We start from the raw sequence: 72,089 nt of genomic DNA on the forward strand, positions 1-72,089 counted from the left end.
TTTTAGCATTATATAAAGAGTCTCTAATTTCCTGGCATGGGAATGCAGAAAAATGCCGTGGATGAGGCCTAGAACTTAATTATAAGGGTAGCAGAGTTCAAGAGAAGTTTGCATTGTCAAGTCCAGCTAGTCTGTTATGCCAAGGTCAGGTCCTTAATTAGAGAGATGTAGGACACTGAGATTTGGATTGAACTCTCTGGATAGATTCAGTGAATATACTGAATCTCCAGATTCTCCTGAAACATCCTGCAAAAGTAACCCACTCCTCCCAATTAAAGGCAAGTATCTTCTATATTAAAGATGATACAGAAAACTTTGTCTTGCAAAACAACACATACCAACAGAAGCTTCTGTTGTCCACCTCTCTCCTTTTGTCTATTAGATCAATGATTTTAGTCAAGTCACCCAGATGGGAAAGAACTAGGCCTGCTAAGGAAGGTAGAGAACAATAAGCCAATATATGTAATGGATACTGAGTGTGCTGGATCAAGAACACAATATAAAGTTGAGTTGAATAAAGCATAGTTTTTAAATTGGGAGCAATTTCTTGAGATGTAGATAAAACACTTGGGCAAGAACTCTAGGAAACTTTGTTAACATACTGCTTAGATGGCTCTTTGAAGCTTAGAAAAAGTTATGGCCCACACCAAGTGGTATAGAAATCCTAGAATTACCATAGCACATGGTGGAAGAAGGGATCAAAAGGCTCAAGAAAACTGGGCATGCTAGAGTAGATAAGAAGATACATGAGACCAGAAATTCACCAACCAGCTATGCTCCATGAAAGAGTTTCATTTATTGAAACAATAAAAGCGAGAAGGTATTACCACTGTTGAGAGTGGTAGTCATCATCTCTAGCTACACTTGTTGTAGATCTAGAATCCTAGTATCAATAGAGATGATAGGATTTTGAAATAATAGAGTTCAGGTGATACTAACAGTCAGAAGCAGGATGAGCATATCTATCATGAATAGCAGGAATCTCTGATTGGAAACCAGATGTTCCTAGAAGCAAGATAGATGAGGAGCCAAAAAAGTATATTGCTTAGTATATACAACCAAAAAGAAAAAAAAAAAAAGTATAAAAAGGATGGATGAATTGATGAGCATGAGCATGAACCTGTGGAAACTTCTCCAGTAAAATTATCATCCTTGCCCAATCTCTGAATATGAAACATTTCTCAGACCCAGAATCCAATGAATGTAGGAGATGACAGGTACCCATGAGGAAGGACCCATAAATACCCTGCAAGTGTATTTTAATGCTTCCCCTTACCCATTCCCAAAGAGAACTTGTGGCCATTTACTCAAGAAACCAAACAATGTAGAAAGATAAAAAAATAAATCAATTCAAAAGAAGCAAGGAAGGAGAATAAAGGAAAGGAAAGTTGGGAAAAAATAAAAAGGACAAAATAAAATGATATAAATAAAAGTATTAATGATTATAGCAAATGTAAAATGGACAAAATGTTATAGTTAAGTCAAAATTTATCACAGTGCACTGAACAACTAAATCTAGATATAGGCTACCTGGGAAAGCTACATCTGAAACATAAAGTCATAGAAAGTTTGAAAGTAAAGAACTGATAAAATATGTACCAGAAAAGTGAAGAACATGCATCTCCATTACTATCAGACAAATAAACTTCAAAGCAAAAGGCATTGTTATGGATATCAAAGAAAACTCCATCACATTAAAAATTTTAATTTACCAGGATAAAGCAAAATATACCAGATAACATAGCCACAAAATAAATGGGAACAAAACTTGACAGAACTATAAGGAGAAAAAGATTAAACTAGTGACGTATTGAGAGATTTTAACATATCTCTTCTCATTTCTTGTATATTCAACAGGAAAAAAAAGAATAGAAAAGACCCAAAAATCACAAAAAAGAAGTTTTGAAATAGTGTACATATATAGAACCCTACATCCAAGAGCTGGAGAAAGCACCAGTTTTCTCCAAGGCCCACCCACATTATGGAGGATAATCGGCTTTACTCAAAGGCTACTGATTTAAATATTAATCACATCTAAAAAAATAACTCACAACAACATTTAGATTGGTGTTTGGCCAAACAACTGGGTGCCATAGCCTACCCACGTTGGCATATAAAATTAACCATAACACTTATCTAGATTAACCAGTCAAGAATATTAAAGACTCATGAGGCTATAATGAAAACATGTTCAGACATGCAAAGTCTCAAAAATTTACCTCCAATGCATTGTTTTTCTTGGAAGAGATACACAACTAGACAAAGATGGAAATAAAGAAAGATAAAGCCAAGATACCAAGAAAACAAATATCCCAACCTGTTAAAGAAGCAAAAGCTGGTAGTGACAGATAATAGCAGTGTATCAGGCCTAGAGGTCACCAAACCTAAATTGGAACAAGAGGAGAGGTACAGGAGGGATACGTTCACCTTACCTACTAAAAATAGGTCAGAAAGAATATTTGACATGTTTCAGTTATGGAGGGGGAACCTATACTTGAGTCAGAAAGTTTCTTATGAATTTAACAGGCACATAGAAAACCAAAGACCTAACACAAAAGCGGCAAGTATTAAAAGTTTTCAAGAAAATAAGTGTGAATGTATTACATGGCTCAATTGTAGTAAGTTTTAACTCTCCCTCAAAATATACCCATAGTATCACCATTTCTCACAATCCCAACCACCTTGGTCCAAACTATCATCATCTCTTGTATAGATTCTTACAGTTACCTCCTAATTGGTCTCCCTGCTTTCAATCTCCCCCTATGATCTGCTCTCACCAGAGCAGCTAAAGTGATCCTGATTAATAACATAGAGCAGAACATAATAATCCATACCTCAAAGTCCTAGGCTCTCCATTTCTCTCAGAGTAAATGCCAAAGTCCTTACAATGGGCTACAGGGACCAACACAACATGGCCCTCTGCTGAATCTTCAACTCCTGCTACCTTCCCTCACTCTTCCTGTTCCACCAACACTGTTCCTTTGTTTTTCTTAAACACACCAGATACACTTCCACATTAGAGCCTTGGCCTGATTTTCTTGGTCTGGAACATTCATTCCCTAGATCTCTGAGTGATTCACTCCTCACTTCCTGCAGGTATTTGCCATATGTCACCTTCTCAACAAGACCCCATTTAAAATTGCAAAGCATCCTCAATCCCTATCCTTATTAACTCGCTCTATTTTTCTCTTTTGTCTTCTGCAAACTTACAATATAATTTACTCATTTATCATGTTCATTTTTACTGTCTGTTTTCACTAAAATGTAACTGCAATAAGGGCACAGATTTTTGTCTGGTTTGTTCATGGATTAGCTCTATTATCTAAAAAGTAGTATGGCACATTATAAGCATACAATAAATATTTGTTGAGTGAAAGAGTGAATAATATACACATAGGCATAAACATATAAATTCTGAATACTGACTTTACTAAAAATTTAATTAACTCCAAATATATATCTTGGAGAGAATAGAGGAAGGGAAAATACAAAGTGGGGATGGGTAATGTAAGAAAACTAAATCCTTGTATTCCATTCTAGGAAATTAATAAATAACACTTGTCATATTGTGATTTATAATAAGAAATGTGTATATATTTGGTTTTTGCTCTTTTTTCTGGCACAGACCTCCAAAGATCCTTGGATTTCCTAAGTAATGAGAGCCATAAAGTTGTCTTGTCTTATTCATAACAAGTCCCTTTACATTATCCTGAGTTTATGTTAATGTAGTGATTTTTGGAAAGCCCCTAGATAAGTTAAGGATAAGGGTGCGTTATTGGGGGAACCAATCAAATTAGGCTGGAAATTTTAGCCCCACTCTCATGCTCAGCATGGGTGAGGGGCTAGAGGTTGAATCAATCACCAATGGCCAATGATTTCATCAGTCATGCCTATGTAATGAAGCCTCCAAAAAACGCAAAAGGACAGGCTCCAGACAGCTTCCAGATTAGTGAACAGGTAGAGGCTCAACCAGAGATGGCATGAAGGCTCCACATCCTTTCACATACCTTGCCTTTTCCATGTCTTCCATCTCACTGTTCCTAAATTCTATTCTTTCACAATAAGCCAGTAATCTAGTAAGTAAAATGCTTCCCTGAGTTCTTTGAACTATCCTAGCAAATTAATTGAATCAGAGAAGGGGTATGTGAGAAGCTCCAATTTATAGCCAGTCAGTTGGAGGCACTGGTGACAATCCGAATTCTCAATTGGCATTTGGGGGGCAGAGTGGGGGGCAGGGAAGAAGGAGGGAAGTCTTGTGGGACTGAACCCTTAACATGTGGGATCTGATGCTGTCTCCAGGTAAATAGTGTCAGAATTGAGTTAAATTGCAGGATATCTAGCTGCTATCAGAGGACTGTTTGATGTATAGAAAACCTGCATATCTGGCGTCGGAAGTGAAGTAGTATTCAGAGAATCTTATGTTTAATACACATAAATGAAAACAATAGAGTTTTTCTCTATGACATCTAAAACCAATAATTTAGCTTTAAAAAAGGACTATAAACATCTTATTTTGCCATGGGCAAAATAAACATCAGGAGAAATAGCTAAAGGAGATTAAAATAATCATCTTTATTAAAACTGAGGAATATAGAGGAAATGAGAGAACTAATTTTCATTAGACATGCTATAAAATAATTGCACCTTTTTTCTTGAAATATGTATACTTCAATATAAGTTTTACACTGGGACAGTATGTCAACAATACAATAAATGAACTTTAAATGTGGTGTGTTTAAAAGATTAATTTTCTTAAATCACACAATGCACATCATGAAAGTTCTAACACTCAAAGGTCCTTCCTCTGATACACTTTAATATGTCACTTAATATTAACAGTAATAAGCAAAGTTAGAAATATTATTGATGTAGAATGATAAAAATGTGCCACATTTTAATGCCTCTTTTCTAAGGGGCTTTTCATACCATGGCATGTCATAAGAAGCCCCAGAGAAGAAAATAAGTTCTTATACCATCTCCAATTGGGTGATCTTTGACAAAATCTTGAGTTTTCTTACTTATATATTGGGAACAAAATTTTTATTATTTAACTCAGAGGGTTACTATGAGAAGTCAATATGGTAAGATATCTGAAGGCAATTTGTGCCAACAAATCATCTAAAGTTAGTTAACATATATGATGGTAAACTTATATTCCTGGTACCCCCTATTAAGGCATTATTGTCCTATGTTTAGGGCCATCAAGTCTATCTAGCCTATCATATGTTTTATTTTCAATCTTACTTTATTCTTATAGCCAGTGGCTCCCAAACTTGAGCGCATACCAGCATCATCTGAAGAGTTCAATAAAACTCAGACTTCTGGATCCCATCCCAGTGTTTCTGAATCAGTACTTCTGGGTGGGTCTGAAAGCAACTGAATATTTTATGCTGTATGTATCCATTTGATTTAAAAAAACAAATTATATATATGATTCTGAAGTAACATGTTATAAGACAATACCAAATTTTTAACCTGAAAGATACTTTGGAAATCACCAAATCCCAGAATTTCTTAAACTGGGTTTCAGGATGTGGGTCAAATACTTTGAACTCACTGAGGATGTATGAAAATTGTGCCTATAAGTGCACTTTGTGCATTTTCTCAGAGAGAGGATAAAAAGATCCACTGAATTCCTAAAGGGTTTTCTCTCTGACTCCAGAAAAGTAAGAGCCACTGAAGTTAAACCCTCTCATTTTTCCCTAATGTCACTTAGATTCAGAGAAGTAGCCTGACTACAATTACATAGCTAGTCTAATTAAACAGGGACTAGCACTCAGGTCTCCTAACTAATGCCTTTTGATTTTTAACTGTTCAACTTCAGTTTCCTAATGCTAATGCCTGTTGAGTGTCAAGCATTCTTTCAGCCAATGATATAATATTGAACATTTATTTATTTAAAGAATTTCATAGAAATATAAAGACATCATCTTATATTCCAATGGCCTTGATCTACCAATCTTTATTTTTCATTAGTTTCCTCTTGGCTTTTTTGGGGGGGCCAGGGGGGGAGTATTGTTATTATTTCCAAGTTGCCTGGAGTCTTCGTTATATAGTGAAGACTAATTCTTTCCCCTGTAAGCATTTATGAATGCAATCCTCAGTGACTTGAAACACTAGAAGAAAAATATCAAGAACACCCTGATTAAAATTACCCCAAAAGAGAATGACAGTGGGCATATAATTATAATTAAGCCTAAACAAAGACATAAATAAAGAAACCTGAATCCTAGGTGCTACTGTTCCATAAACATTGTGACAGCCAAATCTTTTCATTTCTCAAAATTTTCTCAAATGTGAATAAAAAAATTTGGACCATTAGTTGATTACTAATATTCCTTTTACCTTTATATAATTCAAGGCATCAAAAAGGCACTAGATAGTATTTCCTAGCTCCCTAACTTTTCCCCCTAAATATTTTCTACACTTTCCCTGTCTTATTTCACACCAAAAATGAAAATTAAAATGGTATCTATGTGTATAGTGAAGAATTAACCTTACCCAAAGAGAGATCTAGCCTTTGCCCTCAGCGATTGGAGGGGACATCCAGGCACCTGGAATATTCCACTCTCTGTTTGCCTAGGATCTTTGGCCACAAGACAGTCTAACAGTGTGACTTATGATGGGGGCTTTGGGCCATGCAGCAGAAGTTCCAACCTCTGGAAGAACTGGTGACTAAAGATAATAGCCTGACCTCCAAGAGAGCTAGAAACTAAAGGTCAGTCATGTGGGCAGTATGTGATTGAAACCCAATAAAAACTCTGGATGTTAAAGGCTCAAGTGAGGTTCTCTGATTGACATTACTCTGTATTTTCAAACATTATGGTCAGATGGAGATAATGTCATTCATAACTTCACACAGAGAGGAAAGTTCCATGTTTGGACCCCTCCAAAACATGCATGCATCACTTCCTTTGGCTGATATTCTTTATCCTTTCTCTGCTACAAATGGACACAGTGAGTTCCGTGTTTCAATGAGTTCTGTCTTTCCAGCAAATTACCAAAAACTGAGGGTGGTTCAGGAAAACTCCTGAACTTGCAGTTGTTGTCAGAAGTGGAGACAGTCTTGTGTCCCTCAGATTCTGCAGGCTGGCTAACTCTGGATACTATGATAGTATATTGCTCTGTTCTGTACTCTATCCTTACTAACTTCTTTTATTACCAAAAAAATCAAAATTAAAAAGCAGGTATTTATAAAGTATTGTGACATCAAAAAATGTCCTTCCATATTGCTTGAAAATTGTTTTCATTATGATATAAGCAAATGTTTTGAAATAAAAGTGAAAACAAATGTGGGAAATGAATACTATCACTCACCAACTTACATATAATTGTGACTTTTTCAGAACATTGGTTTGCTTTTATATACAGAAGAATGAATAAAAAACCATGAAAAAGATGTGCTCAAATGGATAAATCATAATGGTTTTATACTGCTAATTAATGTAACAATAATACATTCTAATTTATGAATTAAAAAAAAATCTCAGTTACTCTACAGTGTTAAGTAAATAATCAGCACCTCCATAAACACTGTGATAAACCTAACTGTTGACCTTTCCAGGTTGGAATTCTTAATAGGACATGGAATAATGTGTTTTTAGTCCAGACTAACAGGCTGCAGTAAAAGCTTTTATGAATAATAACGTTTGAAGTTCTTCTCACAGAATGGAAAGAAAAATATGAGTGTTGACTCTGGCAGCTAACAGCATATGCTTAACCACTGATCTTTCAGTGAAGAGATGGACAGAATCACAACTGAACATGCTGTATAACCAAAACCAACCCAATGTTCTTCACAGCTCTTTACATTTGAAACATTTCACCAAGAGAATCATTTTAAACAAACTGAACAAAGTAATCGTTTTCTAGCTACATAACAGCTCTCTTCACAAATGGAACTTTATAGTACTTTAAATTAAGAAGCTACAAGAACAAAAACAACAAAACCATTAAAATAATGTCTCACAAAAGATTAAATAAACAGGGCCATCCTTTAAATACTTACTGCAAAGCCAAAAGATACCTTTTACTCTACATTATGAGATCTTATCTTTGGGAAAATGGATGGATGGAACAAGAACCAACGCATCACAGAACTGTAGAAATCTTTAGAGTCATATATTGTCAAAGGCTAAGGCCCAACTAAAGATCAAGTTCATATTAAGTTTTCAACAAAATATATCCTGTGAAGATCTAATAAACAAACAAAAGATGTCCTCAAATGGCACTGAATGCTAAAAAATGGAAATGGGTGGAGACATTATCATCAACAGGCTGAAGCAGGCGCCTGATTTACTCCAAGACTAGGTCAGATAAGGTGATGCTTCCTTTGAGGAGCAGTGTTACTGTGCACCCTACTGCTGTCATTTAAACAATCTTCAGTCAGTGACTTTCCCTGGAGGATGCTACTGAGGGTTCAAAAGGGGATGCAGGCTTCGTGTGGTCCCCTCCCACAGATTCAGTTGTTTGTGTAAAATAATTGCCTTGCCAGAGGCCTCCCTGCCAAAGATTCTGATTTCCACTTATAAACAGGCTATTCAATTTTTTCAAGAATAAAATATTCATAATATTAGGAAAATATTTTTAATCAAAGCAGCATAGTCTAAGTAAAAATAAGAATTTAAAATTATACCTAGTACCATGTTATAAAACCATTAATTAGCTATAATATTATGTCATATCTCACAACCACAAAAATATTCTAAAAAAATAGAATATTAAAGTGTTATTAGAAAGAAAATTATGCAGGCACAAAAATGTTGAATGAATAAATTCTCTCAAAACTTAATCCCATATGTGTAATTAATTCACAGTTATATCATAAATAGAAGTCAGATGGCAGCTGAATACTCATTTACTTCAGGTTAGATAAAAGTTAGTGTAGTAAAAGGAGCACACGTCTTACAGACTACATTTCACTCTCAAAGAATATAGAGGCTGATAAAAAGTTTGAACACTTGTATTTTTAAACTATATGCTGTAATCATTTAAATAATTTAATAAAAAATATCACCCATGAAATAGAAGTTTTATTTAAGTGTTCTGTAATTTTGGCAATTTCATTTAAATTCACTACCATACCTTCAGATTTTATAGAAGAAATAACTTACAAGGTAAAATTAGCAAACATAATAAAGCAGCTAATTGAAAACTGACTATATCAAATCCTACAAAAATAAAGCTTTACCAGGGCTAGAACTTATTCCACCAAATTTGCCCTTTATTTGATTAGTGCACTTTCAACTTCATCACCTTTATATTCAAACTTGATTCAGCTAAACTAACATTTACTTGTCATATTGAGAACTCCAAAAGTCATCAACTTTGTTCTCAAAAGAAATTCCAGTGCAATTAGGAAAACCAATGTATACTGGAGAACTACATAGTAACTCAACTTATGTTAATTAGAATTATGCAAAGCAGAGTCACAGTATTTAACAACACTTTAGCATATTATTGACGTCAAGATAAAGCAAATATTGTATCCCTAGAAAATAACAGAGTACCTCACAGGTGTAGTGAACTGTGTTAGGGAATATGTTGCTATTCATTCATTCATTCAACAATATATTTATTGAGCATCTATTCTGAGCCAGGTACTCTACCAAGAACTGAATATAAAACAGTAAACTAAAAAACTAAAGTTTTACCCTCACAGAAATTACATTCCAGGCTAGATGAGTTTTCTCTTTTTCTCATATTTTAGTCTTCAACCTCTCCCTCACCACCTCTTTTCTGAATTTGGCAAATAGCCCATTCAGGACTCATCATAGCATCATATCCATTTGGCAAAAATAGTTGCTTCAGCATTAGACATATGACCCAAGTAAAGACAATAAGAGTCCTTCTCTGGAAATGTTATTTCTGCTTAATTTGGTTTGTTTCTGCCAATTCAATTCAATCCTAACTTATACAATAGATGTGCCATAAATTATCATTAAATAGATAAATTCGTAGCTCTAATACAATTTAAAGTAAAGATAAATCACTGCAGTTTGCAGCTCAGACTCCTCCAGAGAAGTAGGAAAAAAGGGACTTAATACAATTTTCAGGAAACTGTAAGAAAGAGTAAATTGCGAAGAACTCTAGGTGAGTTCTCATGGTCCATGCTACTCCCTGTAACTTAGGCCAAGCTAAAAAGCACTCTGTGCTGTTTCATACACGGCTCCTCTTTTCAATTTGTAAATCAAGATCTTGGATCCATAAGGACATAAACATATCTTAGATAAACTGCTCAAAATAATTTTTTTTACAGCTGCCATTTAGGAAGTAAATTACTACAAATAATATGTTCTTACAAACTATCAAATGATTTTTTTAAAATATCAAATTTACCAATAGTACTAATTAAGATGTAAATGGTAGTCCTCAGTTAATAATAGCTTAAATCTTTCACAACTGAGGTAACTGAAATTCATGTCCATCTTTTTATATATATCATTTCACATAATTTAAAAATGTCATGATTTTTAATGCTGTAGGTTTTACTATCCCCAATAGAAATTATTGCATAGGATTTATTTTGGGCCTTCATTAGGAGTCAAAGTATCAAATGGTAAATGCACTTGCCAAAAATCTATTGTAATCAAAAACATGTGAAGTAAGTTTAGCATCTACCTCAAACACCCTAAATAATCACCAGGATTAATTAATAGAAAATATAAACCAGCCATATTCTTCTTTCCTCACTAATCCCTTTTTGCATATCTTAAAGCTACTCCTGAGTCAAAAGAAGACTCCTCCCAATCAAAGAAGACCATTTTTCCCAAAGGCCTACAAGTCAGGATGTGCCTTTGCTTGAACCACTATTTATAGAGACTTTACCTATAACACAGGTACACTGGGCATGCTTTATGGTGAATTGTTGAATGCCTGAGGATTAAAATCAACACTCAACTAGAGTCAATGTTTCAAAGTCAAATAACATCATTATAGAATAAACTTACGGAATATAAGAACAAATCTGAAATTTTATCAATTTAATTTTTATTAGAAATTTATTACAATAATAACATAGTCAAATTTTAAGTCTGACAACATTGTGCAGCAACAGATTGCTCCTCTAGTCACTATCTTGGGCATTTGCAGTACCCAACAGAAACGCACTTCAACTGAGGTCAGTAAGGAGGCAAAACCTTGTTGGCCAGCTCCACCAAAAGGTATGCATATATGTATGTTAGGTTAGTAAGATAAAGCCACCATTTCCAATTCATTAAGCTTTTTTCCTCTCTAATACAGTAACCAATTAAAAGAATTATATGCTTTTTACCTCCTAGAAATGAAGATATTGGTTAATGGTGATGATACAGTTTTAGAATGCAATCACACATACTAAAGTTTTGTATACAGCTTGAATAAATAGCTTTTTTGATATTTTTAGATGTAGACTTAAAATTGAATTTTTTCACTTATGGTGATTAATATTAGATTTTTAAGGCACTTTCTTGTGAAAAAGTTCCAGTGGCTGGTTTTATACTCTCATAATTCACCTTCTCAAGATATAAAGAATTCTCAAGTAGGATATTTGTAGAGGTAAGGTAGAATTAAATATTTTAAAAATATAAATCTTAAAAATCATTTTACTATTAGGAACAGTGGATGTACCAAATAATTCTAGAAAGATTGGAATTGTAACATGATGCTTTGGGGACATCAATGCTGCTAAAAATCCCCTTCACTATGGTTATTGTCATTCATGCACAGGAATAGGCCCATGGTGGTCACACTTCTATGAGATGACCAACTCACAGTGACCATCAGATGTCAAAGCAATAGCAGTAACATACTATTAGTCCAGATTCTCCAACGAGGAATTTAGAATTTTGAACTGAGAGACAGAAAGTCAGAGAATTTGTGGAGATGGGTAGTGTTAAAATTTCAGTTCCAAAAGGAAGTCCCAGTATCTCCACTGCTAAGGTTTCTGGAGTTGTCCGGGTATCAACACTTCCTAAGGCTTTAGACCCATGAGTTGACAAAATTGTCCCAATAAACTCCACTTTGTTCTTGGTTTCTGTTAATTTTGACTAATATCACCTTAAATATAAAGATTTTATCATATCATTGACCTTTTCCTCCTAACATTTAAGTATTTCTAAATAACATTTAAATATTAAGTTTAAATTTGTTAGTTATTAAACACATAATATATGGTTGTTGAAGATTTTATGTTTGTCAATATATGAAATAGTGTAAAATGTCAAGATTATCAATAATAAACATTCTGAAATTCATCTATAGTAATGAGAATTCTTTAGGAAAGAGAATACACAATAAATGAATAAGTAAACAAATAAGTAAACAAGTAAATAAACAATAAATATTCCAAAAACTTTCTATGTAAATGTTTTCCTAATATAAAGCTTCTTGGTTTTTAATCCAAATTTCAGAGAATGTATTTATCTCTCAATAGAAAAATTTTGGTTGATGGCAATATGGGAAAAATTTACATTTTCATCCCCAAGATTCTATAAAACACTTTTATTAAAATGATGTGCAGGAAAAGACTCAAATTGCAATGCAAATACAATCGGTAGACTGTCAGAATCACACATATATATGGATGGTGCTGAAAGCAGCAACACAGTGTCACACTCAGTGTTACCCTTTCTCTGTCATTGTGTCTTATCCTCCACCATGCTTTAAACATGATCATGTTTTTGTCTAATGCTGGGCAATTAGTACACAAATTTTTAAGAAAATGTTGAAAAAAATTGTACAGAATTTAACAATTTGAGTGAGAAAAAATTATTAAAATGGAAGAAAATATTTTTCTGCATAAAAAGCAACTAATTATTAACAACCATATAAATGCTTAGAGATCAGAAATCAGTGTTTTAGACATACTAAATCCTAACCAAATAGTTCATTACTCTTACATAAGCTCATATTTTAGTTATATTTTGGTAAATTTGAGTCTTAGGGTTTATATGTAATACAGAATAATATTTTCTTTCTAAAATAATGGAGGAAAAGCTCTTATTATCTTCATGAAGTATATGTATTTGAAGAAAGTTATTTTTCTGAAATTAAGATACACTAAAAAAATACTTCCAATTTATTTATTTATTTATTTATTTATTTTTGAAAGGCACATGGATTTCATATTGCAATTTTCAGACAAGGAATAATAAACAATTTTTAAACATCAACCTGAAATATATTGCAACATTTACTTTTCCTTATTTCCTACATATATCCTTTATTTAACATAAAATACTTGTCTCATTTTTCTAGTTAGATTTATTATACTGATATTTATAAAGCACATATGAAATCATAAAATAAAACATCAATGATTTAGGATGGATAAACAGCAAGGTCCTACTGTATAGCACAGGGAACTGTATTCAACAGCCTATGATAAACCATAATGGAAAAGGATATGAAAAAGAATATATACATATATAACTGAATCACTTTGCTGTCCAGCATAAAACTGTAGGTTATTCTTCCTTATCACTTTTAATGCAAAGATCATAAACAAACATTAAAACAGCATTAAAAGGAAATATAGAAAAAACATCAATTGTAATTCATGTAGTAAGAAGTCAAATAAAAAAAGTTCCTCTCCATGTAATACAAAAAGGCATTTAAAGAATTACACATTTATATGTACTTTTTTTAAAAACAGAAACATTGTATGCTTAATGGTATAATATTGCTAGCATTTATATTAAAGTCAAGAGTAAGACAATCATCACCATTACTGCTTTATTTCAAAAGTGCAATCAATGTAATTAGACAAGAAAATAAAGTGGGAGGCAAACTTTTTATTATTTGTAGCAATAGTTTGTAAACTTAGAAACTGAAAACAGCAGAAATTTAAATAAGAATTCTTTAACACAGAAAAACCCTTCATTTAGACAAATAATAACCAGTTAGGAAGTATAATAAAGAAAAGATTCTATGTATAAGAGCAGAAAATAATATTAACATTTAATTATAAATTAATAGGTATAAATATAACTATGGAAGAAACATTAAAATTTACTCAAGTATTATAAAGATTTGGATAAGTGAAAAGAAATCTCTTTTTCTTGTATTGTCAAATTCAATATTGTAAAGATTCACTCTTTCAAAATTAACACATAAATTAATATAATCTCAATAAAAGACCAACACATATATTTCACTGTTCTTGCTCCTTTTTTATGCTTTTTTTTTAACTTAAAATAAATCTAAAGTTCATTTGGAGAAATCAACATATAAAAATCCAAAAATAATTTAATTTGAACATGTGATGGAGGAAAACTCTTCCAGTAACATACAGTAATTAAAACAATGTAGTTCAAGCACTGGTATGTATAGGTAAATCAATGGAGTAGAATATATTGGTAGAGAACAGGACTCTAGTGCATATGGGGATTTAGCATATAATGAAGTTGGCCCATGTTACACAACTCAAACTGGTTCAGGTAAAAGGGGGACTTTTTTGGCTAATAGAACCATGCCATGGAAATGCAATATTTGTAGCTGGGTCAATGAAAATGAGGGATTCTTCTTTTTGTGGAGGTTCCTAGTGATTGTCACAGAGCCTGGCACAGAGAAGAAGACAGGTGGTTAATTATTTGTTTACTGAGTGCATAAATTAAGCAGCCTGCAGTCACTGTCAAGAACAGAGATGGGGTGTGAAGTGATAGATAAGGTACAAACTTGATTTTCTGTCTCAATCATGAGGCAAGAAGTAAAACTGTGTCCAAAACTTTCCATTCCTTAAAAGAAACACAAAACTGGGATCAGAAGAGGAGAAAATTCTAGATATGCCCTTGGTCAAGTTTTGGAACATAGAATTGGTGATGCCAGGGGAAAAGGGTGGGTGGAAGATGGGTGGAAGAAACAAGTCTACAAATGCACAGGTTGAAAACTAAATTAATGAAGTGGCAGGGGAAAAGTACAATTTGGAGGGAAAATCACATTTATAAAAGCAAATAAAAATACTTATAAAAATAACTTTTAAAAAGTCAAATGCATTCTATCAATCAAGAGAACAGCTCTAGCTTTAGTAACTAGAAATTTTTTTAAAGACCTAATATTTATTAAGTGCCACATTCCAGAGAACTTGCTAAGAAATTTAGCAATCAACAACACAGATTGGTAATGTTATCATTTCCATTTTATGTGATAAACGGAAACTCAGAAAGGTAAACAGGTTGTCCAAGATCACATAGTTAATAAATGGTAGAGTTGAGACTGAAGCCCTAGCTCTCTGGCTCAAGAATTCACATACATAAACTTTACACTGAACCTAATGTGTATGAACATAGTTGAAGTGAGAACTAAATGCATTAAAAATTTTATTTTAAACTTATATGTTTCTTTTATACGTATTTGTGTGTGTGTGTATGTGTGTGTGATGTCACACCACAGCACTAGGGCTTAGAAACTTTCATGTTCTATTATTGCTTAAAATCAAATCTAATCTTCTTTGTGCTTCCACACACCTAGCTGGCAAGAAATTCAATGTCAGTCATATTGTCCACCAGAGTAGCTCAATGGAATCATACAAAGTTTACAGGCTTCTGTAGTGACAGAAAACCAGGAAAAGTGCCCAGTCCATACTCTATGATTGTTACTATCTTACTATCTTTACTATTGCTCTTTTGGCTATGCTGATGCTAGTTTAGAATTCTGAAAACTACCATCTATCTGTTGTGCCCTGAGGCTTCATATTGACTTAGAAGAGGCTCCTAAATACCTCTCCACTCATCTCAAGCTCAGGCCTAGAAGTTTTTCCAATGTCTGTTAAGGTTTTAGCATTCACAACTGCAACAGTAGTCTGCATGAAATGTCCAACTTTCCTACAAGCAAAGCGAACGTCCACTGTTTCCTTGAAATCTCAGACCACTATCAGAAATGTTCCTCTTCTCTGTAGTTGAGCAGTAGAGTCTTAACTCAGATTCATGCTACTCTTCAGAGTCTTCAATTCTGTGTGATAGCTCAGGCCACTCCAAAATGGTGGAAAAAGGGGTTTCCAGATACTAAAGCACTGGGATTTCAAGGGGCCTGTGAAAGTACACCCACAGGTGGCTTAAAGGAAAGACAAAGCAATCAAGTCTCTCTATCTGTCCTAACTGGTAGAGTACAAAGTTGGGTCACTAAAATCATCTCTCATGCATGACTCCCCTCTCTCCTGGAGTGAACCACCACTTCCCCCTCCTTCCATTCTTCAATTAGCTTTTTTTTTTTTTTAAGAATTTTTTGATGTGGACCATTTTTAAAGTCTTTATTGAATTTGTTACAACATTGCCTCTGTTTTATGTTTTTTGGTTTTTTGGCCACGAGGCATGTGGGATCTTAGCTCCCCAACCAGGGATCGAACCCCACCCCCTGCATTGGAAGAAGTCTTAACCACTGGAGGCCAGGGAAGTCCCTTTAATTAGCTTTTACCATTGAAAACAGTTGAAGGGAGGGGTTCAGTTCTCCCAGGTGGAGCTCACAGTGGAGAGTTTACTTAGAGCAGGCCCTCCCTGTGCCTGTTCATGCTGGGCCTGAGCCACATTCCCTCAGTCTATGTCTCCTCTGACCAAGGCCAAGTCTCCAAACTGTCTAGTCTCAGAATCAACATGTAGAAATCTTTTAACCAGCTCTCTGGTTGGCATTTAAAAAGGTGACCTGATCAGAAGCTTGTTCTAATCTACTCACAGTTGGCCACAGCACTGAACACTTTTGAGAATCAAATAGCCTCAAACTCTGAGACTCTCATACCATTTCATAATTGTTAGTGTTCCATGACCTCAGATAATTTCTATATCTCTAGCAGCGAATTCTTTCCAATGTCTTCTCAATCAACCTAGAAGTTTTATCCTCTTCAAAAATCCTCAGTTTGGGAGAGTCCATAGTCTTCTTCATTGGAAGAGCAGTCTTCTCTACTTCTAATCATAACATTTCAGCCCATGTGTAAATTATATTCAAGTTGGAAGAATATGGAAGTTTCCACAAAATACGACAGAGGTCTCCAACTCATTTGTATGAACTTTAGTCAGAAACACAGCTTCGACATTGTGATCCATTATACAAATTTATATGTATTTAAAGGTATATAAAATACATATAATAAAAGTAAAACAATACACTCTTCCTATATGTGATATAATCAGATATTTCTATTTTGTTCCATTGTACTTCACTTGATGTTTTAAACAATGATCATTGTGATTCTCTAAATTGATTTCGTAATTCACTAATGGGTCCCAAAAGGCAATTTGAAAAGCACTTCTCTAGGACACTGAGGACATTGGCTAGTGTGTGTTCCTCTCTCAGATGGAAATGGTTATTTTTGAAATTTAGAGTCTGAGATAGGGGACTTAAATATCCTCTTTTATGCCCCTACTTCTCTGTAGTCTCTTGGAAATCACAGAGAAATAAATTTGAAAAGGCAAACTTATCTTCCCTTACTGACCATTCTGCCTATCACTACATATCTGTTCACAGTCCTTAAAATATTCTAAAAACTCCTTTCACATTTAACCTCATCTCAAAATTCACAGGACTTTATGAGAGTGTCCACTATCTGTTAACTCTCCAGTATGGTAACACCTACTATCTCAAAATTAGCTGTCCACAATTCTAAGTATTATAATTAGTCTTCCTTATACATACATGTTGCACAAAACTTTTTGAAAATTCCCAATTTGTCCTATATACAATTGGTATTAATTTTTCCCCATAATATTCAAGTCTAAGAAATTACACGTTGACTCATCTTTCGAAATCAAATATCCTCCACAGATCTACATAAGTTGCTGGAAAGTAAATTCAATTCAGTCAATATTGGAATTCTTCCCCATGAAATAATTTAAAAAATCTTGACTTTATATGATGTCTGAAAAACAGTCCATCATTATTTTCATCTTATCATCACTTCTTTAGCTTCACAATGCAGCAATTGAGCAATGAGGTTGACTGCTCCTCAGGAACTGGTTCTCTCTGAGTTTAACCAAACTCAGAGATTCCTGTCACCCCAGTCCTCTCTACTGGCCCCTATGTGGCAGCACACAGCAATCTTCAATCCCATTCCCAACGTGAGGTAACATATGTCATCAGAACACAGGTTTCCATAGCAGGCAGAGATGCCAAAGCATCTTATGCAAACCTCATATAACTTCATACACTTGAACTAGCTACATTGTTCACTCCCACTGAAAACTCACTTTCATTGCCTACTTCTCTGGGAAAATTCAGCCGGAAAAAAAATATTGTTCATTTCCCTCTTGAATGCATTACTTGTGGAAACTCAGACCTTTAAAAATATAATGAGGACTTCTGACTTTTAGGGAATGGGGTGAACATAGAGAAAGAAGATTATTTTTTCCTCCTAGGTTTCCAAAACAGCAAGGAAACCTAGGATACCAGTTGTTTGTGTGTGTGTGCGTGTGTGAGAGACATACAGACAGACAGACAGAATATGACAGACTGTGATGAGAAAGAGAAAGAGAGGGGGAGAAAAAGAAAGAGGGATGAGGAGTAAGGAAGTTCTTGTTACAAATTCATTTCAAGCACTTAAGATTGCTATCTTTTGAATAGTAGGAGAAGTTTAATAAGGCAGCATAGAAAAAAGCTACAGAAACTCTTTACAAACATTTTACTTTCTCTGATGCACTAGAATAAATATGAGATTAGAGATTATTATTTATGACCTTAATTTCTAAAATTGCATGCCCCATTGAATGCATATAAGACTGAAAACAATATATTGGAGTGTATAAATTAATACTAAGGAGAAGTATAAAACTTTGCTTTATATTACTTCAGAAAGAAAATGCTGTTTATATTTTTTGAAGAAGCATAGCATTTGAGATTTAATTGACTTTGCATTTGTGAGACTTCAAAAGTGGACCTAGTCTAGATTAAGACAACCACAACAGTAAATAGGATGGCAATCAGTCCTGTGTTCTCAGCATGTCCATGAAATGCACAGTCATCCTAAGGAAGCAAAAGAATTCAGGGGGGGAGAGAGAGAGAGAGAGGGAATAAATAAAACTGAACACTTACAAAACTAAGGAAATTAAGACTTTCGCTTGCCATAGCAATTTCAATGATCTAATTCACTCCATGTATATTTTTTCAGTTGGTTTCCTTCATTTTTCGAGGTTAACTTTTCAGTGGTTTTTCCAAGTTTCTGTTTCAGCTTAATAGTGTGGAGTGTTTTAAATGATCAGTTCTAAAATTATTAAAAACATATTTGCTTCTACTATGGATGACCACATTTTTATGTGTATGAATGTGCACAAACACACACACAGAATGAATGTAGAAAGAATGAAAGTAAAAGAGAAAAGAAGAAAAGAAAATGTTTATCTTGGAATTTGAATGGGTGTGGAAAGGCCCAATTGCTCATATTAGTGCTTTAGTTAATTTTGAATTTATATTAATTTCACTGATAACTTTTGCAAAGTTATTATGCAGTAATAATCCCTAAATATTAGTAGCCTACAACAATAAAGGTTGGTTTCTTGTTCAGGTCACTTTTCCTTCAGAGTTTATCTGTGCTTTGCTCCATATTGTCTTCATTGCAGGACCCAAGCTGAAAGAACAGCCCTATTTTGTTCTTATGACAGAAAAGGAAGAGCAATGTTACAACCATGCAATGCTGGAAGAAGGAATATCCACCACCTTAGTCAGCTTTAGTCTTCTACATGAAGATAAATATCCCACTCTAGCACCCTGTAGCCTTCTTGTCCCACCTAAAGGGCTGAAAAGTACAGTCCAGAGGCACAGACTCACTAAAAGACTAAGACTTAATCACAGGACTATAAAATGCTTCCCTTTCCCCCACACCTTACCACCAAATTACTAAAAGTCTATTTACAGCAGTTCTTTTACCCACCACATTAAGCACAGCTATCAAGAAAAAATTTCAAGACACACTCAAAGGCAAAAGACACAGTTGGAAGACACAAAGCATCAAAATCAGACTCTGATATGACAGGGATATTGAAATTACCAAACCAGGAATTTCAAACAACTATGATTAATATGCTAAGTATTCTAATGGGAAAAGTATATAGCATGCAAGAACAGATGGGCAATATAAGCAGAGAAATGGAAAGTCTAAGAAAAAAAAAGAAATGCTAAGGATCAAAAACACTGTAACAGAAATGAAGAGTGCATATTAGTAGACTGGATAGAGCTGAGAAAAGAATTCCTAAACTTGAAGATAGCTCATAGAAAGCTCCCAGACTGAAAAAAACAGAGGAAAAAGGACTAAAGCAAACAAACCAAAACCAAAACAAACAAACAAAAAAACAGAACAAAATATGGAAGAACTGTGGTAGACATTACAAAAGCTACAACATACAGGTAATGGGAATACCAGAAGGGGAAGAGAGAAAGAACAGAACATTTGTAACAAAAATCATTGGAAATTTTCCCCAAATTAATGTCAGACACCAAACCACAGATCCAAGAAGCTCAGAGAATACAAGCAGGATATATGCCAAAGAAAACCTGCAGAGAGGCATATCATTTTCAACCTACAGAAAATAAAAAATAAAGAAAAAATCCTGAAAGAAGCCAGAGAGAAAAAAAATGTCTTACCTGTAGAGGAGTAAAGATAAGAATTACACCCAGCTTCTCCTCAGAAACTATGTGCTATAGACTGAACGTCTGTGTCCCCCTGCTCAAAAAAAAAATCATATGTTGAAATCCTAACCCCTACTATGATGGTATTTGGATGTGAGGCTTTGGAGTGATTAAGTCATGAGGATGGAGCCTTGATAAATGGGATTGGTGTCCTTATAAAAGCAATTCAAAAGATTGCTCTCATCCTTTAGGCCATGTAAAGACACAGCAAAAAGATGGCTATCTGTGGACCAGGAGGCAGGTCCTCGCCAGTCACCTAATCTGTGGGTGCCTTGAAATTGGACTTCCCAGTCTCCTGTGAGAAAAAAAAATCAATGTTGTTTATAAGCCACCAGTTTATGGCATTTTGTTATAGAAGTCTGAATGAACTAAAACACCAAGAAAGAAGAGAACAGAATTAAATATTTAGTGTTGAGAGAAGAAAAAATATCTTAGAATTCTGTGAAATTATCCTTCAAAAGTGAAAGAAAATAAGGACTTTCTCAGACAAACAAAAACTGAAGGAATTTGTTACCAGTAGATCTGCCTTAAAAGAAATGTTGAGATCTTTAGAGAGAAGGAAAATGAAATAGACAAGAAGCTCGATCAATACAAAGAAAGGAAGAGCATAAATAAGTGGAGAAAGATTGTAACTTATTATCGTTTTAATCTGTATTCCTTTGAATACTATTAAAAGTAAATGTGTATTTTTCTAAATTAAAAAAATGATAGTCACTTAGCTTTTTTACCTTTCTGAATAACATTCTTTTAATTAGTAAATAATTAACATTCCTACAGCTAAAATGTGTTTATTTCAACCAATTATGCTGTTGCAATTAGACATCCATAGCCAAAATAAATAATCTTATATAAAACCTAACACCTTATATGAAAATTAACACAAAATGGATCACAGATTTAATTGAAAGAAGTGAAATTATAAAATTTTTGGAAGAAGATGAAGAAAAAAAAATCTTTGAGAACTAAGACTGGGCAAGGAATTCTTGGACATGACAGCAAAAAAACAATTCACTAAAAGAATGTAATCATTAAATTGGACTTCATTAAAATTAATTTTTTTTTTCTGAAAAAGACTCTGTCAAGTGTATGAGAGGCAAATTAAAAACAGAAAGAAAATCTTTGCAAACTATATATCTAGAATATATAAAGTACTCTTTAGAAAAAGAGTCAAAAAAGATTCAAAGAATGCAGTTAGAAAACGGGCAAAAGACATAAACAGAGCTTTCAACAAAGAAAATATACAGATGGCAAAAAGTACATAAAAAGATGTTCAAAATCACTAGCCATTAGGGAGACAGAAATTAAATCACAATGGAATATCACTATAAACCTCCTAAAATGGTTATAATTTTTAAATAGTGATAAATATCAAATGCTGATAAGGATGCAGAGAAACTAGATTTGTAATACATTGCTGGTGGGATGTAAAATGGTACAGCTACCCTGTCAAACTGTTCAGCAGTTTCTGATAAAACTATGTAAACTCATCACATGACCCAACAATTGCACTCCTACACATTTATCCCAGGGAAATTAAAATTTATTTTAACATAAAGTCCTGTATGTAAATGCTCATAGTAACTTTACTGAAAATAACCAAAAACTGGGGGGAAAAATCCTTCAGTGGGTGAATGCATAAACAAACTACGGTGCATTCACACAATGGAATACTATTCAGAAATACAAAGAAACCTACATCCAACAACCTGAATGAATCTTAAGGGCACTAAATAAGAAGTCAATATCAAAAGATTATATATTGCTACTATATTATCCCATTTATATAAAATTCTTGAAATGGCAAAATGTAATGTCTTAAAAATGACAAACTTTTCAAGAAGAAAACAGATTAGTGTTTGCCAGAAGACAGTGATGGCATAATGGTCAGCATAAGAGAGTTCCTTTGTGGTAATGAAAACTTTCCATATTGTTGTAGTTACGTGAAACTACACATAAACTAAAATTGTATAGGACTACACACACACGAGTATATATAAAAGCTGGTAAATCTGAATAAGTCCCATAACCTAGTTAAGAGTATTATACCAATTTCAATTTAAGGGCTTTGAGATTATACTACAGTTAGGTGGAATATAAGCATCAGGGAACCTAGGTAAAAGGCATACTTTCTTTATTTCTGCAACTTCCTGTGAGTCTATAATTCTTTCAAGTTGTAAGTTTAAAATGTAAAATTTAGTAAATTAAAATTTCTCAAATATTTAGACACATATAAATGAGCTTAATAAAATTCTCAAGTTTAATATATCAGATAATTTAAAAACTTTAAATGCTACAAGACTTGGAACTTGCAGTCTCTACTTAGTATGGATTAAGTGGAAGAGTGTTGTACCCAACCTAACATCTAGATAGAGCCAGATTATCTATGAAATCATAACTTTTCTTGAACTTACCAGAGAATTATAGTTGCAGGGAAATCAAATAGCCCAAAATCTGAGGAAAGACAAGTGCTTCCAAAGAAAGACCAGATATAAGCATTGCTTACCCAGGGCACAGCACAGGAAGGAGGCAGAGCTGGGATTCAAAAATGGATAAGAACAATTTAGCCAAATTTGTAACAAACTTCTTAGATTTGAGTGTAGGATACTGTGAGAGTATACAGCCTCTCAGAGTTAGAAACACCTCATCATATGGGCAGGGCTAGAGTCCAGAGAAAGTCTAATTTGTGGTGACGATCTGGGGGAGGGGAACAGTCTAGTTGCAGAATAATAGAAAGTCCCAGCTGGATCCTTCTTCTCTACAGAATAAAAGCTTAAGCCACTGTGAGAAGAGCAGCAAACTGCCTTTCCAAGTGACTAGATGAAGACCCATTTGGTTGTGGGGAGAGGGGAAGGGAACTGAACAAATTTCTTTCTACTTAAGACTTACATACAGACAGTCCCCAACTTCACAATGTTTCCACTTAAAATCTGGTTCCACTTAAGATTTTTAAACTTCACGATGGTGCGAAAGCAATACACATTCAGTAGAATCCATACTTCAGATTTTTAACTTTAATCTTTTCCTAGGCTAGCCATATGTGGTAGGAATGATACCCTCTGCAATGCTGCCCAGAGTCAGTGAGCCTCAGCTCCCAGTCAGCCATGAGGTCGAGAGGGTAAACAACCAATACACTTACAACCATTCTGTACCCATACAACCATTCTGTTTTTCACTTTCAGTACAGCAGTCAATACAATAAGTCCCCTACATATGAACCTTCAAGTTGTGAGCTTTCAAAGATGAGAAAGCACATTCACATGTCCAATCACGTAAGTTAGTTCATATGTCTGGCATACATTGTCACATGTGTGCATCTTCTACAAGTGGTTGTGTTTTACTGTACAGTACTGTATAGAGTACAGTAGTACAGTATCTTTATTTCAAGTCCAGGATGTCTGGAAGCAAGCATAAAAGGAGCAGTGACGTAGCTGGTACTGCGAAGAAGCACCAGCTGTTGTATTGTATTGATACGGACAGAGTAAAGGGACAAAGTAGGTAATTAAATAATTAATTCCACTAGAGGATTGTAAGTAAAGAAAGAAGTATGGGAGACCCCTATAAATTAACGGTCACTCAAGAAAGTAGGTTTGCTTAACCACAAAACCAAGCAGGCTTGCTTAGCAACAAAACCATTCAACAGAAGCATGAGACATGCCCCAAAACAATAAAACAACAGTGGCATGAAACCCACATCCTGCACAGTCAGCTAATGACCCCCTAGGACATGTTCTCTGTGCACAACAAACAATAATTTATGGAGGTGTGATATGGTTCAAGATGGTGGAGTAGGAGGAGGTATGCTCATTCCTTCTTGCAAGAGCACTGGAATTACAACTAACTGCTGAACAATCATCAACAGAAAGACATTGGAACTCACCAAAAAAGACACCCCACATCCAGAGGCAAAAGAGAAGCTGCAATGAGATGGTAGGAGGGGCACAATCGCGTTAAAATCAAATCCCATAAATGCTGGGTGGGTGACTCACAAACTGGAGAACAGTTATACCACAGAAGTCCACCCACTAAAGTGAGGGTTCTGAGCCCCACATCAGGCTTCCCAACCTGGGGGTCCGGCAACGGGAACAGGAATCACCAAAGAATTAGACTTTGAAAGCCAGTGGGATTTGACTGCAGAATCTCCACAGGACTGGGGGAAACAGAGACTCCACTCTTGGAGGGTGCACAAAAAATAGTGGGCTCACCAGGACTCAGAAGGAAGAAGCAGTGACCCCATAGGAGACTGAACTACTGAACTACCTGCTGGTGTTGGAGGGTTGCCTGCAGAGGTGGGGGGCAGCTGTGGCTCACCGAGGGGACAGCAATACTGGTGGCAGGGGTTCTGGGAAGTGCTCATTGGCGTGAGCCCTCCCAGAGCCTGCCATTAGCCCCACCAAACAGCCTGTAAGCTCCAGTGCTGCAGAGCATCAGGCCAAACAACAAACAAGGTGAGAACACAGCCCCACCCATTGGCAGACAAGCAGATTAGTGTCTTACTGAGCTCCTCCTACCCAGCCCAACCCACCATCAGTCCCTCCCATCAGGAAGCACACCCAAACCTCCTAGATAGCTTTCACCACAAGACGGCAGACAGCAGTATCAAGCAGTATCAGCAGTATTTTGTTTTGTGGAACTGAAAACCACAGCCACAGATAGAGAAAGAAAATGAAAAGGCAGAAGACTTTTGTACCAGATGATGGGACAAGATAAAACCCCAGAAAAACAGTTAAATGAAGAGGAGATAGGCACCCTTACAAAAAAAGAATTCAGAATAATGATGGTGAAGATGATCCAGGACTTTGAAAAAAGACTGGATGCAAAGATTGAAAAGTTGCAAGAAAAGTTTACCAAAGACCTAGAAGAATTAAAGAGCAAACAGAGATATGCAATACAATAACTGAAATGAAAAATACACTAGAAGGAACCAACAGCAGATTAACTGAGGCAGAAGGGCGAATAAGTGACTGCGAAGACAGAATGGGGATAATCACTGATGTGGAAAAGAATAAAGAAAAAAGAATGAAAAGAACTGAAGATAGCCTAAGAGACCTCTGGGACAATGTTAAACGCACCAACATTCGCATTATAGGGGTCCCAAAAGGAGAAGAGAGAGAGAAAGGACCTGAGAAAATATTGGAAGAGATTATAGTTGAAAACTTCCCTAACATGGGAAAGGAAATAGCCACCCAAGTCCAGGAAGTGCAAAGAGTCCCAGGCAGGATAAACCGAAGGAGAAACATGCCAAGACACATAGAAGTCAAACTGACAAAAATTAAAGACAGAGAAAAGTTATTAAAAGCAACAAGGGAAAAACGACAAATAACATACAAGGGAACGCCCATCAGGTTACAGCTGATTTCTCAGCAGAAACTCTGCAAGCCAGAAGGGAGTGGCACGATATATTTCAAGTGATGAAAGGGAAGGACCTACAACCAAGAATACTCTACCCAGCAAGGATCTCATTCACATTCGAGGGAGAAATCAAAAGCTTTACAGACAAGCAACAGCTAAGAGAATTCAGCACCACCAAACCAGCCTTACAACAAATGCTAAAGGAACTTCTCTAAGCAGGAAACATAAGAGAAGAAAAGGACCTACAAAAACAAGAACAAAACAATTAAGAAAATGGTAATAGGAACATACATATCCATAATTACCTTGAATGTAAATGGACTAAATGCACCAACCAGAAGACACAGACTGGCTGGATGGATACAAAAACAAGACCCATATATATGCTGTCTACAAGAGACCCACCTCAGACCTAGGGACACATACAGACTGAAAGTGAGGGGATGGAAAAAGATATTCCATGCAAATGGAAATCAAAAGAAAACTGGAGTAGTGATACTCATATCAGATAAAATAGACTTTAAAATAAAAAATGTTGCAAGAGACAAGAAAGGACACTACATAAAGATCAAGGGATCCATCCAAGAAGAGGAGATAACAATTATAAATACATATGCACCCAGTATAGGAGCACCTCAATACATGAGGCAAATGCTAACAACTATGAAAGAGAAAATTGACAGTAACACAATAAAAGTGGGGGATTTTAACACCCTACTTACACCAATGGACAGGTCATCCACACAGAAAATTAATAAGGAAACACAAGTTTTAAATGACACAATAAATCAGCTTAATTTAATAGCTATCTATTGGACATTACATCCAAAAACAGCAGATTACACGTTCTTCTCAAGTGCACATGAGACATTGTCCAGCTTAGATCACATTTTGGGTCACAAATCAAGCCTTGGTAAATTTAAGAAAATTGAAATCGTATCAAGCATCTTTTCCAACCACAACGCTATGAGATTAGAAATCAATTACAGGAAAATAACTGTAAAAAACACAAACACACGGAGGCTAAACAATATGCTACTAAATAACCAAGAGATCACTGAATAAATCAAAGAGGAAATCAAAAAATACCTAGAGACAAATGACAATGAAAACACAATGATCCAAAACCTATGGGATGCAGCAAAAGCAGTTCTAAGAAGGAAGTTTATAGGAATACAATCCTACCTCAAGAAACAAGAAAAATCCCAAATAAACAATCTAACCTTACACCTAAAGAAACTAGAGAAAGAAAAAAACCCAGAGTTAGTAGAAGGAGAGAAATCATAAAGATCAGAGCAGAAATAAATGAAATAGAAACAAAACAAAAAACAAACAAACAAAGAAAATTATTTATGGAAAGATGACATTTCAAAGTTAAAGATCCTCATTGTACTGAGACCTGAAATAATTTTTCCATAGTGCCATAACAGTCCTGGCTTGACCATGTAGGGACAAAAACACTCCCCACCCAATGTGGAGGATGAGCTGATGATGGAAGTGTGACATCTACTCAAGAATGAGGAAGAAGGTGGTCTTTTCCCCCTCCCCGCTTTTTCTTTGATTATAAAACTGTAACGCACTAAGTTCTTGGGGTGTGGCATCCTCTTGCTCTCTTGCTTGTAAGCCTCACAAGTGTCCTATTTTAATAAATCACTTCTTATTTATCACTTTGCCTCTGCTGAATTCTTTCTGTGCTGAGACATAAAGGACTGGTGTTCCTCAGAGCTCCCCAAAATGCCACCTAATGGTTTTAGCACTACTATACTTTTCAAGGTACTGTACTGTAAGATTAAAAATGTTTTCTTTATTTTTTGTGTTTGTTTTTTTTATGTATTACTTGTGTGAAAAGTATTATAAACCGATTAGAGTGCAGTACCATATAACTGATTGTGTTAGTGAGAGACCTAGGCTAACTTTGTTGGACTTACGAACAAATTGTACTTATGAACACACTCTCTGAACAGAACTCGTTCATGTGTAGGGAACTTGTAAATTACACGGTATGTTCAACACTTTATTATAAAATAGGCTTTGTGTTGATAATTTTGTCCAACTGTAGGCTAATGTAAGTGTTCCGAGCACATTCAAGGTAGGCTAGGCTAAGCTATGATGTTTGTTAGGTTAGGTGTATTAAATGCACTGTCAACTTGGGTTATTTTCAACGTTAGATGAGTTTATTGGGATATTACCCCATCATACGTCAAAGAAGATCTGTATATATAAAGCAAATTATTAATAGGGCAAACAAGTCAATTAAGTGTAGACATAATATGTGAGGGACAGCTCACAAAAGAACATATACAAATACATATACAAGAAAAGATGCTCAATGCATCATCAGAGAAATGCAAATTAAAATTACAAAAAGTACTACAATGTATCAACCACAAGGACTGGAGTTAATAAGACTGATTGATCAAGTGTTGAGAAGCATATGCAACAACTGGAACTCTCATACATTTTTGGTCAGGAGAATAAAATGATAAAACAAATTTTGGAGAGCTGTTCAGAGCTTTCTTTCAAAGTTATATACAAATTTACAATTTGACCACCAATTCCACTCCAAGTTATTTACCCAAGAGAAGCAAAACCATATATCCTACAAAGATTGTTTTCATGACTATTCACTGCAGCTTCATTCATAATAGCCCAGCAATGGTATCAACACAAATGTCCATCAATAGGTGAAAAACAAATTAATGTATATGCATACAATGGAATTACTATTCAGCAATAAAAAGGAACTACTGACATATGTAACAACATAGATGAACATCTATCATGATAGAAAGTTTTCCTGAGACTCATGTGTACTCATGTACTCCTTTTTTTCTTAACACATAAGGAAGGTGAGGATGCTGACAGATAAGCCATGATATGAGCAAACGTATGTTATAATTGTTTGGTACAGAAAACTTTCACCATGAGGGGAAGAATGCCCAGACTACAGGGCCAGTGGTAGGAAAATGAAGGATCTGAGCAATTGCTGTCATTTAAGTCTTTTAGTTTTCACACACACACACACACACACACACACACACACACACACACACCCCACAATAAATAAATAAATGAGCCTAGTTACCTTTTCTAGGTACCTAGGATAAGTTTAGTTCAAGAGAAGCATGCAAGCACATTATGAAACAATCTGTTTATGAAATACTGAATACATCTCAGAAGTCATTCTGTAACAAGCAGGAGGAGATATACCAGTCAGAAGATATATTGTCATAGGATATAACAGAAATGAAAATCAATAGATAATTAGACCCAATATTATAAAAGGCCTCATATGACAAATGGAAGAGTTTAAATTTGATGCAGTACTAGGGTCTCCTCAAATTGTTCTGCCTAACTATCCAATAGCAAAGAGGAACATAAATATATGTGCCTCAGGGTTCTAGAAAGATACTCGAAGCTACTTGCCACTAGTTAAAATTACTTTGAAGTCTCATTTGTTATATTTAAAATTTAGGATAAATTTGTATGTTAATAATCAGTATAGGACATATTCATTACTTATCAAAATATCAAACTTCTGCCCAAATATTCATGTGATATTGACACTGTGTAAAAGTATGCTGGGATTATCCTGTGGCATTAAAGCATGCCACAATGTATCTCCTGAAGCATGCACATCATTGTTTCAAAAATGTGGCATAGGCAATAGGTGGATTTTTTTACATTCTTACACAGAGGTGAAAGTGAATGCTTAGAAAGATTGCCTGAAAAATAATGCCTCAGACTTTATTTTTGGCAAAGAACTTTCATATCTGACCCTTACATTAACCTATGGCAGAATGGCAGAGAAAGTATATTCATGTCCATTTATAAATAGATTAGGAAATTGAGACATAAGGAATTGAAAGTGCACAGCTAATTAGCAGTAGAGCCAAGAAGAGAACATGTTTTGTGACTCTGACTCCAATGCCAATTCCATAATCCCTAGTCACCCTAGAGCAGAATATACTATAAAACTAATTTATCTTGGATCACATCCAAGAGAATTTTGTTGTACCAATACTAAAAAAACAGATTTACCCTTATAGGTCATCCTAACATATTCTCTGAGGTTTTCTAGTATAGTAAGTTTTCACATATCAAATTTGCTCCGCGATATCTGCTACAGACACAGATGTGTTTTTCTTAATGCTGAAATGTTACTGATTGTACTTAAAAGAATGAAACTGACCTGCCCAAATTCATTTGAGCAAAAAAAGAAAGAAAAAATGCTCCCCCCTCCTCAAACCTCATTGAAAGTAATCAATATGTAAGGGAGACATTTTTTAGAAATCATCTGGGAGTTCTCACTGCTATTTCCTTACTTTTTAGAACTTCAGTGGCCAAATAAAGAACCTGCCAGAAATGAGTAAGGACTCAATTGTACTCTTGTTCTAAGAGATTACTCTCTGGTTGGTTGTAAGATACTAACTTGCTCTAGTTGCACTGACAGAATTCTATCCTCCTTGCTACCAACTTCTGGCTCTTTCAGAGGGCCCACTTGTCCAGAACCATTAAGAAGATTTTTTATTTTTATTATTGTTTTTTAACAACAGTTACCCCTTTGACTAGGGCCAGAAGCTTTGAAGTTCGTTGTTGATAACAAACCTGAACCTGATGGGCAACCTGGACATTCGACTGAATTTTCCACTTGGACTACCTCAAAAGCATTATCATACCAGTCTCTGGTTCCAATGAGGACAGACTTCCTGGAGTATTCTGAATCAGATTCTCTTGGCCTACTGGGCACAGAAAATCCTGCCAAATTAGGCCTGAATTCCTGGACTCCTGATTTACAAAAAGCTCAGAGTGGCGTATTTGATACCCATGACCTTCTTTCATATCCACTGATAGCAAAAGTTGCTTGTTTTCCTCTGATCTTATTAGCAAAAATCCTTTGAAAAAAAAAAACAGAAAAGAAGTAGAGATGATAATAAGAGAATGAGATAAGTAGCTAACTTTGAAAGCAGTTCCCAAAGAAATAAACAGGAATTTTGGCCTAGAAAGATAAAGTTTTTTCAGGAATTGCATTTTTGTTTTCGTTTTTATTTTTCTTGATAACTAGGTTGACACAATTAGGAAGCTAAGAATTTAATCAGTGTTGTCATAGGACTTATAAATGCCAACTTATTTTTCACATATTTCTAGCATATGTGATTTCACTGATAAAAACCCACTAATTACATTTAATGTTTATATGTTTAGGGATAATAATCACCACTTCTGTGAATAAAATTCACAGTAAGAAACCAGTGAGTCTATGTGTTAATGATGCCTTAGAAACATATCCTGAAAAGGAATAAATAATTGTCAGGTGAAATAGTGATTAAAAAGACTAGTAGTTTCCAAACTTTGCTCAATATTGGAATCACCCAGGAATCTTTAAAAAGTACTGATGTCTGACTCCCACCCTCACATTCTTATTTAATTTGTATGAAGCGCAACCTGAACTTTGGGGTTATTAACAGCTCTCCAGCTAACTAGCTAGTCTAGTGGAATCGGAACAACACTGGAAGTCTGAAGTCCTGAGTTCAAATCCAGTCTTTTTTGCCTATGGACTATAGAGTTTTGAGCAACTCATATGATCTCTCCAAGAAAGATGATCTCTTTCTTTCTTAACTGTAAAAACAGGATATTGATAATACATTTTCTCTCTCTATTATAGGGATTTTGTGAAGATTAAACGAGATGCTATATAGGAAGTCACTTTAGAAACTATTATCAAGTTAAACGTGAAGTGATACATAAACATGTTTTATATATCTATTTACATATAGAAATTTATTATGCATAAAATATATATAAGGAAATTTATTATATATGATATATAAAGATATTTATTATAATGAATTGGCTTATAAGATTACGGGGGCTGGCAAACCCAATATCTGTAGGGTAGGTGGGCTGGTTAGAGACCCAGGAGAGTCAATGTTTCAATTGAAGTCCAAATCCCATCTTCTATAGAATTCTTTCTTGCTCAGGGGAGGGTGGTCTTTTTGTTTCATTCAGGCCTTCAACTGACTAGATGATACCTACTCACATTATGGAGGTCAATCACTTTACTCAAAGTTCACTAATTTAAATGTTTATCTCATCTAATATTACCCTCACAGGTATAACACCCTATATAACACCCAGAATAGTATCTGGCCAAATATCTGGGCATCCCATAGCCCAGCCAAGTTGACACACAAAGTTAATCACAGTATTATTGTTACTATTTTTAACAAACCACCTGAAAAGTGGAAGTACTAGACCAATTAAATATGTGGGATTACAACTGAGTTGTATTCTTAGCCCTTATCTTCACCTCAGCTTCGCCCCAAATATGTTGACAAATATTGTGATTTGAAGGACAACAAACAGAGCCTCACTCAAATCATCAGGGAAAAGTCAGGGCTTTAATTATGTGATTTTTTTCCCCCTTAAATCCAGAGTTACACCTCAGAAAAAGTACCTCAGCTAGATTCCAGTGGCACCCAAGACTGGCCGTATGAGTAGGTGGTATGATCTGAGAAATACCAAGAGACTCCATCTGTCAAATATATCTTCCCTTAGGGACATTCCTGGAATTCTCCTCATTAGAGACAAAACAGAAAGACCCTTTTAAAATGCACTGAAGTGTTAGCATATCATGGATTGGCTTAACAGCTTGACTAGAACATGAATAAACATAGCTTTTCAAGGTAGATAAAATGGTTACTCTCTCATCTTTGCTCTGGCAAAAATGTTTTTCTTTACCAGACTAATTCAGTCTGGCTAAATTAGACTAATTCTTTACCTGAAATCTGATAGATCATATACTTTTGGCTATTATGACTTTATTACCTGTTTCCTTACTACCTTTTCTATATATTTCTATGTGACCATATATGGTTCTCCACAATAGAACCAATAATAAGCTTTAGAGAGATTTCCTCATTTTCTTAGTAACATTGGTGGAGTTTGGTGTATCCTTGTTTTCATCAGTTAGAAAAAGCATAAAGTTCAGATTTTAACCTAAAAAAAGGATACAAATTGCAAATAGAGAGCTACCAAATCGATTGTTATACAACACCTGCAATTAAAGTTCTAACGTGGAGAGTTTTTTTTAATGAATATTTCCATGATGTTATAGGAATATTTTAAAAATTATTTATTTTTAAAAAAATATTTCATGCAGTCCTGGAAATTAAGGACAAGGTTTCTATCCATCTTTAGCTCTTGAAGTTCATTCTAAATATTAGTCTCTGAAACTCCCTGGAAAAAAAATCACCTTAGTCCAATTAAAAAAATAAAGATATTTTCCCTCCACCGAAGACATATGTCTAGCAGCCTCTTCCCAGAGACTGCTTCCTGTACTTTTTGACCTCATCAAAAGCTACATTCTAACTTCACTGTGACCTTGGTTAATGTTGCTGAGCATTTATCACTTCTTTCCATAATTCAGAGCCTACCATCATTTCCAAAACTGACCCAGTAATCTAGTGCTCCTCTTTGAGTGATAGGTTCCTGCACCATGGACATCCTAACATTATTAAACAGGTAAAATACATGGTAGGTTATTTTTGTTTTTTGTTTTTTTTTTTTGGGGGGGGGAGTATTACATACCAAATCAAATGTGCTCTCTCTGTTCAGGATGCAGAGAAAATTACTGTACACATGACCCTTATTGTGAGGCAGATTAAGTGATACACAAAATGTCTCTGACTGATTGGAGACTTTGGGAATTCTTATTAAGAAAATCATAGCTCAGTCTCATGGACTCTGAAGCAACCTTCTTCTTTAGTAAGCAATTATTCTCCCTTTAAGAAACAGCTCTTGGCTTATTATTGGAACATAGGTGAGACTGAACTGTTGACCATGGAACAAGTAACTATGTGATTTGAGCTGTCCATCAAAATTGGGTAACCTATGAGGCACCAAAACATAAAGTTTAGCATTTCTAAATGTCCTTATTCACTAAGTAGAAATCAGGTATATATAGATCAGGCTAATAAAGAATCAGATATTCTCACAATGCAGGGAAACTTTGCCATTTTTCTGACTACTGCCATATTAAGAGGTAGAAGTCCTGATGGTTGAAAAACTCTGTAAATATACTAAGAACCATTGACTTATACACATAAAGTGGGTAAATTCTGCAGCAAAAATAATAAATCTTAATGTATGTAAATTTTTAAAAATGGTTTAGAGGATCTTGGAATCCCAGTATGGAAAACAGAATGTTATAAAATAATCTAATGCATTGATATTACAAGCGCATGAACCAACCTCACTGAAGGGGGGAAGAGAAAGAAGTATTGACTTCTGGCTTTAGAAAGAGTGGAGAGTTAGTCTTAAAGGCAAAATGAACTATACATAGTGTTGTATTCTACTTGATGAAGTTGTTCCTGATAAGGGTACAAATTAACAATTCTGAAATCATAACACAGGTATATTGCAATTGAATAATTAAGTACATGGCAGATTATGGGAGCCAAGTTTCTCACTGTTGAAGGGGGAGATTATAGATAGGCAAGGAGAAGAGACTACAGTTATCAATACGATAATGGGTTAGAGTTGATGACAGTATAAACTCACATTCTGCTTAATATAGATACATATGGATACATATATATGCACATATTTATACATATATACACACACAAACATATATAGTATACAAACATATACCTCACTCTGTCAGTTGAGAGGGTCTAGACACCCCAATAGCAATGAGCACTCTTAATGCCCAGATCTTGGGTTCTAACACATTTTCCAGTGAAAGGAACCTGGCTGATTCTAGGACTGAGACAGAAAATACATAAGATGAGCCTGTAGTGTGTTGTAGTGTACATCATCTTTGTAGTATAGAAAGCAAGAAAGTATTTAAAAAACAAAACCTCACAATGACAGTTGGCATGATAAAAAGGATACAGGAGCCAAATGAAGAGGTCCCAATGGCCAAATGCTAGAACAATTTGAACAATAAAATTAAATAGTATTGGATTATAATCCAAAGCAAGAAAAGAATCCATGAATCCATGCTGATACAAACAAATGATTAAAAAATAAACAGAGAAAAAACAAATCTGCCATACAGAATAATTACTATATATTTCAATATATGATATATTAATATGCATAGTAATACATGTAAATATATATACATATAAAAATATATACCAATGTATTTATATATATGTATACCTGGATGTATATATGTATATTACTAAAATGAAAAATTGTTTTTAGATACTGTGACCTCAAGGAGGAGGCATATATAACTCTTCACTCCTTAAGTATGGGCTTTCATAGTGACTCCTTCAAAGAATCTAACATGGAAAAGGAGGGGAAAAAAAAAGAATAACTTTAGAGTGGAGAAACCTGAAAAACACTAGCTTATACCAGGTGGTCAATGTTAACATCAACAGTGATAAATCATATTGATAGTTTGTTTGTAGCCTTATAAGATGTAATGAGAATGACACTTTACCTCTGTGGATTTCTCCAAAAAACATTATCCCCATGTAAACATGAAAAAAACATTGGAACAATACCAACTGAGGAACATTCTACAAAATACTTTACCAATATTCCTCAAACTGTCAAGGTCATCAAAAATAAAGTCTGAGACTGTCACAATCAAGAGGAGACTGAGGACACAGGACAATTAAAAGTAATGTGATGTTGTAGATAAGATCCTGGATCAGAAAAAGAACAGTAAGGGAAAACTGAGGAATCTGAATGAAGTATAAAATTTAGTTAAAAAAATGTATCAATATTGATTAATTATGATAAATGTTCAGTACTAATATAAGATGTTAATAACAGGGAAAACAGGGTGTAGAGTATACCAGAACACTGTACTATCTTTGCAATAATTTTTAAATCTAAAATTGTTCTAAATTTTAAAAAGTTATTAAATGTGTATTATATTATTAAATTTTAAAATAATTAAGACGGTTAGCTTACATGTGTAAGCATGTTGTGGTTGACATTTATTATGACATTAGCCCATCTATCATCATTGTTCCCTAGAATGGATGAGAAAAAGGGATCTTTTTTAATTAATTAATTCATTTATTTATTTATTGGCTGTGTTGGGTCTTCATTGCTGCACACAGCCTTTCTCTAGTTGCGGTGAGTGGGGGCTACTCTTTGTTGTGGTGCACAGACTTTTCATTGTGGTGGCTTCTCTTGTTGTAGAGCACGGGCTCTAAGCATGTGGGCTTCAGTAGTTATGGCATTTGGGCTCAACAGTTGCGCCTCATGGGCTCTAGAGTACAGGCTCAGTAGTTGTGGCACACGGGCTTAGCTGCTCCATGGCATGTGGGATCTTCCCAGACCAGGGCTCGAACCCATGTCCCTTTGTGCCACCAGGGAAGTCTGAGAAAAAGGGATTTTTACAATATTTTGAATGAAAATAAACTATCCACAACAGCACTATGAAAAAGTAGCATTATTATCCCCCTTTTATTGTTAGCCACACAATTGGTAAGTAGTGTATGTAAGACTTAAATCGAGGTACCTCTTATCCCAAACAGTGTGGTTTAAACTATTCTGTCAGAACTCTTCTTCCCCAGACCATACACATGTGGTAAAAATAAATATATTAGAAAGAAAGAAAGAAAGAAAGAAAGAAAGAAAGAAAGAAAGAAAGAGAAAAAAGAATTATCAAAGATATGTACTCAAAGACTAATTTTTCTTTGATTAGTAAGTGCACAATATTTTACATGTCAAATATTGTTAGTATGTATTATGCTAATTGTACCACATTTGAGCATAATTTTTTTGAAGTCCAATAGTCTTTACTTACTCTTTTTAAGATTAAAAAATAAAGCATGCAATTCTTTTTTCCAAAAAACAATTTGTATTTATTATATTTGAATGGTTTTAATAATTTTATGAAACTATTCACTTTTTAATGTATTTATAGTGTATGTATTACTAGAGATGAGACTAGCAAAGTGTTTCTCTAAAATCTTGTAATTTTTATATATTCTCACTTAAAAAATAGGTATTATATAAAAGCTCAAGAGAATAATTTGTCAGTATTATTTTACTTACTTGACTATATAAAGAGCTATTTAGCTTTTAGCTAATATTTGGAATAGATATGGCTAAATATCTAAGTATTTTTTTTCTTGAATTGTATAGGATAGAGTGAACCTTGTATCTTACCTTTCTTAAACTTCTACATTGATTTAAATAAAAATGCTACCAAGCCAAGTAAAATACCAGTTTGGTGAAGATGAATTCCAATAGAAGAACAAGAACCTGTTCCATGCATAAAAATGAAAGGGGTCTAGTAGATTCTAAGTCTTACTTTTCTCTTTTCATAACTATTAAATAGGAATAGTGGCTGTAAAACAAAACCTAGAACTATGCAATGGAAAAACCTAATTAAGATTTCAACTCTATTCTTCTAGGAAAATATATGCTTGAAATACCTTATTTGGATCTTAACTAGCATGAAAAATCTGATCTCCAAACTGACCCGCTTCACAAAAATAGTTATAAATATTAAATTCCCCCAGCTCACTTTATGGTATCATGTTAAAATACCAAGTAGGATCTAATCACTTTTTTTAGATTATAACCCACTTGAAGGCAAAGCCCTCTTAAAACTGCTGGGACCTACAATCTGCATCTATGTAATAACCAGAAACTACAATGAAAATCCCTTCCTGAACTTGTGTGCTCATTCTCTAAAAGGCCCCAGTGATACTCACGATAACTTAATCAAATGACTAGGGACCAGCTACTGCCTATTCCCTTCCAAAACACAATTTAACCAAGGCTATTCAATAATGGGATGGAAAGAGTCACAATATCAAGACTATGCTGTCATCCACACAGAGAGGTTGAAGTTATCGATAGTACTAATCTCTGTTTCTCTAAATTCATTACTATATCCAAAAAGAATAAGAAAATAATTTATAAGTGCACCAAACTTTCAAAAGTGTTTTACGAATATTAGTAATCAGGTCTGAAAGGACAGTAGGAGGAGCCAGTACAAATAACCAGCAGGGATGGTCCACAAGGAGGGTACGCGGAGGCCTCAGGGCCTTTCTAAGGCACACATAAGTACAAATCCCATGTGAATATTTTTACCTGGGCTGTTCCCTCCAAATATTTTTAACAAGGCCCAAACCCATTTTAGAATACCTTGTACATTGTTTGTATAACATTAAAAGATTTATTTATTGTCACTTATTTGATGAAGGCATTGAAACAATGTAAATCCAACATTATATTTAAGGTTACATAGATTTACATCAGTCCTTATTCCCAAAGAAATCAATTTGTCATATTTGCAAAGAAGCAACATGATATTGTACAGTACATGAAAGGACAATGGTCTCAGTTATGGAAGATTTTGACTCCAGCCATGACTTTTTTACTGGCATTTGCAAATCATTAAATCTTTGATTTCCTCAGCTTACCTATATTTAAAATAAAGGAAAAAATCAATAAAGAGAAAAGAATAAAATGGCATGTATTATTTTTGTTTTCATAATAAAATAAATATTGAAAAAATAGAATTTACTGAATTAAAGTGAAGATTTGCAATTATCTTACTTTTCTCCTATTTGAAATTTTTATTATAAAAGCATTTTTCTAGGACAGTGTGCTATATTATATTTAGTTTAAAAAAATTCTTTTTTCTTTAGTCTAAACTGCAAATTCCTAGAGACTAGGTATACTTTCTCTTCTTTTCTCTTTTACCGCCCAAGTCAACTTCATGAAATAAGGCCACTGTCAGTCTGTTTCTCTCTATTTACTCTGAAATATAGGTACAAGCAAGAAGCCAGCATGTAATTCTCCCCTAAAATACAGATTGGGGTAACAAACTCCCTGCTTGACATCTATTGAATGTCTAGTAGGCATTTTAAATCTAATATGCCCAGTTGCAACCCTTGCTTGACAACTTCATTAATTTTCTATTGCTGTGTAACAAATCACAACAAACTCAATAGCTTAAAACAATATCCACTTATTAACTCACAGTTTCTATAGATCAGAAACCTAAGCACAGAGCTGGGTTCTCTGCTCAGGATCACATAAGGTCAAGACAAGGTGCAGGCTGGGGTTATGGTCTCATCTGGAGCTTGGTGTACTCGTCCAAACTCATTCAGATTGTTGACAGAATTCAGTACATGGTGGATGTATTACTGAGGCCCCCATGTTCTTGGTGACTATCATCCAGGGACAACTATCAGTTCCTGGAGGCTGCCCTCAGGTCTTTGCTTTGTGACCCCCTTCCCCTCTCAGAATCTCAGTTTGCTGCTTGTTTGAGGCCAACAGGAGAGTATTTCTCTGATACTTCACCCGGTTAGGTTAGGCCCATACAAGTTAATCTCCTTTTTTGTTAATGCAAAGTCGACTGATTTGTAACCTAATCATGGGAGTGATATCCCATCCTATTTATAGTCTTTGTTCACACTCAAGGAGAAGAGTTTATATGAGGCACGCACACGATGGGGCAGGAATCTTGGTAGTCATCTTAGTCTTCTACTCACCACACCAGCTTACACCAGAACTTCGTTCTGTGAGTCTTCACATCACTAAACCGATCAAGCCAGAAACTTCTCCCGCACAACCTATAATCAAGCTATCATGAAATTCTGTGCGCTCTATCTCCAAAACATAACCTGAATCTGTTTGTCTCCGTCTTTCCATTAATTCTCTCTACAGTGCTTTCTTCATGCAAAGCAGAATGACTTTAAAAATAAAGTCACCCCTCCCTCACCTACTTTTATTTATGACTCCTGCGGAATCCTCATCCCCTACCAGTGGAGCCTTCAGTCCCTACCAAAAACACTGATGAACATCCCCCATCCCCTCACAAACACTGAACTGAGAGGCCCCACTCTGGTGCCCCCAGCTCTGGCCACCCTCCTGTAGTCACTCCCTGTGCCCCTAATGATGCCTCGTGCCCTCTCCCAGCTCTGCTCCTGCCCTCTGCTTCCCCAGAGGGGTAGATCTTAACCTTCCTCTGGCACTCTTCTTCCCTCCACCTCCCTGTAATGGGGGACTAAACTGCTTATATTTTGTAAAGATAACTCTACCTTCACAGGGGAAGGCAGGGGTCCTGGCTGGGTCCCTATTTCTGTGTATAAATTGTACAGATGGTAAAGAAAAAAAAATTTTAATAAAAACATTTTACTCCCCTTTGGCTTTGTTTCCCACTTTGATTAGAAGCCAAACTCCCAAACAGGACCCACAAGGCCCTATGTGAAGGCCTCTCTGATGGGATACAATTTAATATTTAAATGACTAACTAGGGAGGGAGGGAATACGGGAATATGTGTATAAAAACAGATGATTGAACTTGGTGTACCCCCCAAAAAATAATAAATTATAAAAAAAAAAAAATGACTAACTAGAGGGAGAAACCCTGTGGCCATCACAGGAAAGAATATGCCAGCCAAAGATGGCTAATGCAAAAATCCTGAGGCAGAGATAAACCTGATATGTTAGAGAAACTGAAAGAAAAGTAGCATGACTGAGACCATTTGTAGTGGGGAAGGGGTGTGCTAACCACAGTTTCGGACTCCTCCAGGAGAAATAAGTGTCAGGAAAGACATTTTGTGACTGGTACGAATGTAATTAAGCTGCTGGTTGCATGGGGGTGCTTTGTGGATTCTTTGGAAATCTCTGATCTCTGAGGTTGTTTTTTTCTTTTCTCTTTTTTCTTTTTGGCCACAGTGCGACATGTGGGACCTTAGCTTCCCCACCAGGGATCGAACCTGTGCCCCCTGCAGTGGAAGCACAGAATTTTAAGCACTGGACCACCAGGGACAGGGATGTCCCTGAACTCTGAGGTCTTATACCAACAGTTTCCTTGATGAGAGCAAATACATCTCCACTCTGTGTTTTATCATGATACCTCTCCTTATTATCTATTTCTTTCTCTTGCAGTCATTACTGTTTAGATAGTACTCTTGGGGTGGCAGCTCAAAGGCAGCTCCAACAGGCTCTCTATTATATGGGCCACATCTGAAGCAGAGGAAACATGCAACTTTAATTCACTGTTGGTAGGAATGGAGTTAATTCCTATCTGCATCCTCTAATATACTGCCATAAGCAGCTTCAGCCAGACTTTGTTGTTTAGATTTCTTAGATATGAATCAGACACTTGTGAATGTCTCTATTCCAAGCTGCAGAAGGCACTCATTAAGTTCTATCTGTATTCTTGATGTTCCTCTCACTTGACATGAAGTGGGAAGCTGTCTATTTCCATTTCGGGGGACTAATAGAACCCTGACAATTCTTTTCAATTTCCTACTTTCTGGATGAATTATTAATCTTTACTTACATAAACACTGACCTTTCAAAAGCTGATTTTTAATCATTTGCCTTGTAATTCCTACATGAGTTGTATTGTACCTCTCTTTACGTGGTGGGAATAGAATGTATACTTAAGAGAACAAATTCTGGTGCTATTTTGTTGGGGTATAACTTTGGCCAAGTTATTTAAACTTTCTGTGTCTGGTTCCCTGATTTGTAAAATACAGAAAATAATGGCATAAATTTAATCAGGTTATTATAAGAATTAAATTAACTATATACACATGCTTATACACAGTCCTATGTATATATCCAGCTGCATATACACATACAAACAGAAATACACACACAGCTAAGCATATATACATATACACACTATATATTATATATATTATATACCAGGATATAATATATATCAGTGTATGCTTGTGTATATATTTATATACATATATACCAGTGTTTGTGTGTATGTTTACATATGTATTCATATTCACTAATAAATGCCGTATGTACTTGTAACCTACTACTTTGTTCTCAATCATTGTATAAACTTGAGACAAAAAGTTTCATTTTAAGATGCCATCAAAAAGCATAAATAAATAAAATGACAAATCATAAATAATCTGTGTGCTGTGTGTTTCAAAAAATGTCTGAAATGCATATGAACACAAATTTTAAAACTCAAAAAAAAAACCTAAAAAGACTAAAGCCTTTTCTTTAATAATGTAGAGTTCATAATTTTCTGTAAGAGAGTGACCATATTATTTTTAACTATATAATACTACATATGTATTGCATTTAACATTCTAATATATTTATTACGTTATCACATTTGATCTAAATTGTCTCATTTGAAGGAAAAAGGAAAAGGCATTTCACATGGCATTATTACATTTTTACTCATTCTTACCTGGGAAGAATTTGAAATTAAGAAACATTGTGAAACTTATATAAGGTGACCCAGTAAAAAAGGAGATATAGCTAAGAACAAAACAATGCTTCAGCAAGTCCTTTTCCAGTGATCTTTAAACTTTAGGCCAGTGCTCCCTATCCCAGATATGGAATAGTCTATCAATTATATGCAACTGCACAGAATTTTGTGCATATTTTATAAGATATACAGTTAGTATATTGATGTATTGTAGGATATTGTAGGATAAGTTAAAAATCACAATTCTGTTTTATCTCCAATACCCCTTTAAAATTTATTCAATGTGGGTAATCTTTCCTGCCCTTGGATAGAATATTGGCTAGGTCCTATCACTTTCCAGCTTACTCTCAGGTAATAAGCAGTTCTACGACTCCTTAAATCCCAAAACATCATGTCAATTCAATAATTATAATATATACATTCCAGGTTATTGAATAATGTTTCAAAAAACATTCAAATTAAGACTTCTATTCTTGCCAAGGCCTATGAGAACAGTTGGTTGTCCTTTGCTCCTTTTCCTCATGTGTCTCCCTCCTCACTAACTGGTTAGCAGCTTTCTTATATTCCTCCAGCGTCAAAGAAAGCAGGAAAAGAAAGAGAGTAAAATTATTTTTCTTTGACTGATTGTGCCATACTCTCTGTGCCTGATATATGGCCAAAGCTTACTCTCTTGTGAGATGATTTTATGGATTTTGGAGGTTTTCATAGCTGTAGTGTTTCATTCTCCTAGATGGACCCATTCAGCTTCTAACTTCTCTGGCGGTCTCCCTCACATAATCTCAAACTACTGAAGTACCTTCAACAATCCCCATTAATCCTCTTGGGCAGTCCTTAAATGGCTTTTCGCCAGCTCTATTGCCCACAATGGCCCATATCTGGTCTACTCACACATCCTTTGCCACAAGTTCTAGAAGAACAGTCTAGTCTCAAAGCAACAGCAATACTCTCCTGGCTCTACACCAAGCAACTAATTAGTCTTTTTTTCATCCTCTACATAGAATAGGTGAGCATCTGTCTCCCGGTTGCAACGCCCCCTATTGTCAGGAAACACATATAAAGCTCTCTGAGTGGTCTTGTTGAAGTCCACTCTTTCCAACATGAAGAGCAACTTTATACTTCTGAAAAGAGAAGGTGAGGTTTACTATATCATTTTCTTCAAGGAAATTCTCCTCAAAGCATTGACCCTTCTCTATACTCTGACAGCTTTTTATGTCCTTAAACTACCTGAGGGTTTCAAAAATCAGAAAACTGAGTTTCTGGATTTTCCTTTTTATGTTCAGCAATGGGCAAAGGGTGAGGTCTATCTCATATTCATTTCATATCTCTTGTATTATTACTTCAATCAAAATTAGATAAAAAATATTCTTATTTTAACAATCTGTTCTGCATGTATTACATTCTGCTTTGTATTATACATATTTGTGTAAATATTACAGTCTTATGTCCCCTACTAAATCTAAATCGTATTCTTCTTAAAAGCAGATACTGTGACTTACTTATCTACATAATCATCATGACATATAGATCTGCCCAGTAATTAACTGAGTTGAATCTTCACACAGATCAAAAGGGAAAGCTGGCCAACTGTTAGGGCTAAAAATATACAATTTTTATTTGTCAATCATACCTAAATTAAGCTGAAAGAAATAAAAGATGAAAACATGAAAGAAAAGAATCAGACGCGGAATTAAATCCACACTCTACCATTTGCCAGCTAGTTGTATAACCTTGGGCCTGTGGATTATATTTTCTAAATGCTGGATTTTTTATTTACAAAGTGTAGATAATAAAGCTCCCCTCATAAGGTTTCAGTGAGAATTAGGTGAAAAACTACATAAAAATCTTAGATATTTTGATTATTATTATTAAATTAATTAATACCCATATTTCTAGAAAGATAATAAATCTGACCCAAAATAGAAATAGACTGTTTTATAAATATATTCATGAATGAAATTGGGTCATTTATAGAGACATGGATGGACATAGAGACTGTCATACAGAGTGAAGTAAGTCAGAAAGAGAAACAAATATCATATATTAACGCATATATGTGGAATCTAGGAAAATGGTACAGATCAATCAGTTTGCAAGGCAGAAATAGAGACAGAGACATAGAGAACAAACATACAGACACCAAGGGGGGAAAGCAGGGGTGGAGGGGTTGGGGTGGGATGAATTAGGAGATTGGAATTGCCACATATACATTACTAATAAGAAAAAAAATATCAAATTATACAGTTTAAATATATGCAGTTTATTTTATGTCAATTATATCTCAATAAAAGTCCTTAAAAAACAAATAAATTCATGATTAAATAAAACAAATACCTCAGAAACTATCTGGGCAACTTAGTTATTAAAAAGCAATTTTACTTTCATTTTCTGAATTATGAGGCTTATCACCTTCTAGCCATTCTTTATACACAAGGCTGAGTCAAAAATTACCTGCACTCTGCCAGAATGCAGATAATTTTTGACTCATCCTCATGCTTGTGATAAGCAAGGAAAGAAAGAAGGAAAGATGGAAGGAAGGAACAGAGGGAGGGAAGGGGTGTTAGGGGAAAAGGAAGGAAGAAAGGAAGGGGAAAAGAAAAGGAATGGGAAAGAGAAAGAAAGGAAGGAAGGAACTGCATGAAGAATACAAAGGATCAATATATTTTAAAATGATTTCATTATATTCCTTCAGGTTGAAAATAATAGTAAACTACCTACATGAAAAAATTATGTAGCTTATACTTTCTTTTAACATTATTAATCATGGAAAATGTGATAATATGTGTGTTGCTTTTAATATGGTATACTCTAGGACAGTTACTGGGCTTATGTCCTCCAGGGTGGTTTCTGACCACTTAATTCAAAAGCCATTCTCTAGATAGGATTCATCTATATTTACTTCTAATCAACATCAGATATTTGTTAATGAGTTTAAACTGAATTTCCGCTGATGACATTAGATAAGTGGATTAACTAAAATGTATTAGACATTCCCTTCCCACCACTGTATGACCCAGTTATAACAATCAGCAAATCTTGCAGCATTCACCCTTACAAACGATGTTCTAGGCTTTGTTCTTAAATGGACCTATATTTAGCCAGTGATTCTGGAAGACTGTGGATCATCTGACTGACTAAAGAGTTAAAATATTGCTCATTTGCTTCCAGCAAACTTTTATGCTTTTGCATAAAGGCACATGGGACAGAGATCTGGGAATTCATGGCCCATGAAACAGCATTAGGATTATTTTGTGTCTGTTTGTGCATAGACATCTATGTACAGCAGAATATGTATTTTTTTGGTGACCTGGTAGCAAGATTGCAGGAGGCAGACTATATCTCTTACCTGCCTCTAACAATTCGTAGGCATATATATTTACCACAAATAACCTAATATTTGTGTATTACAAGTTGGGTTAAGTCAGTTTGCATCAGAAAATTGCATATAAATATATCATAGAAGCTGCAAAAGATAATAATAATAAAGCTAGAGATTCCCTCTTCTTGAAAGGGAAGAAGAGAAATAGCCTTGAAACTGATATTTAAAGTTAGCAGAGCTCATTAAATTATAGATGGCTTACTGATCAGAAGAGAAAGTTAAGAATCAAAATTAATTATATTCATAGTAATGGAGGGGTAAGAAGTACAAAATATAAGTAGAAGTATAATGGGTGTATTCTAAGATATGGTTTTACTGATAAGAAGTACCTGCAAAGTGCTTAGAATAGGCATTTCTTTTCCTTTTTCTTTCCTTTTTTTTTTTCTGTTGATCCATGCTGGATCAGAACTGAAGGATATATACTCTAAAAACACCACTGCTAAGAACAGCTTGGATTTAGGTATGGATACATAAGACCCTAATTATAGAAGACGACTCAAAGACAAATGTCTTAAGTGGCCAAATTCATAACAAACTCTGATATGTGCTGTTTTAAGCAGCTACAGCAAGTAGAATCAAGTTAGTAGCCTGAGGCAAACCAACAAACTGCTAAGGCTTGGGCACCACTAGATGACTGGATATTTCAGTGTGAGTTCAAATGAGGCTATAGGACAGCAGGGATAAATGATGCAATAAAACTAGCTTAAGTAAACTGGAGGCGAACTTAAATCTTTTCCTTTGAATCTTATTCTTTATAATAAGTGTAAAGGGTCTGACCTCTAGTCCTTAAAATTCAAGTGTGCAAAATTACTCACTTTATTTTTCTATAAATAAACTTAATTTCTATTCAGTGCTCTCCCCGCATCCATTTTGCTAGGCAGTAGAAAAAATCTTGGTCAATTTAAAGTAATCTTGATCATTTCAGTTACTCACCCTTCTCCCTACAAACCCTTCACTGAGGTTGTTTCTAAGCTATAAGGACCTTAGAAGGTATCATCCAATTAGCAATTAAATGGTTCTTAATGGTCACTTCACACTAACTTCCATTTTGATGTACAGTATTTTCTCCTGGTCGCCATCACTGGCTTATGCACGTCAGTTGCATCTTCCTCCTCCTCCTCAACATAACCCCTCCCCAGTCTATTCGTTTTCTACTCCATATCTGTGGCTCTCAGCTAACTGGAAAAACATTCCGCTGCTCTCTAGGCTACTATATTAATGGAGCAAGAGATTCTATGAGGCAAACTTAGTGCTATATCTTGAACACCTCATCCATCTCTACTCTTTTGTTTCTCTCCAGGCAAGAGGGAAGAGGGATGAATAAGGGTAGAGAAAGAGTAGGACAGACATAAAGCTAGACACCTCCCTAAGCCCCACTTGGGAAGTATCAGGTCTCTTAGTTCTAGAATCCTGAGTTTACAAGTTGGTTCTATTGTTGATCCTCCTTATCTGAGGAGCTGGAGAAACAGTTATATAGATTCTCTTAAGAGATGCACGAATATCTAAATGTTCTTACCCTCTGCTTCTTGTTCTCTTCGCCACCCCCAAATTTTTTTCTTTGTAGATTGGGAAAACTGGTTTTGATCGATGATGTGTTAGTGTATTAATGCACCTTTTTTCTCCTATTATATGCTTTTCGTTTCTGTGCTTCCTAAAATATATTTTTTATTTGAAATGTATTTATGCATTTGAAACTCAAACACTGATACTTTGGTTTTATTGTTGCTGTTCTGCTGTTTCATCCCTTTTATAAGACATAAGCTCAAAATACCCTGGTTGCTGCTATAACTGGGGCCAAAGAGGACAGGGAAAAGAATACCATGTAATAACCAAAACAGCAGGAAAAAAAATCAAAATATTACATTGCTATGTAATGATCAGATGATCATGTATCTTAGAGAAAGTCTATATAATTTAGAGTGATAGTGTCATAAATAGTTCTATTATTTATTTTTAAGTAAAAAACAAGTATTTTCTGAGTCTTTGTGGAAAACCACATCCAAAATATTTAAGTCTTCAAGTTATATTACATCCTGGGTGTATCATCAATCTTGGGGCAGTTATCAGGATTGTTGAAAAGAATGAAAGATAAAAGATTCAGTCTCTTGTTGAATGGGTGCCTAAGATTGTCAATTTATTAATGATAAATCTGAAGTTTCCTTACTCTTCTCATTCATGAAACAATACTAAAACCCTCAGTTTACTTCATTCAATTATTGAAAGATCTGCTCAAATAAAAGTTTTCATAAAATCTATAAATGGACCTGACATTAATTGTACATATAAGTATGGTGATCAATATTCCCAAATTCTTTCAAATTGGTTATCATCTGTACTTTCATAAATGACTCCTAAACTTATCTGAATATTTTTGAATTTTTAAATTATTGAATCATAATATAATTATATGCAACTTAAAATCATTTTGGAAATAATGAAAGGTAAAATTATTATATATATATGTATGCACATATATGTAATGTATGTATATATATAATTATATATGTATGTTTATATATCTATGCAATATTTTTACCTTGTATCTATTCCAAAATCACACACACACACACTAGCAATTTAATCCTTTATTTTATAGTTCTAATGTCAATTTCTAATTAAAGAAAAGCTTGAATACTGCTCTTCTATAACACAAGATACAAAATAAAATCCAGTTTTGGTGGTTCTGTAGCCTGCTCTTAAGAAAACCTAGAAAAAGAGTTGTGAGTCTAAGACAGAATGTTGAAATTGATTCATGTTTCACAGAGATCTGAAGAACTGTGGGTCTAGATTGCAGCTCTTAGCCACTAGCCAGCTTTGCCTGCACTTCCATGATAGGCTCTGTCTTCACTTTTTAAAATACTAACAGGCTTCTCGTGGGTGGGATCAAATGACTGCCCCTCTCCCTTCACCTGTGAAATTTCAGAGCCTATTTGAAAAGGGCCATTGTTTCCCAGGAATGCCAGGCCTAGTCCAGGAAAGAAAGTCTTCATTTCAACAGGAATTTGGAGGCTGCCTGAGAAGGCCAGCCAGTTACTTGGTGAAAACTGGCAATTCATTCAAGTTCTGAACTGTTACTATCCCAGCCTTACTCTCTTACTTTCATCTCCTGAGCTTTATGACTAATGTGTTTTTTTCCTTAAATCATAGGGACACGTGTGTGTGTGTGTGTATGTGTGTGTGTGAGAGTCACAGCAGAAAGAAGTAGGTACATAGTGCAGCATGTGCACTGACAGTGAGCTGATGAAGCAAACCTCTCGCCTCAAACAGTAAGCTGCAGCCGTGAATATGAGACATAGGTTTCTCTGTTCCAACTTCTGCCCCTACATTTACAGCACTTGAGTGCATTCATGTGAATAAGCTCATATGTTTAACAAGCATTTTGAAATAGGTTCCCAATAAAATATATTTGTACAAGAATACACAACAAAGATACAGTACTTGCATTCAGGACCTGGACAGAAGGCCCCTGTCTGAAGCACATTAAAAATAATTTCTGAAGTAAAATTAGGACTAGAAGCCAAAAGAGTACATTGCTTAAAAAAGAAAAAAAAAAACACAAACACTTGATACAAAAGTACAGAGTCAAATCCTTCTTGTTCAAGTCTACAGGGACTGACTATATGAGTTTTACTATCTAATGTTCCCCCCGTTTAAAGCTCTCTGATATTTTCTGCAAAATGACCTGGAAATTTGCTGAGATTTGTTTATTCTACTACTAAGATACTTAAATTCACAGAATCTTTGTAAAAAAAATCTACCTTTGCTTCTCAAAAAATTTCAAAAGATCCCCCAAGCATTCAAATTGACTAAAATGTAAAAAAACAAAACAAAAAACAATAATAATGTCAATGAACTTGAAAGCAAAGCTTTCACCTTTATGTGTGATTGTTAGCAGAGAAGGAAGTAGTGATGTCAATACAGCTTAAGCATAGGATTTTGGAAATATGTTTTCAAGGCCAGTGCAAGCAGTTTTGAATATGAACTGACATTAACATCAATTGCTTTACTCAGCATCTAAAAATTTTGAAACTTTTTTTTATGATTCTTGATACATCACAGGTTTAATCTTTCATCTAACAATAAAGTACCATTAATTTGTGGTGAGTAATCACATAATAATTTTGCAAAGAGAATTCTAAAATTAGAAAACAGTGAAACAGAGGCTAATCAAGTCAAAAGAGGACATTTTTTTCTTTGCTTCTCCTTCATCAGATGTTTCCTGTGATCTTGTGAAAAACCTGATGTTGTAACGTTATTAGTCGTTGGACTTTGGGAAAGATGGTGCACAGAAGGAAGCTTGTCCTTTTGAGGTCTGGTTTTGAATCCGTTACAGACGACAGAAAAATACTCTTTTGTGGCTGCTAAAGCTCAGGAATGAATTCTGGCAGTCTTGCCCAATTCCCTAAAGTAGACTCCACATTACCAATGTCTAATTGGCAGGCTTCACTTCTAACTCCCACTAGGGCCATGGTAGTGAATGGATTTAGTGAAGGTGTCCTGAGTCATTTGTAGAGTGGCTGGTCTGGGCACTGAGGCTCTTCCTTATAACCTCCTCAGATATACCACTCAAGGAAAAGAGAGAGGCCTTGTGCTTGCATAACAGTGACAGACTTGGTAGTTTTACTAAATTGCAGTCCCAAGGAAAGTTGTTCCCTCCATTTGATATAGAAAAGCAAAGGGGTCTTAAGAAAGGAAACATTCTTGTTAGATTTCTCCATTCTTTAATTTCCATTCCAAAATCTTTTACATTTGGCTTAAATATCCAGCTGACTATGGTTGAATGCAACTTTATCCAGCTTATGCCAGAGTATTCTTTAGGCAGTCAGGTAAGAAAGTTGGCCCATTTCTGCCTAGAAAACAAAGAATCAAAGGTGACCCAAAAATCAGATTCCCACTCTGACAAGGTGAGGTCCTGACATTAACCTTATGGAATTTGTTTCAAGCCCTTTTGGCTTGCTGTATGAGGATTTACTCTCATGTACTAAGTAACTGTACTCCTATGTCTAAGAAGGATAATTTGTTTACTCCCTCTAGTTTAGTACATATCAATAGCATTAAATAATTAATATCGAGTCATTTTTGATCTTCCTAATTCTTTAAATCACTTATGCCAAATTCTCTCTGAAATAGTTTTTACATCTGCCCCTTTAGTGAAGTTCATGAGTCTCCCAAATCCAGCAACCAAACTGGATAATGACCACTTTAGTGCCAATAATACTGTCTAGCTTAAATTAAGAGTGGAAGAGAGAGGTTGAGAACAAAAAATGTCAACCATGAAAAAAATTAATGAATGTTTATTAATCTTGGAGAAAGCACTCTTACTTTCTACTAAAAGACATGATAAAGTAATGTTATTTATCTTAGCAAACATTTTCAATGCTGATTTCTCTTTAATTAATCTATGAGACATTATAATCTGAAAGTCACACGGAATTACGTGATTAGATCATTTTCATTCTTTGCTACATTCTTAAGCCCCCTGCCTTTCCTAGAATCAACAATAAACACATTCCAATGTTTAAAATGAATAAAAAAGATACAGAGAAGTCTTAGTAACAAAATCTACATTGAAAAGTTAGGTGCTTTGAACTTTCTCATCACCTTACCAGGGTTTCCGCATGGGCAGTCTAAAAGACAACTCAGCAATGTCTGAATGGAACTGCAAACAATGGCTCCTTCACAAGTGGGTCTTTAATTGATTACGGCTGTGTTTATGGAAGCAGAAAAGAATTTACACAAAATGACAGATTCCCTTCATTTTAAGGGAGTTTTACTGGCATTCGCATGGTAAGGGTGGTTTCTCTGTTGACTAGTCCTACTATCTTTCCCTACATATATCCACTTGATTACCATCCAACTAAATAAACATTAAAAATGGTTACTTTATATAACTTTTTATTAGAATTATCTCCTCAGGTTTTTTTTTTTTTTAAGTGGGGTAAAATTTACACTTTCTAAGATACAGCTCATATTTAGTAAATCCAACAAAATACAGTTTCCACCTGTCTCTTTGCCATATATTCTTATATTGCATATTAGAGAAAATAATTAAATAATAGGAAACCATTAGAACTCAACTTAGCAGGGTCCCTTTTTGTTTTCAATTTGTTTAAGTAATTGCAGAGATGGGAAGTTTTAAATCATGAGATTGCCTAACCCATCCAAGTAGTAATATCTACTTTTATTATATAATTATCTAAAAAATTCTGATTTTAAAGTTGTGTTATATTTCTATAATTTCAATATGAGGTAGTGCCATGGTCTTTTTAGTGATTTGGGACAAACAGATTTTAACTATATTAACCTGTAATTCTAAAAGGCTTTTCATTTGTCTGTTAATAGTGACCTCTACAGGTCAACTATAGCAACAACATGACATCCCAGCTGCTCTGGAGTCAAAGGTTTATTCAATGAAGAATAGTGGTATAATTGCGATAATAAATTTAATATATATTAGACCCTCAATGCCAATTTATATTTTAAATCTTTTAATCCCACAAAAATCAACTGGGCTCACAAATATCTGTGGACGCTAATTAAAAACAAAGTAATACCTGACAAAGTCTTAGCTGATTATTCAAAGAAAAATAAGCTTTGATTGCTTAGAAGCAGAAAAACTTAAAATTCATGTTAATGTAAATCTTCTGGTTATGGAAAATCAAGACAAAACATTATAGTATGGCTCTTTTTTCTAAAAGTGTGTGAACATGAAAGCTTTTATAAAAGAATAAATCTATCTTACCTTAGAACATTGACATTATGTTTTTCCTCATTCACCATGGATTTTTTTTTTTGCAAATGAGCACTTTTGAAACTTTATTTTCAGGAATAGATTGTATATTTTTATGTTATTAACATGTTATTAATTTATTGGTTTTTAAATAATATACTCTAAGTCCATAAAAGAGAGAATACCCGTTTGCAGTATCATATTTGACAATTCTATACAAATAAACTAAGTATTTTAATATTGCTTAATTTACATTTACCGTTTTGAATTTTCAAGGAAAAACTCTGACAAGTCAGTGAAAACTGTAATCAATCCAATAGCTAGACTTCTTAGTTTTAGTTATTTTTCTCTAAACTAGCTGTTCTAGGGAATTCCCTGGTAGTCCAGTGGTTAGGACTCTGAGCTCCCACTGCAGGGGGCACAGGTTCAATCCCTGGTCAGGGAACTAAAATCTTACAAGTCACATGGCACAGCCAAAGGGAAAAAAATTAGATGTTCTAGTGAACACTTGCAAACTATAAATTAATATATTGCAACTTTCAGACTCCAACCTCTTATCCTTCCATCTACTTCCACTATCTTTTACCTCACTGGGCCCTCAACTTTATTGACATCTGTTTATTTTCCCTACCTACATCTCAACACTTCAAAAACTCTCTTGTCATTATCCTACACTCATTGGCTCTATGCCATTTCAAGGCTAACATACCCTAACCCTGAATGACATATACATGTCTGCCTTGTGTAGGCCTACTCTGAAGCAGAGAAGCTTAGCAGTTTAAGAATATGTTTATGATCTATAAATAGTCCCCAATAAAACTAGGCAGAATTTCTTGAAAATAAGATATTATGGTTTGTTGACAAAGAACTATTTGAAAAATAAGCTTCTGAAATCTAGGATAAAAAAGAATTATAAAAAAAGTAGATTTTTTTTGTCCTAGCCAAAGAAATTAGGTAATAAAAATAAATGCAAGGCAGAACTTCCCTGGTTGCACAGTGGTTAAGAATCCACCTGCCAATGCAGAGGACATGGGTTCGAGCCCTGGTCTGGGAGGATCCCACATGTCGCGAAGCAACTAAGCCCGTTCACCACAAATACTGAGCCTGCGCTCTAGAGCCCGTGAGCCACAACTACTGAGCCCACATGCCACTACTACTGAAGCCCACGCACCTAGAGCCTGTGCTCCACAACAAGAGAAGTCACCACAATGAGAAGTCCGCACACTGCAACAAATAGTAGTCCCCGCTCACCACAACTAGAGAAAAAGCCCATACGCAGCAACAAAGCCCCAATGAAGCTAACAAATTAACAAAAATTTGAAAAATAAAAATAATAAATAAATAAATGCAAGCCTTCGAAATTGGAAAGGAAGATGTAAAACTGTCACTAATTGCAGATGACATGATAGTAAATGTACAAAACCCTAAAGACTCTACCAAAAAAAAAAAACCACTTTTAGAACTAATAAACAAGTTCAGTAAAGTTGCAGAATACAAAATCAATATATGAAAATCAGCGGCATGTATACACGTGAATAATGTACTACCAGAAAGAGAAATTAAGAAAACAATTCCATTTACCATGTCATCAAAAAGAATAAACACCTAGGAATGAATTTAATCAAAGAGATGAAAAACATATACACTGAAAACTATAAGACATTGATCAAAGAAATTGAAGATACAAATAAATGGAAAGGCATTCCATGCCTTATGAATTAGGAGAATTAATAGTGTTAAAATGTCCATACTACCCAAAGCAATCCACAGGTTCAGTGCAATCCCTATCAAAATTCCAACGGTATTTTTTACAGAAATAGAACAAAAAATCCTAAAGTTTGTATGAAACCAAAACGGACGCCAAAGAGCCAAAGCAACTTAGAGAAAGAAGAACAAAGGTGGAGGTATCACATGTCCTGATTTCAAACTATACTACAAAGCTATAGTAATCAAAACTGTATGGTACAACAAGACATCGGACACATAACTCAATGGAACCAAATAGAAAGCCCAGAAATAAACCTATGCATATATGGTCAATTAATTAATGACAAAGGATCCAAGAATATACAATGGGAAAAGACAGTTTCTTCAATAAATTCTGTTGGGAACACTGGATGGTCACATGCAAAATAATGAAACTACACTACTATCTACACCAGGCACAAAAATTAACTGAAAATGGATTAAAGACTTAAATGTAAGACCTGAAACCATAAAACTACTAGAGTAAAGCATAAGCGATAAGCTCCTTGACATAGGTGTTAACAATGATTCTTTTGGATCTGACGCCAAAAAAAAAAACCCAACAAAATAAAAAATAAACAAGACATTCAAAAAGGTTTAATACCCTCAAACTATTCCAAAAAATTGAAGAAGATGAAATACTCCCAAATTCATTCTATGAGACCATAATTACCCTGGTACTAAAAACAAAGACCCTACAAAAAAGGAAAGTACAGGTCAATGTTTTTATGAATATTAGCAAACCAAATTCAACAATATAAAGGACCATACACCATCATCAAGTTGGATTTATTCCAGGGATGCAAGGATGGCTTAATATTCACAAATCAATGTGTTACATCACATTAACAAAAGGAAGGATAAACAGCTCATGCAACTCTATATCAAAAAAGCAAACACCCCAATCACAAAATGGGCAGGTCTAAATAGACATTTCTCCAAAGAAGACATACAGATGGCCAAAAGCACATGAAAAGATGCTCAACATCACTAATTATTAGAAGAATACAAATCAAAACTACAAAGAGGTATCACCTCACACCAGTCAGAATGGCCATCATCAAAAAATCTACAAACAATAAATACTGGAGAGGGTGTGGAGAAAAGGGAACCCTCCTACATTGTTGGTGGGAATATAAATTGGTACAACCACTATAGAGAACAGTATGGATGTTCCTTAAAAAACTAAATATAGAACTACCATATGATCCAGCAATCCCACTCTGGGGCATATAGCTGGAGAAAACCATAATATGAAAAGATACATGCACCCCAGTGTTCATTGCAGCCATATTTACAATAGCCAAGACATGGAAACAACCTAAATGTCTATCAATAGAGGAATAAATAAAGACATGGTATATATGAGGGTGAGTCAAAAATTATCCGCACTCTGGCTGTAGAATTTATTCTAATTAACTTTTAGAAAAGACAAATACATCATTTTTCAACATAATCTCCTTGCTTTTCAGTACACTTTGTCCATCTGTCAACAAGCTTTCATGTTCCCTCATTTAAAAATGTTTTAGGCTGAGCTGTGAGCCATGAATGAACTGTTGTCTTCACTTCTTCATTAGAAGTGAATCTTCATCCTTGTAGGGCTGCTTTCAGGGGACCAAACAGGTGAAAGTCCGATGGAGCAAGATCAGGACTATAGGGAGGATGCTTTAACACTCCAAAACAAAGTTTTTTCAGAGTGTCAACAATGTGGGCAGAAGTGTGTGGACGTGCATTGCCATGCAAGATCACAACGCCCTGGGATAGCAATCCTCTGTGTTTAACCTGAACTTTAGGCTTCAGCTCTTCAATAAGCATCTCACTGTAATGAGTACAGTTGATTGTTGAAATTTTTTCCTGATAATGTTCCAATATTGGCCCTTGAGAATCTCAGAAAACTGGAAGCGTCAATTTTTCAGCTGATGGTTGACTTTTGAACTTTTTCTTGGTCAGCAATTTAGGATGTTTCCATTCCATACTCTGCCATTTATTCTCAGGCTCAGAGACATAGATGAATCCATGTCTCATCACCAGTAATGATTCTCTTTAAGAACCTTTCATCTTCCTTAGAATATTGGTACAAATTTTGTTTGCAGATATCTAAACATTTCTGTTTATGCTCTTCCATGAGTTATTTTGGTACTCATCTTGCACAAATTTTTTGAAAGCTAAATCTCTCATGGATTACTTTGTTTTGAGGTGTTAAAGTATCCTCCCTATAGTCCTGATCTTGCTCCAACAAACTTCACCAGTTTGGTCCCCTGAAAGCAGCCCTATGAGGACAAAGATTCACTTCTGATGAAGAAGTGAAGACAGCGGTGCATTCGTGGCTCACAGCTCAGCCTAAAACATTTTTTAATGAGGGAATACGAAAGCTTGTTGACAGATGGACAAAGTGTATTGAAAAGCAAGGAGATTATGTTGAAAAGTGATGTATTTGTCCTTTCCAAAAGTTAATTAGAATAAATTCTACAGCCAGAGTGTGGATAATTTTTGACTCACCCCCGTGTGTGTGTGTGTGTGTGTGTGTGTGTGTGTGTGTGTGTGTACACAATGGAATATTACTCAGCCATTAAAAATAATGAAATAATGCCATTTGCAACAATATGGATGGGCCTAGAGATTATCATATTAAGTGAAGTAAGTCAGAAAGAGAAACACAAATATCATATGATATCACTTCTATGTGGAATCTAAAAAAAAAAAAAAAGATACCAATGATTATTTACAAAACAGAAACAGATTCACAGACTTTGAAAACAAATTTATGGTTACCAAAGGGGAAATGTGTTAGGGAGAGGGAGGGAAGGATAAATGAGAAGTTTGGGATTAACATTTACATACTACTATATATAAAATAGATAATCAACAAGGACCTACTGTTTAGCACAGGGAACTCTACTCAATATTCTGAAATAACCTATATGGGAAAAGAATCTGAAAAATAATGGATATATGTATATGTTTAACTGAATCACTTTGCTGTACTCCTGAAACTAACACAACATTGTAAGTCAACTATACTCCAATATAAAATAAAAATTAAATTAATAAAGAAAGGATAAAAATCACACAATCATCTCAGTTGACACAGGAAAACACTTGACAAAATTCAGCATTCACTCATAATAAAAATTCTCATCAAAGTGGGTGTAGAGGGAGCGTATCTCCACATAATAAGGGCCATTTATGACAAACCCACAGCTAACATCATACTCATGGGTAAAAAACTGAAAGTTTTTCCTGTAAACTCAGGAGCAAGACAAGAATACCCACTCTTGCCACTTCTATTTAACATAGTATTGAAAGTCCTAGCCACAGAAATCCTACAAGAGAAAAAATAAAAGGCATCTAAATTGTAAGGGAAGAAGTAAAACTGTCACTATTGGCATATGAGGTAATACTTTATATAGAAAATCCTAAAGTCTCCACCCAAAAACTTTTAGAACCAAATGAATTTAGCAAAGTTGCAGGATACAAGATTAATATACAGAAATCTGTTGCTTTTCTACACACTAATAATGAACTATCAGAAAGAGAAAGTAAAAAAAAAGAATCCTGTTTAAAATTGCATCAAAAATAATAAAACACCTAGGGATAAACCAAGGAGGTAAAAGACCTATACTCTGAAAACTATAAAATACCGATGAAGGAAATTGAAGATGATGGAAAGAAATGGAAAGATATCTCATGTTCTCAGACTGTAAGAATTAATATTGTTAAAATGGCCATACTACCCAAAGAAATATACATATTCAGTTTAATCCCTATCAAAATGCTCATGACATTTTTCACAGAACAGGAACAAATAATCCTAAAATTCATTGGGAACCACAAAAGACACCAAGTTGCCAAAGCAATCTTGAGGAAAAACAAAACAAAACAAAACAAAGCTGGAGGCATCACCCTCCCAGATATAAGACTATACTAAAAGCTACAGTAATCAAAACAGCATGGTACTGGCACAAAAATACACATATGGATGAATGGAACAGAATAGACAGCCCAGTAATAAACCACACAGCTCTGGTCAATTAATTTATGACAAAGGAGGCAAGAATATACAATGGAGAAAAGACAGTCTCTTCAATAAGTGGTGCTAATATTTTGTTGAGAATTTTTGCATCCATATTCATCAGCTCTTCTCAACCAAATATCCAAGTACATCACGAACAATTCTACTTTCCCTTCAATAGCAGAACACAATTTAGCCAAGTTTTCTGCCACTTTGTAACAAAGATTTCCTTTCCTCTAGTGTTCAGTAACATGTTCATTTTTCTATCTGAGTCCTCACTAAAATGGCCTTTAATGTCCATATATCTACCAACACTCTCTTCAAGACAATCTAGAGCTTTTTGATCACGCATTTCAAAACTCCTCCAGTTTCCATTATCCAATTCCAAAACCACTTCCAAATTTTTAGATATTTGTTAAAATAGCACCCTACTCTCAGTACCAAAATCTGCATTAGTCCCCTAGAGTTGCCATAACAAAGTATCATAAATGATTCTAGACATGATTTGGGGGGGACACTATTCAACCCAGGACAGTAAGTATTAAATTGCTAAGGCATTTCAGGTCCATTTTATACAAACAAAAATGTGATCCAACCTTTTTTAAATGAAATGTTTATAATACAACACCATTATATTATTTGAAATCCACTAAGCTCTAAGCTTATAACATACTTAGAAGTCATCTTAAAAATACATAACTATTATACACAATTTTTTCAAAATTATTTTGGAGTAGTAGCCCCTGCAGTAAACACACTTAGTTTCTTATAGTGATAGAAGTTTCCAAAAAGAAAAGGTATTGTTGATCATTGGGTGACTTGACAATATTGAGATTTTTCTGTCATCTATATGATTCAACACATGAGTGGAATGGAATGGGGATAGAAAGTCTAAAGTAGACTTTGTTCACAATGTAATGAAACATAACCTACCTTCCCTAATCAGTATTTTATTCTCAATCTATAGCACTACAGGGGCATTTGTTTGCTCATTTGTTTATTTTAGACATGGGTGCTTTCAGGGCTCATCATAAAGTTTGATCTAACCTAACTGTCCAATAAGGACACCTGATATGCCAGAAGATAGTTTTACTGCTGCTAGAGGAGTTATGTGTAGAACACAAGAATGCATATCTGAGTCAGGTCTTAAAGAATGATTGAGTTTTTAATGGAGCAGTGGAAGTAGAGAAGGGTACTGCAGGCATAGGGAATGGAATAAGCAAAGGTATGGAGCCATGTGAAAGCACAGTTTGTTGGAGAAAGATGAAATGGGATAGCATAGCCAAAATTTTGGATATTGTAGGAGAATATAGGGCCCAGATTATAGAAATGAATTAGGGAGATGGCACAAGGGAGAGGGCAAAAGCAGACTGGGAGGTCATTTGGAGGTCTGAAAAAGGAAAATAGCTATTTAGGAAGATTTATTTTGAGTTATTAAGGACGGATTTTGTGATGTGGAAATTAAACAGAACAAAAAAGTTCTAAAATGAAACCAACATATATGTCTTGAGAAACCATTTGCCCCAATAAAGATGAGGAAGGAAAAATTATCTTTAACATTTTCAGGTGGTATACTTGTGTGTGGGTGTGCTCCTTTATGTTTATGTATATGAGGGAGACAGAGATGAGGTTGACCTATGTTTTGTATTACGAGCCAATGGGTATGTAGATATTCAAGGGAAATGGTGGTTTGTAAGTGCCCCCAGATTTTTGACATTTATTATTAGAAACAAAAATCATCGAAACACTTTTTACTAATAATCTTCAAAATAATAATAAAGTTGGTAGGTGGGGTAAATCTTTTAAAATGTGATACAAAGTCACTGAAGCTTATTCATCCTCCTCCTTCTATACTTTGGTATTGAACAAAGAACACTGGGGTTAAAGTTATAAAATTTAAGTTTCAATCAATAAATGACACCACCTAGTTTTACAACCCTGAATAAGTTCAAGACTCAGTTTTCATATGTATACTCTGAAGAATAGTCTCATCAACCTCTCTAAAAATTATACGATTTTAGTCTTTTTTCTTGTCTATTTCTTGAACTAGAAAGTTTTGTCTACCCACATTTTTATAATCTTACCCCATATTTTCCTGGATAAATTGGAACTAGCCACCTTTGAATATAATCCCTCACTTACTCCTTAATTTTTCAACAGCTCGATAACTAGTAAAAAATAATGCATTATAATTTACTTTTGTACATTATTAATGCTCATAAAATTTTTAAGTTTTATCATCTATAAACTGTATTTGGATAGGTATATAAATTATATACACTTGGATTTTGCTATGCTGATAAAACTATAAATAAGTTAAATATGCACATTTTAATAACATGCAAAATTCTATAAAATATATTCCTTATGCTCTAGCAGTAAACATATTTTTCTGAAGGCTGTCATTCTTTAGAACTTCATTTTTTAAATCTTCCAATGTAGTGCTTGTAATAGGTTAAGTATTATAGACAATGATGAAGGTACAGCTGTGAAAAGTCTTTCATTACCTGAATTGTTTGCAGTTTTGCCAAAAAGCCTGAAGGATTAATCCATGTTTAGTTCAAGTTCATCAGGATTTCCATTTATTTCTTGGTTTATGTAAAATTCTACTTTCTATAAAAATCTTCATTTTTAACAAAACATTTCTTAAATCTAGTTATCAAATGTTTTATCAATTCCAATAGAGAACTTAAATTTTTGCAATAATAAAGGTAGAGATAAAATGGATAAATAGAATCCATAAATAATCCAAACTTTATTTCAGCCAATGTTCTATTCTCTACCACACTACTTATGAGTACTAATAAGAAATATTAAAATTTCTTATATTAATAATTTTTTAAAGTTTTATGTCCTCTAACAAAGACTGGAAGAATTATAATGTCCAACATTCAGGAAAATTTATTTAAGGTGGTATAATTTATTACCAGCTATTAATAAAATTTGTGAACAAAACATTTAAATGTTGAGTGAATTTTTCAATTTTTGTTCACAATGTTTGGACATCAGAGATAAATAGCTGATTTAAATTCTTTGCACACTTTGCTTGGTGTAGTAGATTTAAAAGATGGACAGTGCTTCTCAATTCTTCCCATCAAAAATTGAAGTGTGCTTTTCCATCTCTTGAATCTGGACATGTCTTATGACTTACTTTAACTAAAAGACCATGCCAAAGTGCTGTTGAGCTACTGAGTTCTAAGCATTGGCCTCAAGAAGCTTTGTAGCTTCTTCTCTTGCTCTTGAAATTCCGACACCAGCATGTGATAAGCCTGACCTAGCTTGGTAAAGGACTGAGAGACTATACCAAAGGGACTCCAGTCATCCCAGTTTTCCTGGTCAATACCATCATAAACAAGCCAGCCCTAGCCAACCCACTAACTGATCATAGGCACATGAATGAATCTTGCCAAGATTAATCAAATCTGGCCCAGATCAGAACTGCCCAGTTGAGACCAGCCCAGACTCATAAGCAAAAAAAACAGTTGCTGTTTTAAGCTGCGAACTTTGGGTAGTTTACTAAGAAGTAAAAGCTAACCAATAAAGCTCAGAAAGCTTTTCTATATCCTAGAGATTTCACATTAACAAAATATCTGTTAATATCTATAAATAGCACCTAAAGGGCTCTTACATAATTGCATAAAGAAGTGACTTTGGACATGATTTTTTAAATATAAATCCTTCATCCAATAACATTTATCTTCCTTTCTACCTTAAAAGAGTCTACTGTCATTTGATCTTCAGGGATTTCCTAGACAGATTTTAGAATGCAGAACAATGCTACTTAATACTATTAAATAATAATGTAAAAAAAAAAAAACCAGTGTGGTTCACTAGCCTTATCTTCACCTTCTGCCAACAAAGGCAAGTAAAAAACAGTAAAGACTTGAAGACAGTATTTCAAAAGCAAATGGTTATAGAGAACACATGTGTGTATTATTAGCCACATTATGTGGGAAAGAGAAATCAGGTTCATCAAATTTAAGTAATGTAGTCAATGTTACTGGGGTATTGAAATCCAGGGTTAAACTCCAGCACCTGATTTATAAAATAAATGTTTTTCCTATCAAAAAAAATAACAATACTATTCAAAAATCAGGGTTAGGAAAAGTCTTAAAATCACGTTTGTATATTATATTAAAGAGCCTCCTAAAATTTTCAGGATATTTATTTAAATACACTATTTTATAATATTAACAACCATACAATCTGCTCTGGAATATTGTAAGATCAAACTATTAACTGAACAATACAATTCCAAAAATGGCTGGAAGAATGCCATCATAAAAAAAAGTATACCTGTAAATTTTTATCCGTCCCCTATTCGTTGATATTGGCTGCATTCAGGGTCAGTTATTGTGCTACTAGAAATACATTTCATTCCTATAGTTATTTGTACACTTCCAGATATAGGGGGAAGATGTATAATGATGACCTTTAAAATATCCCAGAGTTGACACTAGTTTCCTTCCTCTGAAAAACAAAGTTAAAGACATAGATGTGTGGACTGGAGGTCGGGAATGAATGTGGGAAAGCAGTTATACGGACTACAGACAAATTAAGCATAACTTTCCTATCACTGTGATAATGGTCTCAATCTTCAGTTTTTCTTCTATTTCACGTGGTGTAGATAATGAATCATGGGATGGAAATTCTCAAACTCTTTATCCAGGCCTAGAAAAAAAATTACATATGCTGTGTATAGTGTTTTTATAAGTCATTTCTAAGATGGTAGATTACTAACAATCTTACAATATCTAGTGCAATTAAATTTCTGATATAGAATTGTTCTCACAAACTGATTGTTATATGTTTAATACTACAGAAATTCCTTCAATAATTTCATCAGATACATAATTTCATTGGATAGTCTTTGGAGGGGTAGGTACAATAGGGCCTTCTATGAGCATAACCTTTCTTTTTTATCTAAGTTAAATTTGGGTACTTTGAATTATGAATGACATTTACTAATAATATCTCTTCACATATATCTATGTCATATAACTTCACATACATACTTCACCTATATCTATTATGTAATCATTCTGAAAATACTAAAATTAAATACTAAAAATTAAAATAATTAAAAGAAAATTAAAACAATTTTAAAATACTAAAATTAAAAATAATTAAGATACATTTAATTATTATAGAAATCCTATTTTTTCCCTTTAGAGATAACTTTCATTTTCTTTTGGCCATTAAAAGAATGATAAAGCACAGAGCCAAAATATTTAGTTTGTTAATTATACTGAATATGACAAAATCAGCAGGAGATGCTGAAAGGTTGAAAACCAATTTGGAAAAAGAATCAAAAGTAATGCTTACATAACTAGAGTAATTATAAACAAAAAATAGCATTTAAGAATATAGATACAGATATAGATATCTCCTTAGAGCTGAAGAAGGTCAATAAACAATGTTTTAATTTACCAGGATTACACAACACTTCTAAACTTTTATAGCTCAAAATATATATAAAAGTACTTTCAACAGAACTACATAAAATATCAAATTTACCATCATAGAGATTTTATCACACATTGATGAAATACAACCATATACTGAGACTTAAAGCTAGTATTAAAAATTTTGAAAATATTGATAACATACATATCTCATCAGAGTGAAATTAAGTTAAATAAATAAAGAAATAAAAAATCATTATGTTTGCAAATCAAGAAAAACACTTCACATTGCTTCACAGGACAAAGTAGAAATACTAAGCATAATCAGAAAATATTTTTGAACTGATAAAATTACTCTATTAAAACCTGAATTGTATAGTCAAAAGTCACACATGGAAGAATAGTTATGGACTTAAATGCATATAGTAGAAACAAGAGAAATCAATAATCATAATAACTTAGAAAAATAAAACAACTAATTAGATACAAAAGCTGAAGGAAACAAGTAATAAAGATAAAAAACAAAAGTTATGGAACAACAAAAAGAGGACCAACACAGAAAAGAGCTTTTTTCAAAAAAATTAATAGAGTCAATAAAACATATAAAATTAATCAAGTGAAAAGAGGGAAGGCCCAAATACACAGGATTAGAAATGAAATGGGGACATAACTGCACATGCTGCTGGTGACCTTGCCTGAAACAATCCACTCCTTGATAGAGCTTCCTTTTCCCGCCCCTTATGCTAAGAAAGCCTTTCATTTCATACAACTCTTCAGAGCCCCTTTCTATTTTCTAGGTGGGATGCTGCCTGATTCTTGAATTGTTGAATAAAGCCAATTAGATCTTTACTCAGTTGAATTTTGTTTTTTGTGTCTTTTTTTTTTAACACCAGCATTAAATAAATAGTATTGGAAATGCAGAGGCAAAAAAGACTGGTACTGTTTCAATAAAAATACATTTTAAAGAGCCATGGCCTTGTGAAAAATAAGCTATCTTATTTTTGTGGTGGGAGCTATGACATTAGCCAGGAATCGCACCGTTGATAATAAAGAATGAAAAGAAATGGTTCCTAAATTAGAGGGGATAGCGCCTGAATACTATGAAGAATCTTTATTTGCACTCACTGGCAATAAATAAATATGTATGTGCCTCTTCTCTAGCCACTATTCTAAATCTTCATTAATAAATCACCATGCTTCCTATGGGTCCATGAATTTTGTAGTTTTTAAAGTCAGTTTACTTATTTCTACAGTGAGATGCATCAGAAATATTTTCTTGGTGTCCCATACATCCTAGCAGTGGCCCTACTTTTTGAAAAAGGCTGGGGCAGAGAATGGGTGTAAGTGAATGTGAGAATAGTAGAGTTAACAATGTTTTTGCATCTCTGTATTAGATAGTTTATATTAATTTACTCTTTTAATCCTCACAACTAACCTATAAAATATTTATTCAATGTTTACTAAGAAACAGAAACTCAGAAAAGTTAAACAATTTGCTCAAAGTCATACAACTAGTAATTAACAGAACCAGGATTAAAATCTAGATCTCTGTCACTGTGTAATCTACCCTCTATATTATATCATTCCCTAGTACTCTTAAAGCATGGGTAACTTTTAGAGCCAAAACTAATAACTTGGTTCTATCCAGAGGGGTTTACGACAACACAACTCTTGGAAAAAGAATACAACACTAAGTATATTTCAATAATAATCTCTATACCTATATGACCTATTCTTGTGATTTTTCAGGTGTACTTTTAAACTTTCTTGGCAGTCTCAACTTTAGGAAAAAAAGGATTTAACAATACGAAGCAAACTTTACAGAGTACTCATATCTAGTTCCAAAAGAAGGGAATAAAACAATGACTTTAAATTTGTATTTGCTAACATCAATGAGAAAATAAAAAGGTCCACTGAGCACCAATTTGAAGAGTAAGGTTAATGTGGTTACAGGAAAACTCACGAAAGAAAATGCTGACCTTTAATCCTAATTGTTCAATTAAATAGAACAATTGGAAAAGAGGCATCTCACTTGATATGCTGCTAAAAATGAATGTGGGCAGCAGAGAAATATAAGAACAAAAAATGCCTGATTGATTTTTCTGAGATCATCAGGTTGTTTCTTTCAGGGCAGATAATCCCCATTCTGGCCAATCACAATACAAATGAGATTGTACAATATTAGCTAATATTTAGATAATGCTAATCATGTACCAGACATTGTTCTAAATGCTTTACATATATTAACTTATTTATCCTTAAAACACCATAATGAGGAAGATACCATTATTACTATTTTCATAACCATTTTGCAGAAGAGACAATTGAGACAGAGCGGTCAAGTCATTTTTCTAAAGTCACACAACTGGTTAGTGGCAAAGTGGAATTTTAACCCAACCAATCAGTCCTCTGTGTTGACGCTTTAATCACTATGCAGTATAATCTCCCTGAATAGAACAGAGGTGAAGAGCACAGACTCTGGATTCAAATCCCAACTCTACTGCATACTAAGTATGTGACATTAAGCATAATTTCTCTCAGTTTCAGCTTCCTCATTTACATACTAGAATCATGTATAGAATTATGTCTTATTCAGATCTTTGTCACGATTATATGAGGTAACCCACAAAGAGTACTCAGCTTAGTGCTCAATAACTGGAGGTATTCAATCATTGTAAGCCATGGTTATGATAATGAAGTTACTCTTCCTTTTCCTCTGTATTAGACAAACAGGTGAGGAAGATTCAATGAGGGATAGCCTAATACCTCTGTAACACCAGATGGGCAAAAGGGATCAACCAATACATGGCTATTTTAACACTTAAATATTACATATCCTTACACTTGGGCTTAAGACTTTTTTAAAAACTGCTTTAAAATACTGTATTATTAGATCATGGAAGTTATAATAAATTATGACATTTTATCTAATCTAAGATGCTATTGATTAGATGTCCCACTATCTCTTATGGTACAACATTAGAGAATACTCCTAATTATATGTAGAGAAATGCTGTTTCACTTCTAATTTTTATTGAAAACATTATATTTATTTAGATATAGATTTTTAACATATATCACATGAGGAAAATGTTAGTTAAGGAAATTGGTTTGTTTATTCCTAAAAACTTCTTCATAAAATCTAACTCTACTAAATTTTGTTTTTACTTAGAGTCATTGTTTTCCATGTTTTTCAACACATTATTCTCTGTTTCATCAAATGTTGTTGATGATGCAGCATTTCTTAAAAGACTCCTGTTTTGTTGTCTCCAAGATTTGTCTTTCAAGTTTCTGATTTGCATTCTGATAGCTATGATGCTGGTGCTTTTCTATTTGAAAACTCATAGTTTTATTTTTTCCTTGGTTGAATTACGTTTTGCTGGAAGTTAAGCAGCTTCTGTTCAAAAACAATAGGAAGTTTTTAAACAAGTTGATGTCTCAATACTTTAACAATATCTTGTGTGATGCATGAATTTGGTCATTCTAGTGTCTCTTTACAATTTGTTTTCTCTATTTCAATGGACTTGGTAATCTCTCCTGCTTCAGCTACATTGTTTAACGTATAGTAACAATAGATGTAGTTCCAACAGTACACATAACTAGGTGAGTAAAATATAAATAGCTATGCCAAGTTTGCATATGTGCAGGTATTAACTAGTATACCACAACTGACACTTAGTTGACAGCAGTTGTAAGATGTGTCCTAATTTTAGATATGTTAGTATTTGAAAACAAATGCATCTTGAATTGGCTAAAATGTGATAATTTACTACATTGCTCATCTGATCACATAAACATATCTGTCACACCCTCACTGTCACTAACTTCACTATCAGTAGCTTTCTCACCCTTTCTTTGCTTACCCAACAGGAACATTTTCAACTTCCCCTAAACTTCATAGTTTAAAATAGAGATAGCAATCCACCAGGCACAGGGTTACCAAGAGAAAGAGAGTCTAATAACTAGTCTGCAAAAATCAACCTACATCTCTCACCAAAGTTAATTATCCTACATTTTGAAGGACTATAATGTACTACATAATTCATAGCAGAGGTTCAGGAATATTTTGCAAATTTCAAAAGCTGTGATCATTTCATCATCAACCCTTTGCTCTTTAGTGTAAAAGCTGCTGAAAAGACTTGGGCAAAGTTTAGAATTAGACTTCAGCTGGACTCCTGTATCTCCAGTGTAAAAGGAATTAACTATTCTTTTTGGGGGACACCATTAAGATCTTGACATTTTTCCTTTTAAAATCTGTACGTTTAAATTTTTTGCTCCAATTTTTTAAAGTTCTACTTTAATACTGTTCATTCTCTGAATGAACCACAGAGAAAACCAAACGTCAATACTATTTTTTAAAGTAGCTAAACAACTTACAGAAAATAGAGGCTAGAGATTAAAGAACAAAAAAGAACTTTCTGATTAAAACAAATCACAAATTGAAATCTTTAACAACCTTCTTTAACAAACTAAGTCCTTCTCTGTTCTTAATAAAATAAAGGGGAAAAGCATTCTCCAGGAATTACATTTTTAAGTATAATTTTTTTTAGTGATTTTGTTTTATCCCTGGAATAATACTCTTCTGAGTATTTTACATATCAGAGATCCATGGTAAGTGCTCAATAAATGTCCATTGTTATTATTTTCAATTCTTTTCCCACGTACAAATTCTTGTCATTTAACTCAGACATATTAAAAGCATCTTAAAGAAAAGAGTATTTATCCTATTTGCTTATGCTTCCACTGAATAGGGTCTAGTACTGCTGATCTAGAGTGGTTAATTTAAAAGATCTAGTTGACCTAAATACAAATTTAGCCTTGATTGAAATTCCTGCAATTCCACTGAACATACTATTGTCCACCTAGATGATTAATTACTATAAATATAAAAAAGATTATCTCAGATTGCTATTACATGTACATTTTATGACAAGCTAGGAGTTAAAAATAATCTTTGATAGATAAAATATTGTATTTGTGAGGAGTACAAATAGAAATATTATTTTTTCCACTTTCTGAGATTTTGTAAGAATTAGGGGAAAAAATGCCCAAACTAGTTTAAATGGGTTAGATAAGATAGTGAAAAAAGAACTCATGAGAAAGTTTTCCCTATTAAATTGAATTTGCAATTAAATTTAATTTGATAGCAGAGTATTAAAAAGCTTCATTTACTTAAATGTTTAGCTTGTTAAGTATTACTGTCCTTGGAACTAGTGATTAAACAATTCTCCTAGGTAGTAGTTCAAAATAAAATTAGTGTTTTTTTATATCTATATCTTATTTTATCCTACTAAAAAGTACAGCATTATAAAGTTTTCACATTGTACTCTGCAATCACAAACTATTAAGTGTCTTAGCATGCTACTAAATGCTGTATTCTAATTCCAAATGTGGCTCTAATTAGCTCTTAAATGAACTTACTTTAAAGAAACTGAATGCTAACCAAGAGTATTTGTTTGGTAAACACAGCATTTGAGGGACATTATTAAATATAAGACAACATGTATGGTAACCACTGAATGAAACAGAATGGAATTTTAAAAAATTTTGTATTGAGACGTGATATAGAACATATTTTCAGGTGTACAACATAATGATGCGATATATGTATATACTGCAAAGTGATCACCACAGTAAGTCTAATTTAACATTTATTACCTTACAAATTTTCTTCTTGTGATGAGAACTTTTAAGATCCACTCTCTTAGCAACTTGCAAATATACAATACAGTATTTTTATCTGTAGTGACCACACTCTACATTACATCCCCAAGACTCACGTTTTGTAACTGGAAGTTTGTACCTTTTGACCATCTTCACCCATTTCTCCCACCCTCGCCCCTTGCCTCTGGCAACTACCAACCCGCAGAACTGAATTTTTTGAAGCTACAAACACTGTACAAAATTTTTCAAATTTTAATGTTAAAGAATCAAATATGACACTTTAAAAGTGGCCTTACTATTCAACAAAATGAATAACAATTGAGGTTGGGTAAAAGGAAAGGAAATCTAAGCAGGCTGTCAACTTTTACGTTCTATCACGCCCTCTAGTCAAAGACCACAAGGAGCACACCTATAGTTGAACAAGTTAGGTTTATTGCTTGGTGCTGTGAGAGAGAATGCATACTATGGAGAACTGTGGAAGTTTTCAGTAAGGGGATGTTAGAAAACATAACACTCACGGTTGGATGCTTCGGGGGAGGGTGCGAGTAGTGATGCCCTGAATTTGGTTCTGTCAGAAAGCAGGACAATAATTGGGTATCTCAATAAATCTTATTTATAAGAAAGGTACACTAGAGTGAGGCTAAAGCTATAATTGTCAAAGAGCAACAGTCACTATATTAGCTAGAAGAGGGAAGTGCCTGCTATCTTGTTGTTTCCACAGTTATTGATGTTTTCTTTGTATTCAGACATGATTATTAAGTGGGCTTGTTTTCGTCTTGTCCATCTTTGTCACAGAGTGGCCTTGTCTGATGTTGGCATTCTGTGAAATTATTCTACTCTAAAAGAACACTAGCCGGGAATTTCAGGGCAGTTGATAGTAACACTGAAGCCTGGTTGATAGTATCAGATCAGCTCCCAAATGTCAGGGGCAGCTTTTCTCTTTGCCAGTATTGATTTAAGACAATGAGATGAATTTTTTTTCTCTTTTTAAAAATTAGTTGACTTTAACTCAATAAAAAATGTACACGGTGGCTTTGTTTTTACTGAATTCTGTACTTTATCAACGTGTGTTTTTTAAAATGTTTTCCTTCCAATTTTACTGAGGTATAATTGACATTCAGCACTGGATAAGTTTAAGATGTACAGCATAATGATTTGACTTACATACATCATGAAATGACTACCATGATAAATTTAGTGAACATTCATCATCTTATATAGATATAAGAGAAAAAGGAAAAAAGTTTTTCCTTGTGGTAAGAACTCAGGGTTTACTTTCTTAACATGTTTCATATATAACATACAACAGTGTTAATTGTATTAATCATATTGTACACTACATCCCTAGTACTTATTTATCTTACAACTAGAAGATTACAACTTTTGACCACTTATCATCACATGTGGACACAAATTTGCTGCTGAATAAGCAATATGGGTGGAGTGATAATTTTAATTGAGTTAATTTTAATTTTACTAAGTTTAATTTTTATTATAACTAATGATGTGATCTTTTAAAAAATCTGTTTTAATAATATTGTATGGGCTTCCAACTTACATTATAGATTTATGTAGGAGAAATTTTATTATTAAAACTAATAATCCAGAAAGATTTGAAAGTAAATATGGAGAAAATAAAGCTGAAGTAGGAACTGGATTTTTTGTTTACTCCAGAGAATCAAGGTTTACATAAAGTAAAAATAACAAAGAGCAAATCGGATAGAAATAGTTAATGGCTAACATTTATTAGCTTATTAAATCAATAATATTAACTAACATTTCGAGTGCTTACTATGGGCCAAGTAACAGACATGCATTAACTCATTTACTCCTTGCAACAACAACATGAGATGAGTTCTAGCATTATTCCTATTTTACAGATGAGGAAAAAAAATTAGACAAGCTGTGTAACTTACCTTATGCCGTCCAGGCTAATGTGTAACAGAAATAGACATGTGATATGAAACCATGTCTGTCTGACTTCAGAGCCAAGCCCTCAATCTTTATGCTATAACTTTATTTTCTAAGGAGCTTCCTCTAGGAAGATGATCAATCATAGGGTTTAAGATTATGAGATATCAGAGTGGCCATCCAGTATGAGGACACAGAGAATATGATGCCAATCACTGATGAGGTTTTTATTTTAGGCTAGATAATACAATGTAATATTAGTATAAAGAGTGGGAAAGGTCATAAATAGTTTTCTGCTATAAAAAGCACAAGAACATTATCTATAGAGTGACCAATCTGAAACAATTCATCACATTATGCTTAGACTATGTTGAGGCAATGATGCAAACATAATTGTTGCAAACAAATGTAATTATTAAATTATTGCTTTAATGAATAGATATTTCACAAAAAAGATGGCTAGTACTTTTCATGATTCTGCCACTATTTCATAGAACATATGTTTTTTAGTTAGATAAAGTACAAACCTAGATCCCTATCCTTGCAGCTGGAATTAAATTTTAACAAGACTCATATTCTCAGGACTACTATATTTCTCTAGTGCACCACTGGACCATTAGTAAAAAGGATGAATAGAAGCAGTGTTGTAAAATGATATAATCCTTTCAGAAACTTGCCAATAACCTGGCAAAATTCAAAGGCATTAAAGGTTTTCATACCCAGCTTCCTTACTACATACAATAATCTACCAAAAAAAGAAAAAGAAAAAAAAGAGTAAAATCTAAAATACAGAAAAAATTATGAACAAAGAATTTCATCAAAATATTTATAATGGTAATATAGTAAATTTGCAATATCAGAGGATAGCTAAGTGAATCACATACCTAAATAATTTAATACAATGCAGCCATTTGTAATTTATCTTCTAATGTTTTTAATGATGTAAGGAAATCTTTAGCTATATCAGGAATAACAAAAAAGCAAAATAAAAGTCTATACTCATACATAAGATCATAACTATATAAATGTATACAAAGAGACTGGAAAGAAATATAGTGTAATGTTCTCCATGAATACTTAAGAATAGTAATGATATATTATTTAAACATTTCTTAAAACTCTTC

This window comes from Hippopotamus amphibius, chromosome 1 (assembly GCF_030028045.1).
Source record: "Hippopotamus amphibius kiboko isolate mHipAmp2 chromosome 1, mHipAmp2.hap2, whole genome shotgun sequence".
In the NCBI taxonomy this organism is placed as follows: Eukaryota; Metazoa; Chordata; class Mammalia; order Artiodactyla; family Hippopotamidae; genus Hippopotamus; species Hippopotamus amphibius.